The sequence below is a fragment of the Oncorhynchus masou genome, chromosome 11 (genome assembly GCF_036934945.1).
Source record: "Oncorhynchus masou masou isolate Uvic2021 chromosome 11, UVic_Omas_1.1, whole genome shotgun sequence".
NCBI lineage: Eukaryota > Metazoa > Chordata > Actinopteri > Salmoniformes > Salmonidae > Oncorhynchus > Oncorhynchus masou.
This window is the reverse complement of record NC_088222.1, coordinates 23,504,319-23,565,266: the sequence shown is the minus strand read 5'-3', so window position 1 is coordinate 23,565,266 and position 60,948 is coordinate 23,504,319. Positions and strand designations below refer to the sequence as shown.

Here is a 60,948-nt window from a genome sequence, read left to right as displayed (position 1 = left end):
ATTCAAAGTACATGATTTAATTGATTGTACTTGAGTATTTGTATTTATTTGTATTTATTAAGGATCCCCATTAGTAGAAGTGAGTGTCTAAAAGATAACAGCTAGCTAAATGTGTCGCCCCTCTCGATCTGAATCAGTCTGCCAATAAATCACGTTAACCACATGACTACCATGACAGGGTCATATTCTCAGCAATCAACTCCCTTCAGTCACTCAATCAATATAGTCAAAACAAAAGTACATTCACATGTATATGTTTATTCAACATCCCTTTCTTTGTAATTCTTTAGTTATCTCACAAAAATAGAAGGTGCACACAGAAATGACTGCGCTGACGCAGGATTAGGTGTCATATAGACGGACAGAGATCCAGAACATTCAGAGGGATTAGGTGTCATTTAGACGGACAGAGATCCAGAACATTCAGGAGAACAATGGTCATCAGAAACAGCCTTTTCCACTTTTGGCAAAAACAACTGGGCAACATGAAGGATCTCTTTTTCACAACAACACAAGTTGAACTACCTGGAGGGCAAGACCTTTACCAAGAACAACAGCACAGTGGTGTCTACAGGAAGAAGCAAAGATTGCATAGGTCAATAGCCTCATGAGTATTTGCAGATGACTAGACTGTACAGTAGTGGAGGGGATAAGATGTGAACTTCAGCTTGAGATAGATGTGACAACATTGAATTTTAGAATACTGTCAATAGGTGCTGTTGCTTGGCATGCATTGTTTGGAAAACTGCAGTAGAGCAATTATCTGTAATTCCTTGAAATGTATAGTGAGCATTCCTATTTTCATAGGATCTGACGTGTATGTGGTCATAGTGTTGAGTCCTGTGTAGTGCTTCCCCCTCTCTGTCTAATAACCAATATATTCCTTTCCTCTAATTCAGTCAGATCACTGTCTAGTGATCTGTCACGGTCATGCTTCGATATGCATCTTTTTGATAATATAAAATCTGCGTGGAGAAAGCATGGCTTTGTAGAGCACTATTTCAGCAACGACTGTAGTTCTCTGCCTTTGTACAGCGTGATTAAGTATGGTACAGTATAAGACATGGTAAAGCTCCCTGGGTTGCGGTCCCAATGTACAACAAACTACTTTGTTTGCAATAAAACCCTCCTTAGGTCAAGGCAAGTTAATAGACACTACACTTGAAGGAGAAATCCTACCCAACCCTCAACAACAGATCAAAGCTAAGATTGTCACAACTGTATGTTATGATAATGTCACAATAGGAATCTGGGGAGAAATATGGTGGAAAAAACACAGCTGCACAGGAAAAACAAAGTATTCGTCTATAATAGTCATCTTAAGAATTATATTTAAATATATGAATCTTTATTTATAATGATATTAATTTCATACATTCATTCTCTAACACTCTATTCATATTCACATTTATTATTAGCTATATATGAAATAAACTTTTCTATTTATTTTTTTCACAATGTAAGCTATGATGACCGATGAGTAACAGAGGACATACATGTTTTGTAACGTTAACTTTATACACGAGAGGAACCACACATATGATCACTGGATCAGAGTCTGTGGGTATTGCAGATATACATACATTTACACTATGTAGGGCCGATAAATTACTGGAATATAGGATCTATGTAGAAGTAGGAATGGACTTTCTGTGGGAATGCATGTTTGAATAGAATGAAAGGATTGAGTGGGCACAAACAGGCTGAAATGAAAGGGATGATATTGACCGACGGTCTGTACAGTCAGGCTAAGGAGAGGTCAACGAGAGGAAAACAAGCAAATGCTTTAGAAAAGCATCAATGTTGTCAATGTGCAGCTGAGTCCCGAGCCAAGCTGGTGTTTTTAAATCTTAGCTTCTTCCTTTGGGAATGTTAGCTCCATATTTATGTTAATGTAGGCTTTAAAAAGTCTTAAAATATGTTGGTGCTAACTTGTAACTTTTTTGAATAACTTCCTAGCTCATTTTGACCATAGACAGGTAACATGCCTGGTGACTCTTACAGTGCTCTGCTAATGGCAGCTGGGAGGATGCGTCCACAGGGAGGCTCAATCTCTGGACCAGCTGGTGGAGTAATCAGTCCTTTTTGATCAAAATCTGTCATTTTAGATATTGACATCTATCCCATCATGCCGGTTATGATACCTCAGGCTAAGGGTTAAAACACAATCCCTGAAAACTCAGCCACTGGAATGTGGGAAACTAAATTGGCAGACAGACAACCATTTTTTCAACGTTCTACAGTACAACTCAAGATGTTTAGAAGAAATCAATGTTGTGACATTGTTGTTACCGAATGTGCGCAAATAATAATCCAAGTGAAATATAAATATAACCCTGGAGAAAGGCAGGAGACAAAACATCTACTTGTCCACCATAACAACATCTACTAACAACAAGAGTGGAATTATCTGGTTGCTTACAGGACAAGGCTGACCAGAGAGATAGCAGTGAAACATGTTGAAACATTTGACCCTGGTCTACAGAAAGAAGAACTCTTGGATCAAGTTAGAGTGACAAATACAAAAGCTAGAAAAAGTTAGTGTGTCGCGAAAGCAAAAGTTATTATTGTTAGGGTGCCATGAACGCAAAAGCGAGAAGCAGTGTGCCATGAACTTGTTTGCCATGATGATCGCAGAAGGCAACAGAACATAGGCCTAAATGCTGTGAGAGCATGAAATGAGGGGGCAGAGGGGGGAAAGAAGAAAAGTGGTGGACATGACGGGAATCAATATCAGAGGCATGATGGGACAAACACAGACAGGACAATGATTATGGTTCTAGAACTCTATCGCCCAGTGCGTTCGGAATGATAGCAGGAGTTCCCATGGAACAAGCGTTGGTGATAAATGGTGTAGGGGTGTAACGACTAATGGTGGGGTCTATTTTCCTCTCCAGCATCAATACTTCTACCTCGTCTCTCCATCCCCCCACTCCCCCTCTCTTTAGTGTCCCGGCTCCCCACCGGCCTCTACAGGTCGATGAGCTGGTCCACCATGAGCAGGGAGCGGGCCAGGCTGGGAAGGCTGGACTCAGAGCTGCCACTGTTACTTCGAGAGTGGCCTCCTGAAACTGTCCGGACAGAGAGTAGGGCGGTAGGGAGGTGGGCCAAGGCGAAGCAGGGGGGACAGGGGGGAAAAGCAAGGGAGGTAAGTAAGAAAGAACAGATGCCAGGGAAAAGAGGGAGAGAAGATAAGGTTACAGAAGACAGAGAAAGACAGGAAGAGGAATTTCTCTCCAGATACAATCTAAGAGTGTTAAGGAATAACTACACAGAGGATGCAAGGATGGCTACTCAGATGAATCTACAAGGGGAAGAGGGAGCAGGGTTTAATACACTACTGAGGACATTGACCGGAATCAAATCCCAGAGTTCCTCTGACCCTGGTTGAGGTATGAATGGCAATCTTAGTGGGACAGGACAGAGACTCCCTGCCTGTCCCTGCCTCTGGTCTGAAGGCTGGAAGCCCACTGGGCTTACCTTGGAAGGAGGCCATGACAGGGATGGGGTCAAACTCATCCTCGTTGCCCGTCTCTGCAATGGGTGGAGGCTCAAAGCCTGGGATCAGGAGATCAGCAGAGTCTGCAGAAGATGGAGCCGAGAAAGGAGGAAGGGGAGGTTAAGGTGATTGGGAGAAGCATTGAGTAAAGCAAGCAGCACAACCAAGAGTATAAAGGAAGAATAAGAAATGTCAGAAAGGGAGAGAGATAAAGGAGGAAGCAGATAAGGTGAGTTACAGAGCAGTGTGCCACACAACTACAGAGTGTTAGAGTTAAACTGCAAGTCAGTAGCCTGCTAGTGTAGTTGTCTCTCTTCACAGGGAGAAGAGCTAGCTTCCTAACAGGGAGAAGAGCTAGCTTCCTAACAGGGAGTAGAGCTAGCTTCCTAACAGGGAGAAGAGCTAGCTTCCTAACAGGGAGAAGAGCTAGCTTCCTAACAGAGAGAAGAGCTAACTTCCTAACAGGGAGAAGAGCTAACTTCCTAACAGGGAGAAAAGCTAGCTTCCTAACAGGGAGAAGAGCTAGCTTCCTAACAGGGAGAAGAGCTAGCTTCCTAACAGGGAGAAGAGCTAACTTCCTAACAGGGAGAAGAGCTAACTTCCTAACAGGGAGAACAGCTAGCTTCCTAACAGGGAGAACAGCTAGCTTCCTAACAGGGAGAAGAGCTAGCTTCCTAACAGGGAGAACAGCTAGCTTCCTAACAGGGAGAACAGCTAGCTTCCTAACAGGGAGAACAGCTAGCTTCCTAACAGGGAGAACAGCTAGCTTCCTAACAGGGAGAACAGCTAGCTTCCTAACAGGGAGAACCAAACCATTTGTTCCTACGGTACACATCAAGTATAAGTGGCAGCACTTCTGCCTCTCCAATTGTGGGACTAAGTGGTCCCGTTTGGGCTTGTTGTGGACGTGTGATTTTGGAAACAGAGCCTTACCTGACAGAAACTGGGTGGACCCCCCAGATGCCAGGTCAAACTCTTCCAGAACAGACCTAAAGCCAGCAGAAGCGGGAGCAGAGGAGAGAGAGGAGGCTCCAGAAGGGGGAGAGATGAGAGAGCAACCCAGCAGAGAGTCCTCCCCAAGCAGGGGATCTGTGGGAGGGCAGAGGAGCGGGAGGGGGGGTGAGGGTTAGACTGGAATGTTTAGTTCAGGATATCTCCATTATATGGCCAAAATATATTACTGTATCATGTATAATATAATGGGGCGGCAGGGTAGCCTAGTGGTTAGAGCGTTTGACTAATAACCGAAAGCTTGCGAGTTCATATCCCCGAGCTGACAAGGTCCAAACCTGTCGTTCTGCCCCTGAACAGGCAGTTAACCCACTGTTCCTAGGCCGTCATTGAAAAGAGGCACTAAACATCAAAGTATCCAACCGTAAGTCAGGGTATGGGGAGGTTTCCTTTGAAACCATAAAGAAATGAGGTAACTATCTGCATCAGCTTTTTCAGTACTTTCAGTATTCTTTTGGTGTTTCACAAACACTAATATATGAAGTCCAGCATTAAAAAAATGACTTAGTTTCAACTTCCTTTTATCAATTCCAAAACTGTTATTATTCGGTAGATCTACTTGAACGTTTGATTAGTTACTTTCAGTGATCATGTCTTATTGTTTTACATTGCTTTGTGTTTTTGATTATTAGCCATTTTAAACCACTTTCGCAGGCATTGTTGAGCACAGTGCTCAATCTACTAGCAGTAGCCTAAGTGGAGGTTGATCTGCACGCAATGGGCCTCAATGGGCTTGGCAACAGTAACAAGACGTGATGTGTAACAAAAACATTTTGGGGGGGAGAATGTTTCTTTGGGACCATCAAGCAACATCCTGACAACTGATACACAGGAATGTTCTTGCAAAGTTCTCATGAAACGTGTTAGAACATGAATATTGTATATTCTGAAAACATGGCAACCACGTTCTGCGTATTTGATGTGATGTTGATGGAATATTCTCCTAACCCTGAGAAAACTGGACACAAATGTTCTTGCAACGTTCCATAAAATGAATCTAGAACGTTGTAAAATATTCTGAGAACATTGTAACCACATTCTAGACATTAAGGGAATGTTCTCCTAACTTTCACACCAAAATATGTTAAAGAGGTTGTCAGAAGGTTTATGCTAACATAGATAGACTGTTCCCCTAACGGAAAACTGGACACATATTAGGGGAACATTACGGGTAACATTACATTCAATCTCCCTAGAACTGTTAGCTGGGGAGACAGACACTCAAAATATCAATCAGACAGTCTCATTGTACTCAATGGGCTGGCTCCACTCCGTCCTCTGAAAACCTTATAGAATGATCAAAGACCAGTGTCGAGGCAGGTGGTATTATCAGTAATAACAGAAACCAAAACATTTTGGTTTCGTCAGATCTAAATAATCTTCTTCCACTATTGCATTCAATTCTGGAAGCATCTAGATTGTGTGTCGCATTGCCTGTGAGACAGAAACTAACCATGAAGCAGTGTAGAATCTGTCTCAGACTGGGACACAGGAGCCTCCAGACCAGGGATCAGAGAGTCCAGACTCAAAAGAGAGTTCTCTGCTGGACCCACTACTGTACATGTAGAGAGAGGGAGGAAGAGAAAGACGAGGAGAGGGGGAAGCAGAGAGAGGGAAATGGGGAGGAAGAGAACGAGAAATGGAAGCAGAGAGAGGGAGAGAGGAAGAAAGGGTGCACTGAGGGCAGACAGAGGATATTGCAATGGAGCATTCCACTGTAAAACATTTACATTGGGAAAAACAAATGTAACAAAGTGTGTACAGCAATGAAATCTCCAGGAGTGAAAGTATTTTACCATACCATTAACAGCCTCCACCACCGTTCTGCCAAAGGGATCAGCCATGGACAGGAGGTCAGGGAGCAGGTGGTGTGTATCTGGGGACTTCAGTCCCTCAATAAGCTTCTCTAAAGGCCCAGAGAGAAATGAAGAGCGAGGAAGAGTAAATGGAAAGGGAGAGAACAGTAAGAAAAAGTGAGTGGCAGCAACACTCTAGCTAGCAGATACTGCATTTGACATGGTCAAGCAATTAAGGAGTTTGTGAGGATGGAGAAAAGGGGTGAAGAAAGGAAGAGAGAGAAGAGGAGAAGGTGAAGGACAAATAATAAATAGGACTGAAGGCAAGGGAACTAGGCAACAGGGAATGTGAGAGGATGGGTGTTCAATGCGGGAAAAAGATGGTACAGCTGAGCCTCCAGCACATAACGTGATGCAAGGACAGAGACCACAATATCATATACATTTTCATAAATATAGGCCTATATAGATAAGCGAATGCACATTATTTGGAACTAATATGCACTGGATGGACTCAGCAGCACGTCCTCCAAGCCCTGTGTCTATTACTTTCAGAGAATGTACAGAACGTCCTTATTAATCGCTTACATATAGGCCTATACAGATAAGCTGTTGTACTACAACTATAACCACTCAACCCACTCATGTCGTTAAGGCCCGTTTCCTAGTTCATGGGGAGCAAACATTAAACATAGCTGATTCATTTATATTTACTGGCCAACAGTGTATCCTAGTTCCAAGTAACCTGAAATGGCTGAAAGGTAATGTTTGTTTATCAAGTGCAGCTTTCCAGTCACAAGTGATTGACAGCCCCCATGGAGATAACCTGCCATGGTATTTACATTATCACCATTGATATTATTTTCATCAATAGGAGCCTTAAGGAACTGGAACGGTATTCAATTGTTTCATGAAGCTATTGACCTTTACATTAGCTTTCAAGGGTTTTGTAATCAATGATATAAGAAATGCAACTAAAACCATAGATTTTTTTTTACATACCAGTAGCTTAAACAAAACAGAGATGGAGGGAATGAGAAAATTGGGAAATGAAAGAGGTTGGGGATAAATTCATGAATTACAGAGACAAAGATAATAACAGAATGGCTGAAGAATGACATTAAGACAAAGAATCTGAGAGACACATTAGAATATAGCTAAATAAAGAAAAGAATAGCACCCTACAGATGAATGAACGGTTCACCTCAAGCAGAGAAACTGTTTGCAGTGGAACCGTTCTCTTTGAAGAAAAGTTATAAAAAAAACAACAAGGTCAACTTTCCATCACATTCCAACAAGCCAGTTAACAAGCGATGAGAATATCTTGCATACATCGAGATGTTTGTTCACACAGCCACCAAACCCTCAACGTTATTTTCACACCAGATGCATAACACAGTTACACAGAGAGAGCTGTCTAGTAGCTACATCCACTATCTGGGGTTCCCCCTAAAGACCACTCTACACACCAGGTCATCTCCCAACACAACACATGCACACATCTGCTCTTTTCCTGCCTCTCCACTCTGTACTTACAGTTAAGTCATGGACCAAGGCACAGCACAAGTCCACTCTAGCCCCTTTAACTTGGGAAAGAGAGCACTGTACATCACTGCTAGCAACATGATTACCAGTACTTTCATTCTTAGAGCAATATCCCACATGTTACAACATGAAGTACTGCATTATTTTGAGCTCCATTTTTGACTTAATTAAAAGAAGATTAGGCTTGGAATGGTTTTTGACAACCACTTACTAAAACAGCAAAACGTTGCCATGACCACTAAGGAACAGTAATTGTGTGTGGATTCCAAGGGTGCATTTGTTTTTCAGCCTGATGTTTACTGGCACCTGTCAAAAACAACAGGCATGACATGTTTTCGTAAATGCATCAGTTATTCTGCACTCTGGCACTCTCAAACGTGAGTGCTCTGAACTCGGAGTAGATTTCCAGAGTGGATTTACGAATGCAGCATCTCAGTATGTCGTGTTGATGCTCTATGTGGGGTAAGTGATTTGAAGTGTACTTTTAGAAATAAAAAAGAGACACAACCTTACCTGGAGTGTCTGAGAGTGCTAGGGTGCTGAAAGGGACCGGAACAGTCAACAAAGACTCTCCTGTATCCAGTCCAAGGATGTCTTCAGATTGCTCTACTGGTGCAGCAGAGAAAAGACAACAAAACAGACATACACTAATGAACACTGCAGAGATACACAAAGCATGGCATGTTGTCCATCTGCGTCTGATAAGTAGAGATGATTGGGCATGGATAGTTCAAGGCAAAGACACAGTGTTTTCTTGGCCAGTTATTCAGTGAAGACATCCCATTAAATGGCTAGCTAGCTAAGGATTTTGAGCACACAGAGTTAATAAAAGCTTTCAGAAAGGGATTTCTGCTGAGCTTAGAGTTCAGATTGCTACTGATGAGGTCACAGAGGACCATTCACTCAGCAGGAAAAAATTGGCACTTTTATGAACTTCTCCTGTCCTCCAAGAGTTGCTGAACTTTCTCTTAATCTCAGTAGCTCCTCAGTTCCTGCACCTTGGTTGGAGAGTGGAGGAGTAACAGAGTTCCCTTCCTTTAAGTCCATAGTATCAAATGTAGAATAGTGATTTATAGGATTTCTATGGGTGTGTCACTGGAGATGATTGTAATGGAGAATGGAGGATCTGAATGCTAAAGGAAGAACAAAGGAAGGGGAGCTATGGGAATATCTGAGAGATACAGCGTATTCGGAAAATATTCAGACACTTTGACTTTTTGTTACATGACAGTCTTACTCTAAAATTGATTCATTTTTTCCCCCTCATTAAACTACACACAATAGCCCACCTAACATTTTTTTTTGTATATACAGTAAAAAAAACAGAAATAGATTATTTACATCAATAAGTATTCAGAGCCTTTGCTATGAGACTCTAAAATTAATCTCAGGGGCATCCTGTTTCTATTGATCATCCTTGAGATGTTTCTACAACTTCATTGAAGTTGACCTGGGGACAATTCAATTGATTGGACATGATTTGGAAAGGCACACACCTGGAGTGCCAGTAGTCGATGAGGAAATAAAAAAGTGTGTGAAGCTACAGTCAGAAGTTTACATACAACTTAGCCAAATACATTTAAACTCAGTTTTTCACAACTCCTGACATTTAATCCTAGTAAAAATTCCCTGTCTTAGGTCAGTTAGGATGACCACTTTATTTTAAGGATGTGAAATGTCAGAATAATAGTAGCAAGAATGATTTATTTGGGCTTATATTTCTTTCATCACATTCCCAGTGGGTCAGAAGTTTACATACACTCAATTAGTATTTGGTAGCATTGCGTTTAAATTGTTTAACTTGGGTCAAACTTTCGGGTAGCCTTCCACAAGCTTCCCACAATAAGTTGGGTGAATTTTGGCCCATTCCTCCTGACAGAGCTGGTGTAACTCGCACACGCTTTTTCAGTTCTGCCCACACATTTTCTATAGGATTGAGGTCAGGGCTTTGTGATGGCCACTCCAATACCTTGACTTTGATGTCCTTAAGCCATTTTGCCACAACTTTGGAAGTATGCTTGGGGTCATTGTCCATTTGGAAGACCCATTTGCGACCAAGCTTTAACTTCCTGACTGATATCTTGAGATGTTGCTTCAATATATCCACCTAATTTTCCTGCCTCATGAAGCCATCTATTTTGTGAAGTGCACCAGTCCCTCCTGCAGCAAATCACCCCCACACCATGATGTTGCCACCCCAGTGCTTCACGATTGGGATTTTGTTCTTCAGCTTGCAAGCCCCCCCCCCTCCTTCCTCCAAACATAACGATGGTCATAATGGCGAAACAGTTCTATTTTTGTTTCATCAGACCAGAGGACATTTCTCAAAAAGTACGATCTTTGTCCCCGTGTGCAGACGCAAACCGTAGTCTGGCTTTTTTATGGCGGTTTTGGAGCAGTGGCTTCTTCCTTGCTGAGTGGGCTTTCAAGTTATGTTGATATAGGACTCGTTTTACTGTGGATATAGATACTTTCGTACCCGTTTCCTCCAGCATCTTCACAAGGTCCTTTGGTGTTGTTCTGGGATTGATTTGCACTTTTCGCACCAAAGTACGTTCATCTCTAGGAGACAGAACGCGTCTCCTTCCTGAGTGGTATGACGGCTGTGTGGTCTGCAAAAACTATCAAGCCATCGACTTTAATACATTTATTGGCTGTAACATAACAAAATGTGGAAAAGGTTGAGGGGTCTGAATACTTTCCGAATGCACTGTATACTGTAGGAAGATTAATATAATAGTAATATATGCCATTTTGCAGACGCTTCAATCCAAAGTGACTTAGTCGCGCATGCATACATTTTAGGTATGGGTGACCCCAGTGGGAATTGAACCCACAACCCTTGGCGTTGCAAGCACCAGTCTCTACTGACTGAGCCAGAGAGGACTGAACCACTATGAGTGATGGAGATGAGAAGGGTCTCACCAGCAGGTTGAGGGGTTGTTTCCCCAGGGGAAGAGACCTCCAGCAGGCCAGGTATCAGTTCCTCTGTGGGGGCCGTCTCCACCTCTGCTTCTGCAGCCACGTCTAATAGCGATAAGGTCAAAGTGAATGACACAGCTTTATCTGATTGGAAATACGATTACAGCAGAGGACATGTTAGAAATTAGGTCTACAGGTGTATTTTTAGCACCTCTCTCTTTACCTATCTGAAAACACACGGTATTCCGTTGTGTGTGCAACACACACACACACACACACAAACAGCCTCACCATCAGCCTGTTCATCAACCAGGTCTTTGTTAATCAGTTGCTCTGCACTGAGATTGGAGAAGTCATCATCACCAAAAGGGTTCCAGGCGGGCTGCGTGGGGGAACCGGTGGCAGGGCCAGGGGTAGGGGAATGGGCAAAGGCAGCAAAGTTGCCGTCTTGTGCTGGTTCACACACACTCTGCTGAAGGGACCGGGTGGAATTGGATGGAGATGTACCGACAGATCTGGAAAAACACACAAATGCCGGAAGAGGTCAACTTGTTGTTACACACTGAAGCAGTGATGCCAAAACGTTGGTGGTTTACCCAATGAAATACTAGGAGTTATATAGAGTGTGTGACTCTATTTATTTTTATAGTTTACAGTTTATTCGTTGTTAGTCAGCACCTCTACACAAAATCATTTTCAGTGGGTGTGCGCCAGCTCATGCTTTTTATTACACATTGAAAACTAGACATATTTAACTTAGGATGATATTTCTGGTGATGATGTCATGCATATCTTACATTAACTGGTTGAGGTCATCCTCTGCTGTGGCCTCTTGCAGTAGTAGGCTGAAGTCACTTCCAGGTAGCCCACCGACTGCATTCTGTGTAACGTTACTCGGGGTGCACTCTGCTGTCTTTGGAGAGTGGTGCGGAGTCTTGGACAGAGGGATGGAGAAAGAGAGAGGAAATATAAGAAAAAATATAATATAAACAATACAGATCACACAGTCTAACTGAAGGGAGAAGAATTAAACAGAGGACGACTCATGAAAAATAACAAATCCCAATAACACTCACTAATGATTAACTTTCAATGCCCAATACATACAACACTAAAGAAAATGAGGCAAACAAAGTAAAATGAAGTGAAAAACAGACAGGGAAAAGGCTATCACACAGAAATAAGGGTCATTCAAACATTCACAATGTTGCAGAGTTTTTCAAGTTACTGAGAGAACAACACAAACGAGCAAAACTGAAAGACAGCAAAATGATGAGGGATGATGGCATTGGCATGACGATAGATGGCTGGGTGGAACAATGGATGGCCTGATGTCATTTTGAAGCAGGCTTTGAGTGTGTCTGACAGCTCAGGGAGCAGACGCGGTGCAGGCTGCAGGTATGTTACCGTCTCAGTCTCAGCTGTGTTGTGACTGGTCTCGGCTGGAGTGGACTGGGTCTTGACAGGTGGATGCTGGGCCGCTTCTCTCTGAGCTACTGGTTGCTGGGCAACTGGTTGTTGAGGAACTGGTTGCTGCCGAGCTGTAGGCTGCTGTGCAGATGAAGGGTGGGCTGAAGTAGGCTGAGCAGATGGTTGCTGCTGGGCCTGGCTCTGGCTGGCCTGCTTACGACGTGCTGGGGCTTTGGGTGGGGCTGGGCTGGACGGAGCCTGGGCCTTCTGAGGGGAAGGACTGGCCGTCGGGGGAGGCAAGGCCTGTTGAGGGGTGCTCGGGGCCTCCACCATGGTCTGAACAGGTGGGACTCCTCCCACTGCTGCGATAGGCTGCTGCTGCAACTGTCCTGGCTACCACACAAAGACGTAGGAAGGCACACAGTGTCAAAAAACCGAGACAACGAAAACAAAGCTGCTTCACACACAGACAACACAGTGTGCCACTAAGAACGCATGTGGCTGTTATCATGGGTTCACCTGCATAACACTTTTTCACACAGAATTATATACCGGTATACCGTAAAACTGTCTTACCTACCTAAAAACCAAGGACCAATTGTTGCAATAGGAGGAAACTGTAAAAAATGTAATCCCAGGAAAATATAATGGGGTGCAATTGTGTGGTAATGTTTTTTTCCATCCAATTTCCTCCCTAATGCACATTTCTTCTCTGTTTGGTCAAGAGTTTCCTGCACTTCAATGACCTACTTATCTAAGCTTGTTCCATGATGACAGTCTATACAAAGGTTGGCTGAACAATAACCCAACCCTGAGGCAGCAGCTTGTCACACAGATGGCACTTTACAAATTGCATAAGTGGCTTTGTCACTAAGCAACAAAATCCTATGAAATAAATTAGCTATATTTCTTTGAAATTAATTTTACCAGACCCGTTAGAGGGTAAAGAGGAACATTTTCTTTAGAATTATTTTTTTGTTGTTGCTAATAACCATACTTATATTAACCCACTTAAATCTTTTTTTTAAACTTGCAGGATTTTGTACTGTAATTGATTAGATACATTAAACGCTTCCAGATGCTCAGAAGATACGTCATCCACCCCCACCTAGTGATGGCAGTTATTTTTGCAGCAGAAACCTAGATCAGCACTCCTATTCTGATACGCATGATACAAACAGCCCCTGGTCTCCCATCCAAGGATCGACCAGACCCAACCCTGCTTAGCTTCAGAGAGAAGCCAGCAGTGGGATGCAGGATAGTATGGCTGTGGGTTTGGGTGTTAGCTGGCTGCCTGAGTTTACCTGCTTCTGCTGAGCACCAGCCTGGGGCTTTCCACCCAGCTGGGGTGTTGCCTCACTGGGAGGGTTATGTGATTGGCCGGTCGCTGGCTGAAGTGCCTTCTTTGCCTTCTGTGATTGTAGGGCTGCTGCTTGCTGGGCAAGGTTTAAGTTCACTCCTGCAAGGAATACAGAATATAGTTATTATACAAGCCATGAAACTAAGAAAATATATTGCATGCCATATACATCACTGGCAAGACCTCATTAGATGAAACTGTTGAGAGACTTTCTAAACATACCAGCCATTTGTTTCTAAAGATAGTAATATTTAGTCTAACATTATATGGCTAAGATCTAATTTGTGAAATAATTCAACCAAATTTGGCTGGTATGTTCTGAACAGTTTGCACCCAAAGAGGCATGTCTTTGAGTTACTGAAAAAGAGGGCAAAACAACTGTTTTAGGTCAGTGCAGGTCCAGCTCGATGTTAACTAGCTAGCTTATTTGGGTACATGCCCACTTAGGCATACATTTATTTATCATGGCTAGTGCCCACTGTTCGCCATCTTAATTTACTTCCATTTTCTTTAACTTAGCGACTGACATTAGGGTAGAAAATCTACCTCAGTCACTTCTGTTTATCTCTTGAGTAGCTACAGTGCCTTCTGAAAGTATTCACACACTGATTTTTCCCAAATTTTATTGTGTTACAGCCTGAGTTTAAAATTGATTAATTTACAAATATTTTTTCACTGACCTACACAATACGCCATAATGTCAGTGGAAATACATTATTTATTTTTATTAATAAAAATGAAAAGCTGATATGTCTTGAGTCAATAAGTATTCAACCTCTTTGTTAAGGCAAGCCTAAATAAGTTCAGGAGTACAAAGTGTTATGTTTGGGACAAATCTAATACAACACATTACTGAGTACCACTCTCCATATTTTCAAGCATAGTAGTTGCAGTAAATAGGCAGAGTGAGGGTGGGTACATACCAACAGGAAGGGCCCCCCCGGCAGGTAGGATGGCCCGTTTGCGAGGGGTGAGGGCAGCCGGCTGGATGGGTAGGATTCCAGCGCTGGGCTGGGCATGGCCCGCTTTGGGCCTCTGCCGGGGCGTGATGGAGGTCTCAGTGGTGGGGATGGGGTCTGTCAGTCTGGGGGAAAAAAGGTGAGAGTTGGTGAGACTTGTAGATAACCTGTAGCCAGTGGGTTTGGCAACGAGTATGAAGAGAGGGCCAACCAACGAGAGCGTACAGGTCGCAATGGTGGGTAGTGTATGGGGCTTTGGTGATAAAAACGGATGGCACTGTGATAGACTGCATCTAGTTTGTTGAGTAGAGTGTTGGAGGCTATTTTATAGATGACATCACCAAAGTCGAGGATCGGTAGGATGGTCAGTTTTACGAGGGTATGTTTGGCAGCATGAGTCAAGGATGCTTTTTTGCGATATAGGAAGCCAATTCTAGATTTAATTGTGGATTGGAGATGCTTAATGTGAGTCTGGAAGGAGAGTTTACAGTCTAACCAGACACCTAGGTATTTGTAGTTGTCCACGTATTCTAAGTCAGAGCCGTCCAGAGTAGTGATGCTGGACGGGCGAGCAGGTGCGGGCAGTGATTGGTTGAATAGCATGCATTTAGTTTTACTTGCATTTAAGAGCAGTTGGAGGCCACGGAAGGAGAGTTGTATGGCATTGAAGCTCGTCTGGAGGTTAGTTAACACAGAGTCCAAAGAGAGGCCAGAAGTATACAGAATGGTGTTGTCTGCGTTTGAGGTGTACCGGAGAATCACCAGCAGCAAGAGCAACATCATCGATGTATACAGAGAAGAGAGTCGGCCCGAGGATTGAACCCTGTGGCACCCCCATAGAGACTGCCAGAGGTCCGGACAACAGGCCCTCCGATTTGACACAGTGAACTCAGAGAAGTAGTTGGTAAACCAGGCGAGGCAATCATTTGAGAAACCAAGGCTGTCGAGTCTGCCAATAATAATGTGGTGACTGACAGTCGAAAGCCTTGGCCAGGTCGATGAATACGGCTGCACAGTAATGTCTCTTATCGATGGCAGTTATGATGTTGTTTAGGACCTTGAGCGTGGCTGAGATGCACCCATGACCAGCTCTGAAACCAGATTGCATAGCGGAGAAGGTACGGTGGGATTCGAAATGGTCGGTGATCTGTTTCTGAACTTGGCTTTCGAAGACCTTAGAAAGACAGGGTAGGATAGATATAGGTCTGTAGCAGTTTGGGTCTAGAGTGTCACCCCTTTGAAGAGGGGGATGACCGCGGCAGCTATCCAATCTTTGGGAATCTCAGACGATACAGAAGAGAGGTTGAACAGGCTAGTAATAGGGGTGGCAACAATTTCGGCAGATAATTTTAGAAAGAGAGGGTCCAGATTGTCTAGCCCGGCTGATTTGTAGTCGTTCAGATTTTGCAGCTCTTTCAGAACATCAGCTATCTGGATTTGGGTAAAGGAGACATGGTGGGGCCTTTGGCGGGTTGCTGTGGAGGGTGCCGAGCAGTTCACCGGGGTAGGGGTAGCCAGGTGGAAAGCATGGCCAGCCGTAGAGAAATGCTTATTGAAATTCTCCATTATAGTGGATTTATCAGTGGTGACAGTGTTTCCTAGCCTCAGAGCAGTGGGCAGCTGGGAGGAGGTGCTCTTATTCTTCATGGACTTTACAGTGTCCCAAAACTTTTTTGAGTTAGTACTACAGGATGCAAATTTCTGTTTGAAAAAGCTAGCCTTAGCTTTCCGAACTGCTTGTGTATATTTGTTCCTAACTTCCCTGAAAAGTTGCATATTACGAGGGCTATTCGATGCTAATGCAGAACGCCACAGGATGTTTTTGTGCTGGTCAAGGGCAGACAGGTCTGGAGTGAACCAAGGACAAAATCTATTCCTAGTTCTAAATGTTTTGAATGGGGCATGCTTATTTAAGATGGTGAGGAAGGCACTTTTAAAGAATATCCAGGCATCATCTACTGACGGGATGAGGTCAATGTCATTCCAGGATACCCCAGCCAGGTCAATTAGAAAGGCCTGCACGCAAAAGTGTTTTAGGGAGCATTTGACAGTGATGAGGGGTGGTCGTTTGGTCGCAGTCCCATTACGGATGCAGGCAATGAGGCAGTGATCGCTGAGATCTTGATTGAAAACAGCAGAGGTGTATTTGGAGGGCGAGTTAGTTAGGATAACATCTATGAGGGTGCCCGTGTTTACGTATTTGTAGTTGCACCTGGTAGGTTCATTGATAATTTATGTGAGATTAAGGGCATCAAACTTGGATTGTAGGATGGCCGGGGTGTTAAGCATGTCCCAGTTTAGGTGACCTAGTAGCACGAGCTCAGAAGATAGATGGGGGGTGATCAATTCACATATGGTATCGAGGGCACAGCTGGGGGCAGAGGGAGGTCTATAGCAAGCGGCAACAGTGAGAGACTTGTTTCTGGAAAGGTGAATTTTTAGAAGTAGAAGCTTGACTTGTTTGGGTACAGACTTGGATAGTAATACAGAACTCTGCAGGTTATCTTTGCAGTAGATTGCAACACCACCCCTTTTGGAGGTTCTATCTTGGCGGAAAATGTTGTAGTTAGCGATGGAGATTTCAAGGTTTTTGGTGGTTTTCCTAAGCCAGGATTCAGACACAACTAAGATATCCGGGTTGGCAGAGTGTGCTAAAGCAGTGAGTAAAACAAACTTAGGGAGTAGGCTTCTAATGTTAACATGCATGAAACCAAGGCTTTTACGGTTACAGAAGTCAACAAATGAGAGCACCTGGGGAGTGGAGCTAGGCACTGCAGGACCTGGATTAACCTCTACATCACCAGAGGAATAGAGGAGAAGTAGGATAAGGGTACGGCTAAATGCTATACGAACTGGCCGTCTAGTACGTTCGTCACAGAGAGTAAAAGGCTCAGGTTTCTGGGCACGATATCATAGATTCAAGGCATAGTGTACAGATAAAGGTATGGTAGGATGTGAGTACATTGGAGGTAAAACTAGGCATTGAGAAATGATGAGAGAGATATGGTCTCTAGAGACGTTTAAACCAGGTGATGTCATTGCATATATAAGAGGTGTGACAACATGGTTGGCTAAGGCATATTGAGCAGGGCTAGAGGCTCTACAGTGAAATAAGACAGTAATCACTAACCAGGACAGTAATGGACGAGGAATATTGATATTAGAGAGAGGCATGCGTAGCCAAGTGAACATATGGGTCCAGTGAATGGTTGGGCTGACTGGGAACACGGCGATTCAGACAGTTGGTAGGCCGAGGCTAAACAAGCTAGCAGTTAGCAGACCAGGGCTGGCAAGCTAGCAGTTAGCAGACCGGGCTGGCAAGCTAGCAGTTAGCAGGGGCTAGCAGTTAGCAGACCGGGGCAGGCAAGCTAGCAGTTAGTAGACCGGGGACATCGCGATGGGGGTAAGTCTGTTTTTGCCTCGTCGTGCGGTGACGTCGATAGACCAGTCGTGGAGTTAGTAGGGTTCCAGGTAGCTCTAGGTAGCTAGCAGGCCCAGCAGGTTAGCAGAATGGGCCTTCAGCAGGCGTCGCGCCCGAGGGGCCTGTTGGAATCCTCGGGCAGATTACGTCGGTATTCCAGTCGTAGAGGATCGGCGGGGTTCCGTGCCCCGTACCGGCAGTAGAAGAGGTCCGGATATTGTAGCCCAGGAGTGAGCTGGGGGATGGGTCTAGGGCTAGCCCCAGGCTAGTTGGTGCTAGCTCCGGGACAGAAACGTTATCCAGGAGTAGTCAACCCGGGTTGCGGTTAGCTAGCTGTGATGATCCAGATGAAAAGGTTCAGAGTTTGTGGTAGGACTCCGGTGAAAAATAGGTCCAGTATGCTCTGGTTTGAAGCGCGTTGTACAAACTGGCAAGAGCTTTCCGAGCTAAAGTTTAGCTGATGAGCGCTAGCAGTGGTTAGCTGATTGATAGCTGGTAGCTAGCTAGCTTCAGTTGAGTTATTCCAGTTCGGAGTTAAATAGAAATACGTTTGGAAAAAAAAAGGGATCCACACGACATTGGGTGAGGCGGGTTGCAAATATTAAAAATAATGCGAAGAAAAAGATATATACACATGGGACGATACAAGATAAAGACTTCTGACTGCTACGCCATCTTGGAACAAGATGTCAATGGTATGAAATTACCTTATGAATGATGTTAAAGCAGAACAGAGAACACACAATGAAAAAAACATGGATACTGGCCTCAAAACTGCTGCGTATAATAACAACAACTACAAGATTATTCAGGCAGCCCCCTGTATAACAAACACCACAAACTTACCTGGCCTTACTCTGTGTCTGGCTCTGGTTCTTCTTCGCTGCAGCAGCCTCGCTGGCTTTGATTGGCTCAGGGAGTTGAGCAGGAATTGGAGAGTTCTATATGATTAGAGGTAAAAGTATTGAAAATTCATATTTGGGAGGGAATGGATCCATATGACAAGCACATTCAGTAGATTCAGGCATGGATTGAATAGAACATTGGTAGATCTGGCCCTGAAGCCAATCTCAGAGCAGAGAGAGACAAACATACAGGAAACACTAGAGAGAGACACCCTAGCACAGAGATTGACTGACCCACATACACAGAGTGTACAAAACATTAAGGATACCTGTTCTTTCCATGACATAGACTGACCAGGTTAATTCAGGTGAAAGCTATAATCCCTTATTGATGTCACTTGTTAAATCCACTTCAAAATCAGTATAGAGGAAGGGGAGGAGACAGGTTAAAGAATGATTTCTAAGCCTTGAGATAATTGAGATGTGCCATTCAGAAGGTGAATGGGCAAAACAAAAGATTTAAGCGCCTATTGTAGTAGGTGCCATGCGCACCGGTTTGAATGCGTCAAGAACTGCAACACTGCTGGGTTTTTCACACTCAACAGTTTCCTGTGTGTCTCAAGAATGGTCCACCAATCAAAGGACACCCAGCCAACTTTACACAACTGTGGGAAGCATTGGAGTCAACATGGGCCTGCATCCCTGTGGAATGCGTTTGACACCTTGAAGAGTCCATGCCCCAAAGAACTGAGGCTGTTCTGAGGCCAAAAGGCAGTGCAACTCAATAATAGGAAGGTGTTCCTAATGTTTTGTACACTCAGTGGAGACTTTCCGCAGAGCAGAGAAAGACTAACCTTAACATTCTGAACAGGGCAGTCCCGACGAGCGTGTTTAAAAGCAAAGTAGGACACCTGGTAGATGTCAGGTCTTTTGTCAGGGTCGGGCTCCAGCATGTACCCTGACAAACACCAACAGAATGAGAAGGAGAGGTGGAAATGAGAGATAAAAAGTGAGACACCAATCAAACCACAACATAAGAGACAAAAGCAACACACTGACTATCCCACAACGGGTAGATTAAGCATGGTTAGATGAAGAGGTAACATGTTGTATGGAACTGATACTATATTCACTAAGTGAACAAAAGTGTGTGGACACCTGCTCATCGAACATCTCATTCCAAAATCATGGACATTAATATGGAGATGGTCCACCTTTGCTGCTATAACAGCCTCCACTCTTCTGGTTAAGGCTGTCCACTAGATGTTGGAATATTTCTGGGGGGACTTGCTTCCATTCAGCCACAATATCATTAGTGAGGTCGTGCACTAATGTTGAGCAATTAGGCCTGGCTCACAGTCGGCGTTCCTAATCATCCCAAAGGTGTTCAATGGGATTGAGGTCAGGGCTCTGTGTAGGCCAGTCAAGTTCTTCCACACCAATCTCAACAAAACATTTCTGTATAGACCTGGCTTTGTGCACGGGGGCATTGTCATGCTGAAACAGGAAAGGGCCTTCCCCAAACTGTTGCACCAAGTTAGAATAACACTGAATAATTCAGAAATGTCTAGAAGGTCAAGACAGTCGTGAAGAGGGTAAGACGAAAACCATTCCCCCTCATGAGACTGAAAAGATTTGTCATGGGTCCTCAGATCCTCAAAAGGCTCTACAGCTGCACCATCAAGAGCATCCTGACTGGTTGCATCACTTTCTGGTATGGCAACTGCTTGGCCTCCGATCTCAAGGCACTACAGAGGGTTGTGCGAACGGCCCAGAACATCACCTGGGCCAAGCTTCCTGCCACCCAGGACCTCTACACCAGGCGGTGTCAGAGGAAGGCCCTAAAAATTGTCAAAGAATCCAGGCACTCTAGTCAGAGACTGTTCTCTCTGCTACTGCATAGCAAGCGGTACCGGAGCGCCAAGTCTAGGTCCAAGAGGCATCTAAACAGCTTCTACCCCCAAGTAATGAGTATTCTTAACAAGACCGGTAAATAGTTAAATGGCTACCCAGACTATTTGCATTTCCCCCCTCTTTTACACCGCTGCTACTCTGTTGTTATCATCTATGCATAGCCACTTTAAAACCACTTCCTACATTTACATATTACCTCAACTAACCGGTGCCCCCGCACATTGAATCTGTACCGATACGCCCCTGTATATAGTCTCGCCATTGTTATTTTACTGCTGGTTTTTAATTACTTCTTACTAGTATTTATTATTCTTATCCGTATTTTTTTTAACTGCATTGTTGGATAGGGCCTCGTAAGTAAGCATTTCACTGTAAGGTCTACACCAGTTGTATTCGGCGCATGTGACTAATACAATTTTATTTGATTTTATGCTGTAGCATTAAGATTTCCCTTCACCAGAACTAAGGGGCCAAGCCCGAACCATGAAAAACAGCCCCAGACCATTATTCCTCCTCCACCAAAATTTACAGTTGGCACTACGCATTGGCGCAGGTAGCGTTCTCCTGGCATCGCCAAACCCAGATTAGTCCGTTGGACTGCCAGATGGTGGAGCATAACTCATCACTCCAGAGAATGCGTATCCACTGCCTTAATGGCGGCGAGCTTTACAACACTCCAGCCGACGCTCGGCATTGGGCATGGTGATCTTAGGCTTGTGTGCGGCTGCTCAGCCATGGAAACCCATTTCATGAGGCCCCTGACGAACAGCTTTGTGCTGATGTTACATTCAGAGACCATTTGGAACTCGGTAGTGAGTGTTGCAATGGAGGACAGACGATTTTTAAACATGATTCGCTTCAGCAGTCCCGTTCTGTGAGCTTGTGTTAACTAGCGCTTCAAGGCTGAGCCATTGTTGCTCTTAAACGTTTCTAATTCACAATAACACAGCTTACAGTTGACTTGGGCAGCTCTTGCAGGGCAAACATTTAACAAACTGACTTGTTAGAAAGGTGGCATCCTATGACAGTGCCACGTTGAAAGTCACAAAGCTCTTCAGTAAGGCCATTCTACTGCCAGTGTTTGTCTATGGAGATTGCATGGCTGTGTGCTCAATTTTATACCCGTCTGCAATGGGTGTGGCTAAAACAGCGGAATCCACTAATTTGAAGGGGTGCCCACATACTTTTGTAAATATGGTGTACTTCTAAAATATGTAATGGCACTGTAGAATCTACACTAATTTTCATAGCAGATAAAGTGAGTGGTGGAACACTGACGGATGAGGCAGTGCAGGTCGTAGGAGTAGCGGGAATTGTCAGGAATGGTGAAACTGCCATCACAGATGGCCACCTGGCTCTCCCCAAAGGGTAGAGTGAAGTAGCACAGCTTATACAGCAAACAGCCCATTGCCTGGAGGGAGGGAACACACACACCACACAAACACAATGCTCTTAACCTCTAGGCTACCTGCCTCAACACACACACACACACTAATTGAGTTATATAACATTGAGAACAAACATCCAAATGCCTTGAGAAACAAGAAGGGAAAGGCTACTTCACACAAATATGTCTTTTCAAATGTCCTACTGTACCAACTACCTGAGATTCCTATTGCCACTGGCCAAAGAATTGCTATAAGTTTTCATTTAGTTTATTTATATTTTATAACATTTTCATGGGTATTCTGTGACAAATTGCTGAAAAGTGTATTGTAAAAAAGCCCCATACAAATCAGAAGCTGGCACTGATACCATGACTAAAGCATAGATCTAAAATACAACATCCACTCACCCATATGTCAGCTTTAGTAGTGATAATCTTGCTGTTGTAGAGGTTTACCATCTCAGGAGCACGATATGACAGAGTGGTGTACCTGAGAGAGAACAGAACAAGGTCACAAACAGAAAGATGAACATCAAAAGCTTTATCTAACGAACACTAACTTCGAAAAGGCTCGGCTCAGGTGGACTTTGAAAGGACTTTTCTATGGCTGTAAAAAATATCTATATTTTTTAAATTAAATGGCAGGAAATGGTACGCATATACAGTTGAAGTCGTAAGTTTACATACTCTTAGGTTGGAGTCATTAAAACTAGTTTTCAACCACTTCACAAATTTCTTGTTAACAAACTATAGTTTTGGCAAGTCGGTAAGGACATAATTTTTCCCACAGTTGTTTACAGACAGATTATTTCACTTATAATTCACTGTATCACAGTTGACTGTGCCTTTAAACAGCTTGGAAAATTCCAGAAAATTATGCCATGGCTTTAGAAGCTTCTGATAGGTTAATTGACATAATTTGAGTCAATTGGAGGTGTACCTGTGGATGTATTTCAAGGCCTACCTTAAAACACAGTGCCTGGTTGCTTGACATCATGGGAAAATCAAAACAAATCTGCCAAGACCTAAGAAAAACAAATGTAGACCTCCACAACTCTGGTTCATCCTTGGGAGAGATTTCCAAATGCCTGAAGGTACCACGTTCATCTGTACAAACAATAGTAAGCAAGTATAAACACCATGGGACCACTCAGCCGTCATACCGCTCAGGAGGGAGACGCGTTCTGTTCTCTCTCTAGATGAACGTACTTTGGTGCGAAAAGTGCAATTCAATCCAAGAAGACCTGAAGGTACCAGCAAAGGGCCTTGTGAAGATGCTGGAGGAAACAGGTACAAAAGTATCTATATCCACAGTAAAACAAGTCCTATATCGACATAACCGGAAAGTTCGCTCAGCAAGGAAGAAGCCACTGCTCCAAAACCGCCATAAAAAAGCCAGACTTCAGTTTGCACATGGGGACAAACATCGTACTTTTTGGAGAAATGTCCTTTGGTCTGGATAAACAAAAATAGAACTGTTTGGCCATAATGACCATCGTTATGTTTGGAGAAAAAAGGGGGAGGCTTGTAAGCCGAAGAACACCATCCCAACTGTGAAGCACAGGGTTGGCAAGATCATGTTGTGGGGGTGCTTTGCTGCAGGAGGGACTGGTGCACTTCACAAAATAGATGGCATCATGAGGTAGGAAAATTATGTGGATATCTTGAAGCAACATCTCAAGACATCAATCAGGAAGTTGAAGCTTGGTCGCAAATGGGTCTTCCAAATGGGCAATGACCCCAAGCCTACTTCCAAAGTTGTGGCAAAATGACTTAGGGACAACAAAGGCAAGATATTGGAGTGGCCATCACAAAGCCCTGACCTCAATCCTGTATATAATTTGTGGGCAGAACTGAAAAAGCATGTGCGAGCAAGGAGGACTTACAACCCTGACTCAGTTACACCAGCTCTGTCAGGAGGAATTCACCCAACTTATTGTGGGAAGCTTGTGGAAAGCTACCCGAAACATTTGGCCCAAATTAAACAATTTAAAGGCAATGCTACCAAATACTAATTGAGTATATGTAAACATCTGACCCACTGGGAATGCGATGAAAGAAATAAAAGCTGAAATAAATCATTCGCTCTACTATTATTCTGACATTTTACATTATTAAAATAAAGTGGTGATCCTAACTGACCTAAGACAGCGAATCTTTACTAGGATTAAATGTCAGGAATTGTGAAAAACTGAGTTTAAATGTATTTGGCTAAATTGTATGTAAACTTCTGACTGTCGGTTCACAAACTTTTTTATTTCCTCATCGACTACTGGCACTCCTTCGGTCTGTGGGTTCTGGAACTTATTGGTGGCGCTTCCGAAGTCACACAGCACGTAGTGACCCTTATCATGTAACAGGATGTTTTCCACCTGCAGAAACACAAAGGAGAAGAAGAGTCAAATAGAGCCAGAGAACTACAGAATGAGTCACGTAATTGTCACGCTATTTAAAAAATATATAATGTGAATTGGATAAAAAAATGTGTCTGCTGAATGGCATATATAAATACCGGTAACAGCTTGCCTATATAACAGCAAGACTAAGCCAATAAGAAGCTGAGGAGAGAGGGACGACAAGCAGAGAAGGGAGGTGGGAGAAAACACAGGAGAGGGTTCCTACAGATGTAGGATCTTAATTTGAGCCAGTTTGCTACAGCAGGAAAATAATCCTGCAGCAACAGTGAATTTTCATGTGAATTATAATTAATGGAATTTTTGGGGGGGGTTGATACATTTTTCATAAGGGAAAATCATGTCTGAAATATCAAACCTCAAATACACTATAAGTTTTACATTTCCCACATTGCAGGAACGTTCTCCTGCAACCGGGTGATCAAATTAAAATCATACATCTGTCCTCCGCATACCTTAAGGTCCCTGTGGATAATGGGTGTCTTGCCCTGGTGCAGTCGAGACACGGCGTCACACGTATCACAGAAGATCTGCAGTACCTCTGCCTCGGTGAAGCCAGTCTGCAGACGCTGGTTCATCAGGTTCACCACCTGGCCTCCTGCAAAGATACACCACACAATTTCATTACTGAACACACACTGGGAATGGAGCATACAGCCACACCTATTTTGCACTCAGACTCAGTCTCTTGATAATCTAAAATGACCACTTCACAATAGGGGCCTTTACTCAGTGGTTGCACATGGTGTTATATAGCTGTGATGTGGAAGCTCACTAGGCTTGAACAATATACCGTATACCAGGGTGTTTCAAAATACCAACAATATGATTTTCAACATCGCAGTGGGCTGCTGGGGTGCGTGCTGCGCCACTGCTTATAACTAACTATAAGTTAAGTAGAACTATAAAAAATCTAAGATGTCTCAAATAAATTACATCCAGCTCAGGGGCTCCAGCTATGCATTTGGTTTGCTAACTTGTTAGCTAAGTGGCTAAAAGTGTAACGCTCATTCCTTCAAAGATAAATGTGAATCTGAACCATCACCCCTGATGTGACAAAACCGCAATTCGTCAAAGAGCACTTTTTGCCATTCCTGTCTGGTTCAGCAACAGTGAGTTTGTGCCCATAGACGACGTTGTTGTCGGTGATGTCTGGTGAGGACCTGCCTTACAACAGGCCTACAAGCCGTCAGTCCAGCCTCTCTCAGCGGACAGTCTGAGCACTGATGGAGGGATTGTTCGTTCTTGGTGTAACTCGGGCAGTTGTTGTTGCCATCCTGTACGTGTCCCGCAGGTGTGATGTTCGGATGTATCGATCCTGTGCATGTGTTGTTACATGTGGTCTGCCACTGCGAAAACGATTAGCTGTCTGTTCTGTCTCCCTGTAGCGCTGTCTTAGCAGTCTCACAGTACAGACATTGAAATGTATTGCCCTGGCCACATCTGTAGTCCTCATGCCTCCTTGCAGCACGCCTAAGGCACGTTCACGCAGATGAGCAGGGACCCTGGGCATCTTTCTTTTGTTTTTTTCCAGAGTCAGTAGAAAGGCCTCTTTCGTGTCCTAAGTTTTCATAAATGTGACCTTAATTACCTACCGTCTGTAAGCTGTTAGTGTCTTAATGACCGTTCCACAGGTGCATGTTCATGAATTGTTTATGGTTCATTGAACAAGCATGGGAAACAGTTTTAAAACCCTTTACAATGAAGATCTGTGAAGTTATTTGAATTTTTATGAATCATCTTTGAAAAACAGGGTCCTGAAAAGGGGATGTTTCTTTTTTTGCTGAGTTAAAATGTTTATATTTATTAGTTTTTGTTGAAATAGGGCCCCTTTACAATTGGTAAAATCGTACACACCGGTATGGTACAGAAACAGTATGATGGTATGAAAATCGGGATAAAGCTCACAGAAGGAAATGCAGTCTGAGTAGTAGGATCTACTGTACGGTATATCAAACATTGTATTATCAACATGTTGATAGATTTATAAAACCGTCTCTACAGTATGTATGGTCTTCAAGGTTGAGCCACAGAGATAAAATTAAATAAAAAATTGTCCAATACACAAAACTTAGAGCCAATTCATAACCTCACAACTTTTTAATAATTTCAGACATGTGTTGTCTTTCAATGAACACTTAAGTGTCCTCTTCATTGTGACAGTTCTCCCATAGAGCGGAAAAGGTTAGGCTGCTCTATCATTCCATTATTAAGAGCAAATTATTCTGTGAACAAAAGAAAGAATTAAATCTATGACCCCAGATTGGCCGTGCTTGACTAGCTATTAGCGTGATACGTAAAGTTAGCCTTGGAATGAAAGAGTGCTAGAAAGCCCAATGTCACAATGGAGAAATGTTTGATCTGAACAGTCCTGAAAAAAAACAAGGCTTTGATTTAAAACAAGTATTTCCTTGAGATATGCTTAAACAATCACATTATCTACACCTTCACATTTTTTTGTGGAAAAACTGAATGGTTAAACACAACATTTAAAGAAATTAACCACCCCAGCCGTAGGCCTATATGGAGGACAGAATATAGTTAGACAGAAAGCGCCCTCATGTGGACTACAAGTGGAGTGACAGTGGCCCACCTTTATTTCTACCTTTCATAGTCTCTTTTGAGGAATGAACTACACTTGATTGAACACAGATCCTTCAGTAAGCACTCACCTTTACAGTAGTCCATGAGGATGAGCACTTCCCACACATCTCCTCCTCCACAAGTGGTGATACTAGAGTCCAGATAGCCAACAATGTTCTTATGGCCGACCAGGTCCTTCTGCGAGAGCACAAGGACAACCACATTACAATAAAAGACAGAGTGAACATTATCATGCCACTCAAATTCAAACTTTGTCTCCTGAGGAAAATTTGGTTGCAAATCATCGTTGCTGATACATAACATGCTGCAGTTTGTAGAGCTGCCTGTATGCATGTCATGTATGTGTTTTCATGTGGGCAAAAGAGAGAACTAGACATCATAGCTCCTTTTTCAAGCATGCCGTGGGGTAATCCCACAGCAACTCACCATAATCTGGATCTCTCGCTTGCACACCTGCAGGTCGTGTTCATTGTTGACATACATCCTCTTGAGGGCACAGCGGAGCCCCTGGCTGGTTCGTACCAGGAACACAATTGCAAACCCCCCTGTGATATAGAGTGAATGAGACCAAATTTAATGTTCAGTGTTTGGAGGCAAGCAACCATTGGAAGTCTGAAGTAATAGAGAAAACTGAATGAGATATTCCACGTCAGGAACAAATCACTTTCAAGTGTATTCAGGTATCAAGAACTGCTTGCATTTTGTATTTATATGGATGTGTGTGTATTTACTGTAATTTATGTAATTCAGGGCTCATCTGTAAAAAAGACCTAGTATAGTAATTATTTACCTTTATTTAACTAGGGAAGTCAGTTAATTAAGAACAAATTCTTATTTACAATGACAGCCTTGGAACAGTGCCTTATGCAGGGGAAGAACGACAGTTCGTTGATTCGATCTAGCAACCTTTTGGTTACTGGCCCAACGCTCTAACCACTAGGCTACCTGCCGTCCAAATTACAGTAGTGGGATAAAAGGCTTTACTGGTGATTCCTCATGAAACTAGAACAAAAAGACACCATGATAATGTTTTTGGGCTTGGAAACCCGATGATCTTTAAAAGGAGGCAAATAATTTGTAGGATTTTTATTTGGCATTAAGCCTGTTTAAATCCAACCTTTTTATGTGAGTAAAGTACATCAGATAAAAAATGTCATGACAGGCCTAACTTTCGAAATGTAGAGAGAACAAAATATGCTAGACAAGTTGGGATCTTTTTCTGTCAGTAAAATTAATTATGCGATAATTGTCAGTGAAGACACTAATGTGCAAATATTGATATAATAACCATCATATCAAAGTAAACATGGAGTCATGCGATGACAGGAAAGCATGCAATTTATTAAGCTATAGATGACAAATTATGAAGTTCACAGGGTGGTGAAAGTGCAAGGTGATGAGCTTGATACTCCTTTCCAATAAATATTGAGGTGTCTTATTCTGGTGACATGAAAACCGATGCTTGGCATATGACGAACAAAAATAAACTCACTCCTTCATCTATAAAATACTAATCTCATCATGTAAGCCAGGATGGGCAAAATGTGACCCCCATTTTATAGGCCTGCGGACCAATATGACCAAAATAAGACCGTATTCAGACCGCTTGAATTTTTCAAAATTGTGTTACATTACAGCCTTATTATAAAATAGATTAAATAATTTTCCCCCCTAGTCAATCTACACACAGTACCCAAAATTGACAAAGCAAAACAGGTTAACAAATTTAAATAAAAAATATATAATTAAATCACATTTACATAAATATTAAGACCCTTTACTCAGTACTTTGTTGAAGCACCTTTGGCAGCGATTACAGCCTCGGGTATGGCGCTACAAGATTGGCACACCTGTGTTTGGGGAGTTTCTCCCATTCTTCTCTGCAGATCCTCTCAAGCTCTGTCACATTGGATGGGGAGCGTCGCTGCACAGCCAATTTCAGGTCTCTCCAGAGATGTTCGATTGGGTTCTGAAAAACATCCCCACAGCATGATGCTGCCACCACCATGCTTCAGCGAAGGGATGGTGCCAGGTTTCCTCCAGTCGTGGCGCTTGGCAACCAGGCCAAAGAGTTCAGTCTTGGTTTCATCAGACCAGAGAATCGTATTTCTCATGGTCAGAGTCCTTTAGGTGCCTTTTGGAAAACTTCAAGCGGACTGCCATATGTTTTGTACTAAGGAGTGGCTTCCGTCTGGCCACTACCATAAAGGCCTGATTGGTGGAGTGCTGCAGAAATGGTTGTCCTTCTGGAAGGTTCTCCCATCTCCACCAAGGAACTCAAGAGCTCTGTCGGAGTGACCATCGGGATCTTGGTCACCTCCCTGACTAAAGACCTTCTCCTCTGATTGCTCAGTTTGGCCAGGAAGCCAGCTCTAGGAAGAGTCTTTGTGGTTCTAAACTTCTTCGATTTAAGAATGATGGATTCCACTGTGTTCTTGGGGACCTTCAATGATGCATAATTTTTTTGGTACCGTTTCCCAGACCTTTGCCTTGACACAATCCTGTCTCTGAGCTCTACGGACAATTCCTTTGACCTCATGGCTTGGTTTTTGCTTTGACATGCACTGTCAACTGTGGGGCATTATATAGACAGGTGTGTGCCTTTCCAAATCATGCACAATCAATGTAATTTACCACAGGTGGACTCCAAAATCAAGTTGCTCAGCAGCTGATGTGTCAGCAAGTCTCCAAAAATCCCCAAAACGACTCTGTGATGGTCAGATCTGTGGCGACATTATTTGCATCCCTCATTAATCTCACATAGCGATAAACTTGTCTTAACTGGTCTACTCTGGATACAGGTGGTGTCCATTATAATAGACAAAAATGGTGCTTCCTGCATCTCTCCCTGAATGTCACACTTCACTCGCTCGGCTAAGACATAAATCACCACATTTTGGATTTAAAGACTGAGATATTTAACGGATCCTGCGGGGCGTTCTAAACGTTATTTCAGAACTGGGTCGTAAAATGACAGCAGTTCAATTATACTGAGACAATTCCCACTGTTGGCCTGCCCCAGCTTTCGACGGTGCCCTCTGAACACCAATTACATGATGCAAGTGTGAGAGTTACATTAACTATGCGCTCCAACATCTGTCGCCAGATATTTGCTGCGTTAGCCCACGCCTCTCTCCATTTCTGCGTCAATAGTGCCATTGAGCTTCATTACTCATATACCAAACAGGCACCCATGTGAATCTGGGATGTCTCATGACATGCTATTATGGATGTTAGATGGCGCTAATCTCTCACCCCATTCACCCACGCATCAGAGAAGAAAAGGGCACTCCGATCTCCAAACAGGCAGAAAGGCTAACAATACGCGCAATCTAGCTTGACCGAATAACATAGCCATGTACGTGGTAATTTGATTCCAGCCTTGGTTGTAGTGGTGTAATATGACTTGGAAAAACACTGCCTTTCGTCAACTCTTGGGAATGGGCCAGCAGGCTTACACGAGCCTAATGCAATAACATGCCGTTTAACTATTCCACATTTGTTGCATAATGTCCCATCAGTTGGATAGGTAAAAAGGCTGTCTGTACCACTTCCACCTGTTTCCTCAGCCGCCACGATTCTAGCCTCGCCCTGCTCCTCTTCCTCCCCGCCCGGGGATAGCTTGTCCGACCTGGCTTGTACTCAGGGTCGTATCCACCGATATCTGACAACCTGTATCCTCCTCTGTCAAAGTTGCTTCTTCTTGCACGAAGGAACAGCTTGGCCTTGGCTCAATTGACCCGCTAAAAGCTGCTGCTGGCGACGATAAACCTACATCCTCTTCTGGTCCCGCTACATTGCTTGTGCTAGCAATGGCTGCACTTGAACTGCATTTGAAAAAGGAATCTAATTTAACAAATTTTGATACCTCCTTTGCTTTCTCATTTTTGGCCTTCAACCTTTGTGTTCATAGATTACTGATTTTGAAATCACCCTGGTGCGACCGCACCGGCTGCCCTGGCTAAGCTACACCACTGGTCTGAATACTTATGCAAATAAGGTATGTCATGATGTGACTATCATTAATGTGATGACTGTTATTCATCAAATAATTACCCACTATGTTTAGTTGTTATTAGATTAAATTAATCATGTAACAATGAACTCATTAGGAAATTGGGGCACCACGGAAAAAGTTTGTTTAACAGGTTACCGTCTCCCGAATTAACTTATTTTTTTATTTTAACTAGACAAGTCAGTTAAGAACAAATTCTTATTTACAATGACGGACTACCAAGAGGCAAAAGCTCTCCTGCTGGGATGGGGGCCTGGAATTAAAAATAAATATAAAATACAATACAAATCAAAAGTCACTAATTAATAATTTCCTCATATCAGTCTCCTTTTGAACATCGCAGACTTCGTGAATCTGCAGAAATCTGAGTCTCACTGATCATTCTATACCACACAAATTGATTTGATTATTTATTTACTAAGAAACTAAATGATAACATAGGATACACACACTGTATAGCTTATCGATTAGAAACTCAATGCGATGACAACAGGTCCCTAGTGGACTAACACAATATGACACTTGTTACACAAGATGGAGAGTTAGAGAGAGAAAGCGAGAAATAGAAGCAACACTTGGATACATTTGCAAACTACGCTTATAGTAACCCTAATACCTTGCCCTGAAAGGCCGCTCTTTTGGGGAAGAAGTAATGCATGTATTTACGTGCATTATTTACGTGCATTGTGAAGGGTTTGATTGGGCCTTCTTATTTCGGATGGCCTTCTTCTTCTCTGATTGTCCACAAGAGGTCACAATGTCCTTCTTCTTAGTTGTCTGTTTATTTGCACTCGTTCTGGAAGAGTGGTCTCCTGAGGACGGCTAATCAGCCGTGTCGATGATCCCAGAGTGGTGATGAAAGCAGTGCAGGCAACGATGATTTGAAGAGAATAACCGGTCCTACTAAAATTCATCTTCTTAGATACAGTACTTAGAACAGCTACTCAACCGTAGCATTGGATTGTTAGAGGTTCTTTTGTCTTCTTCAACCTCGTGTTGCGTTCAGTGGTAGTGACTATCCTAGACCTCGCTACAGCTGTGGTCTGTTTTAGTCTGATATGTTAATTTTTAACAGAACCCTTTATACCCTTGGGTAAAAAGGGGAGTTTCTGCTGACACGCTCTCTGGTTACGAGGTAATGTATGATAATTTACTATGATCTTGTTAGAGAACTAAAATCACAATCTTATCGTCACAAACACATTCTCTTTATCCTTGATATTTTCTACACAACGTAAAGGATGTAAACCAGATTAGAGAACGACTGATTATGATTCTTCAACGGCGATAACGATTATTGCAGGACCAAAAAAAGCCGAAACCGATTATGGGAGGACCAAAAAAAGCCGATACCGATAAATCGGCCGATTTTTAAAATGTATTTGTAATAATGACAATTACAAGAATACTGAATGAAAACTTATTTTAACTTAATATAATACATCAATAACATCCACTTAGCCTCAAATAAATAATGAAACATGTTAAATTTGGTTTAAATACTGCAAAAACAAAATGTTGGAGAAGAAAGTAAAAGTGCAATATGTGCCATGTAAGAAAGCTAACATTTAATTTCCTTGCTCAGAACATGAGAACATATGAAAGCTGGTGGTTCCTTTTAACATGAGTCTTCAATATTCCCAGGTAAGAAGTTATAGGTTGTAGTTATTATAGGAATTATAGGACTATTTCTCTCTATACCATTTGTATTTCATTAACCTCTCCTCGCTCCTCCCTGGGCTCGAACCAGGAACACAACGACAACAGCCACCCTTGAAGCAGCGTTACCCATGCAGAGCAAGGGGAACAACCTCTCCAAGTCTCAGAGCGAGTAACGTTTGAAACGCTACTAGCGCACACCCCGCTAACTAGCTAGCCATTTCACATCAGTTACACCAGCCTAATCTCGGGTGTTGATAGTCTTGAAGTCATAAACAGCGCAATGCTTGACACACAACGAAGAGCTGCTGGCAAAACGCACGAAAGTGCTGTTTGAATGAATGCTTACGAGCCTGCTGCTGCCTACCACCGCTCAGTCAGACTACTCTATCAAATCATAGACTTTATAACATAATAACACACAGAAATACGAGCCTTAGGTCATTAATATGGTCAAATCCGGAAACTATCATCTCGAAAACAAGAAGTTTATTCTTTCAGTGAAATAGGTAATCGTTCTGTATTTTATCTAAGGGGTGGCATCCATTAGTCTAAATATTCCTGTTACATTGCACAACCTTCAATGTTATGTCATAATTACGTAACATTCTGACAAATTAGGCGGCCCAAACTGTTGCATATGCACTGACTCTGCGTGCAATGAACGCAAGAGAAGTGACAATTCCACCGGGTTAATTTTGCATGCTATCCTGGATATATTTTAGCTAAATATGTAGGTTTAAAAATATATACTTCTGTGTATTGATGTTAAGAAGGGCATTGATGTTCATGGTTAGGTACACATTGGAGCAACGATACGCACCGCATCAATTACATGCAATGCAGGACACGCTAGATAAACTAGTAATATCATCAACCATGTGTAGTTAACTAGTGATTATGATTAATTGATTGTTTTTTATAAGATAATTTAAATGCTAGCTAGCAACTTACCTTGGCTTACTGCATTTGCGTAACAGGCAGTCTCCTCGTGAAGTGCAATGAGAGGCAGGTGGTTAGAGTGTTGGACTAGTTAACTGTAAGGTTGCAAGATTGAATCCCCCGAGCTGACAAGGTGAATATAAGAATGTGTTCTTAACTGACTTGCCTAGTTAAATAAAGATTAAATAAAGGTGTAAAAATAATAATGATAAATCGGCCAAATCAGTGTCCAAAAATACCGATTTCCGATTGTTATGAAAACTTGAAATCGGCCCTAATTAAATTGGCCATTCCGATTAATCGGTCGACCTCTAAACCAGATGTATACAGTGTAAAAACTCTTCAAGTAATGTAATTGCAATGTTTTGTTATAATGCCTTTATGACAATTTTAATGACATCACAAAATAGACAAATTTCCATATTCCACCTATTATCATTCCCAACATTCGGATGTTGAAATATAATGTCCCAGTGTTCATTGTTTGATGTTGAAGTTTTGGGAGGCAAACTCTTCGGTAACAAAGAAACATTCCATTCACCCAAACGAGAAACCACATGGAATCGCCTGCTGCCTACAATTTACAATCGATGTGAGCTGTCATTACCCCCCCCCCTCCCCTCACCCGCAGAGGGGGCTCAATTGAAAGCTCTTCCCCTGTAACCTGATCCTTGGATCCTCAAAGGAGAGTAATGACAGGTATATCTGTTCTTTATTATTAATACATTTTCAAATTTCTATAAATCTGTTTTCAGTTTGTCATTATAGGGTATGTGTGTAGATTGATGAGGAAAATTATAATTTAATAATTCAAGAATAAGGCTGTAACGTGACAAAATGTGGGAAAAAGCAAGGGGTCTGAATACTTGTATATACAGTGGCTTGCGAAAGTATTCACCCCATGGCATTTTTCCTATTTTGTTACAACCTGGAATTAAAATTTATATTTTGGGGGGGATTTGTATCATTTGATTTACACTAAGTGCTTACCACTTTGAAGATGCAATATAGTTTAAATTGTTTAACAAACAACAAATTGGACAAAAAAAATGAAAACTTGAGCATGCATAACTATTTGTGTGTGCATAACGCCCCAAAAGGTAATACTTTTTGCAGCAATTACAGCTGCAAGTCTCTTGGGGTATGTCGCTATAAGCTTGGCACATGTAGCCACTGTGATTTTTGCCCCTTCCTCAAGGCTAAACTGCTCCAGCTCCTTCAAGATGGAAGGGTTCCGCTGGTGTACATCAATCTTTAAGTCATACCACAGATTCTCAATTGGATTGAGGTCTGGGCTTTGACTAGGCCATTCCAAGACATTTAAATGTGTTGTTTTAGCAGTATGCTTAGGGTCATTGTCCTGCTGGAAGGTGAACCTCCGTCCCAGTCTCAAATGTCTGGAAGACTGAAACAGGTTTCCCTCAACAATTTCCCTGTATTTAGTCATCTGACCAGAGTATCTTCTTCCATATGTTTGGGGAGTCTCCCACATGCATTTTGCAATGGCTTTTTTCTGGCCTCTCTTCCGTAAAGCCCAGCTCTGTGGAGTGTTTGGCTTAAAGTGGTCCTATGGACAGATACTCCGATCTCCGCTGTGGAGCTTTGCAGCTCCTTCGGGGTTATCTTTGGTCCCTTTGTTGCCTCTCTGATTAATTTCCCCCCTTGCCTAGTCCGTGAGTTTTGGTGGGCGGCCCTCTCTTGGCAGGTTTGTTGTGGTGCCATATTCTTTCCATGATTTATTATAATGGATTTAATGGTGCTCCGTGGGATGTTCAAAGTTTTGGATCTTTTTTTATAACCCAACCCTGATCTGTACTTCACAACTTGGTGGTGCCCCTTGTTTAGTGGTGTTCCAGAGTCTGGGGCATTTTAGAACAGGTGTATATATACTAAGATCTTGTGGAAAATCATGTGACACTTAAATGAAGTCCACCTGTTTGCAATCTAACTAATTATGTGACTTCTGAAGGTAATTGTTTGCACCAGATCTTATTTAGGGACTTCATAGCAAAGAGATTGAATACATATGCCCGCACCACTAAACAAGAGCCTATTTGATCATTGGTTATCATATTGAAAACTTCAAACATTTGCCTCCACCCTATGGCAAAATGTGTAGAATTGCAGGAAATTAGTTAGAAAATAGCTACATTCTCTCTACGCCCAATGGCAAAATGTGCAGAAAAAGTACAAATGTTTTGCTCGCAAGCTGAGGTGTATGGATGTGGGTATGTACAACCAGGAGCCACTGCAGCCCCGCATGATGAGTTCCGTTACACATCCCTGATTTAGGCTATATGTGCACACTAGCCAACATTGCACAAATAGCTGAGTGGGCACCAGAGTGGGTACACTCGCTTATTAACACAACTTGGCGCCAGAGGAGATGGCCGCCGTTTTACTGTCTCATAACCAATTGTGCTATTATGTGGGTTTTTTCGCGATATTTGTAAATTATTTTGTACATAATGTTTCTGCAACCGTATCTTATGGAAGAAAAGAGCTTCTGGATATCAGGACAGCGATCACTCACCTCGGATTAGACAAAGATTTCTTCAACAACAAAAACAACAACAAGCAGGACTCACAATATATTCTCCAAACACCCCACAGGGCAGATATAGCAATTATTCACAAAAGGGAGCGACGCAGAGGACGAAGAGCCGGATGCCTCGTCCGGACCCGCAGAAGCCAACTAGTAAAGTTGCCGTTACCGTCAATATTACTCGCCAACGTGAAATCATTGGACAATAATCTAGAAGAGGTACGATCACGAATATCCTACCAACGGGACATCAAAAACTGTAATATCCTATGCTTCACGGAATGGTGGCTGAATGACGACATGGATATTCAGCTAGCGGGATACACGCTGCACTGGCAGGATAGAACAGCACACTCCGGTAAAATGAGGGGGGGGCGGTCTGTGCATACTTGTAAACAACAGCTGGTGGACGAAATCTAAGGAAGTCTCTAGATTTTGCTCGCCTGAAGTAGAGTATATTGTGATAAACTGCAGGCCACACCACTTGCCTAGAGAGTTCTCAGCTATACTTTTCATGGCTGTTTATTTACCACCACAGACAGATGCTGGCACTAAGACAGCACTCAAGTCAGCTGTATAAGGAAATAAGCAAACAGGAAACCACTCACCCAGAGGCGGCGCTCCTAGTGGCCGGAGACTTTAATTCAGGGAAACTTAAATCAGTTCTACCAAATCTCTATCAACATGTTAAATGTGCAACCAGAGGGGGAAAAAAATTCTAGATCACCTGTACTCCACACACAGAGACGTGTACAAAGCTCTCCCTCGCTCTCCATTTGGTCAATCCGACCACAACTCTATCCTCCTGATTCCCGCTTACAAGCAAAAATAAAAGCAGGAAGCACCAGTGGCTCGGTCTATAAAAAAAATGGTCAGATGAAGCAGATGCTAAACTACAGGACTGCTTTGCTATCACAGACTGGAACATGTTCCGGGATTCTTCCAATGACATTGAGGAATACACCACATCAGTCACTGGCATTATCAATAAATACATTGAGGACGTCGTCCCCACAGTAACTGTACGTACATACCCCAACCAGAAGCCATGGATTACAGGCAACATTCGCACTGAGCTAAAGGGTAGAGCTGCCGCTTTCAAGGTGCGGGACTCTAACCAGGAAGCTTACAAGAAATCCCGCTATGCCCTGCGACGAACCACCAAACAGGCAAACGTCAATACAGGGCTAAGATTAAGTCGGCTCTGACGATCGACGGGGCTTGCAAACTATTACAGACTAAAAAGGGAAGCACAGCCGCGAGCTGCCCAGTGACAGGAGCCTACCAGACGAGCTAAATCACTTCTATGCTCGCTTTGAGGCAAACAACACGGAGGCAATGCATGAGAGCATCAGCTGTTCCAGACGACTGTGTGATCACGCTCTCCGTAGCCGACGTGAGGAAGACCTTTCAACAGGTCAAAATTTACAAGGCTGAGGGGCCAGACGGATTACCAGGATGTGTGCTTGGGGCATGTGCTGACCAACTGGCAGGTGTCTTCACTGACATTTTCAACATGTCCCTGATTTAGTCTGTAATACCAACATGTTTCAAGCAGACCACCATAGTCCCTGTGCCCAAGAACACAAAGGCAACCTTCACGTCCGTAGCCATGACGTGCTTTGAAAGGTTGGTAATGGCGCACATCAACACCATTATCCCAGAAACCCTAGACCCACTCCAATTTGCATACCATCCAAACAGATCCACAGATGATGCAATCTCTATTGCACTCCACACTGCCCTTTCCCACCTGGACAAAAGGAACACTTATGTGAGAATGCTGTTCATTGACTACAGCTCAGTATTCAACACCATAGTACCCTCAAAGCTCATCACCAAGCTAAGGAACCTGGGACTAAACACCTCCCTCTGCAACTGGATCCTGGACTTCCTGACAGGCCACCCCCAGGTGGTGAGGGTAGGTAGCAACACATCTGCCACGCTGATCCTCAACACAGGAGCTCCCCAGGGGTGCGTGCTCAGTCCCCTCATGTACTCCCCATTCACCCACGACTGCATGGCCAGGCACGACTCCAACACCATCATTAAGTTTGCTGACGACACAACAGTGGTAGGCCTGATCACCGACAATGACAAGAAAGCCTATAGGGAGGTCAGAGACCTGGCCGGGTGGTGCCAGAATAACAACCTATCCCTCAACGTAACCATGACTAAGGAGATGATTGTGGACTACAGGAAAAGGTGCACCGAGCATGTCCCCATTCTCATCGACGGGGCTGTAGTGGAGCAGGTTGAGCGCTTCAAATTCCTTGGTGTCCACATCATCAACAAACTAGATTGGTCCAAACACACCAAGACAGTTGTGAAGAGGGCACGACAAAGCCTATTCCCCCTCAGGAAACTAAAAAGATTTGGCATGGGTCCTGAGATCCTCAAAAGGTTCGACAGCTGCATCATCGAGAGCATCCTGACCGGATGCATCACTGCCTGGTACGGCAATCGTTCAGCCCCCGACCGCAAGGCCCTTCAGAGGGTAGTGCGTACGGCCCAGTACATCACTGAGGCAAAGCTGCCTGCCATCCAGGACCTCTACACCAGGCGGTGTCAGGGGAAGGCCCTAAAAATTGTCAAAGACCCCTGAACAGGTAACCAAATGGTTTCCCAGACTATTTGCATTGTGTGCCCCCACACAACCCCTCTTTTACGTTGCTGCTACTCTCTGTTCATCATATATGCATAGTCATTTTAACTATACATTCATGTACATACTAGAGGTCGACTGATTATGATTTTTCAAAGCCGATACTGATTATTGGAGGACCAAAAAAGCAGATACTGATTTATCGGCCAATTGTTTTTACATTTATTTGTAATAATGACAATTACAACAATACTGAATGAACACTTATTTTAACTTAATATAATACATTAACAAAAATCAATTTAGCCTCATATAAATAATGAAACATGTTCAATTTGGTTTCAATAATGCAGAAGAGAAGTAAAAGTGCTATATGTGCCATGTAAAAGTGCAATAGGAGACATGTAAAAAAGCTAACGTTTGAGTTCCTTCCTCAGAACATGAGAACATATGAAAGTCGGTTGTTCCTTTTGACATGAGACTTCAATATTCCAAGGTAAGAGGTTTTAGGTTGTAGTTAATATAGTATTTATAGGACTAATTCTCTCTTTACCATTAGTATTTCATATACCTTTGACTATTGGATGTTCTTATATGTACTATAGTATTGCCAGTGTAACAGTATACCTTCCGTCCCTCTCCTTGCCCCTACCTGGGCTCGAACCAGGAACACATCGACAACAGCCACACTCGAAGCAGCGTTAGCCATCGCTCCACAAAAGCCGCAGCCCTTGCAGAGCAAGGGAAATAACTAATTCTATAACTAAGTCTCAGACCGAGTGACATTTGAAACGCTATTAGCGCACACCCAGCTAACTAGCTAGCCATTTCACATCGGTTACACCAGCCATTAGGCTGATAGGCTTGAAGTCATAAACAGCGCTGTGCTTGCGAAGAGCTGCTGGCAAAACGCACAAAAGTGCTGTTTGAATGAATGCTTACGAGCTTGCTGGTGCCTACCATCGCTCAGTCAGACTGCTCTATCAAATCATAGACTTAATTATAACATAATAACACACAGAAATACGAGCCTTAAGGTCATTAATATGGTCGAATCCGGAAACTATAATGTCGAAAACAAAACGTTTATTATTTCAGAGAAATACGGAACTGTTCGGTATTTCATCTAACGGGTGGCATCCCTAAGTCTAAATATTCTTGTTACATTGCACAACCTTCAATGTTATGTCATAATTTCGTAACATTCTGGCAAATGAGTTCGCAATGAGCCAGGCTGCCCAAACTGTTGCATATACCCTGACTCTGTGTGCAATGAACGCAAGAGAAATGACACAATTTCACCTGGTTAATATTGCCTGCTAACCTGGATTTCTTTTAGCTAAATATGCAGGTTTTAAAATACATACTTCTGTGTATTGATTTTAAGAAATGCATTGGTGTTTATGGTCAGGTACAGTCGTCCAACGATTGTGCTTTGTTCGCAAATGCACTGTTGTTAAATCAATCCCCAGCGTTGCATCGATTATATCCAACACAGGACACGCTAGATAAAAGAGTAATATCATCAACCATGTGTAGTTAACTAGTGATTATGATTAATTGATAGTTTTTTACAAGATAAGTTTAATGCTAGCTAGCAACTTACCTTGGCTTCTACTGCATTCGCGTAAAGGCGTAACAGGCAGGCTCCTCGTGGAGTGCAATGAGAGGCAGGTGGTTAGAACGTTGGACTAGTTAACTTTAAGGTTGCAAGATTGAATCCCCTGAGCTGACAAGGTGAAAATCTGTCGTTCTGCCCCTGAACAAGGCAGTTAACCCACCGTTCCTAGGCTGTCATTGAAAATGAGAATGTGTTCTTAATTGACTTGCCTAGTTACATCAAGGTATAAAAATACATACACACATATATATATATGTAAAATAAAGATTTCCGATTCTATGAAAACTTGTAATCGGCCCTAATTAATCGGCCATTCTGATTAATCGGTCGACTAGTACATACTACCTAAATTGGCCCGACTTACCAGTGCTCCCGCACATTAGCTAACCGGGCTATCTGCATTGTGTCCCACCACCCGCCAACCTCTCTTTTTACGCTTCTGCTATTCTCTGTTTATCATATATGCAGTCACTTTAACGATACCTATATGTACATACTACCTCAATAAGCCTGACTAACAGGTGTCTGTATATAGCCTTGCTACTCTTTTTTCAAATGCCTTTTTACTGTTGTTTTATTTCTTTACTCACCCACACACACATACCTTTTCTTGCACCATTGCAAGTAAGCATTTCACTGTAAGGTTGTAATCGGCGGATGTGTTGTATTAGGAGCACGTGACAAATAAACTTTGATTTGATGTATTTATGAGAAAACCCATCAGTCAATTTGAAAATGTGATGGAAACACATTTAACTTGTATTTTTTATTCAGTACATGGGGATTTAACAGCAAAAGGTAATTTTGTGCACTACACAGAATGTACAAAACATTAAGGACACCTGCTCTTTCCAGGTGAATGAGAGTCCAGCTTTGATCCCTTATTTGTCACGCCCTGACCTTAGAGATGTGTTTTTATGTCTCTATTTTGGTTTGGTCAGGGTGTGAGTTGGGGTGGGCATTCTATGTTTTCTATTTCTGTGTGTTTGGCCAGGTGTGGTTCTCAATCAGATGCAGCTGTCTATCGTTGTCTCTGACAACCATACTTACTTAGGTAGCCTTTTCCCACCTATGTTTTGTGGGTAGTTATTTTGTTTTTGTGTCTGCACCAGACAGAACTGTTTCGTTCAATTATCTTTGTTATTCAGGGTTCAGTTCTATTAATAAATCATGAACACTTACCACGCTGCGCTTTGGTGACTTCTTCATGCAACAATGACAAACATTATTGATGTAATTTGTTAAATCCACTTCAAAATCAGTGTAGATGAAGGGGAGGAGACAGGTTAAAAAATGATTTTTAAGTCTTGAGAAAATTCAGACATGGATTGTGTAGGTGTGCCATTCGGAGGGTGAATGAGCAAGACAAAAGATTTAAGTGCCTTTGAACAGGATATTGTAGCATGTGCCTGGTGCACCGGTTTGTATCGAGAAGTGCAACGCTGCTGGGTTTTCACGCTCAACAGTTTCCCGTGTGTATCAATAATGGTCCACCACCCAAAGGACATCCAGTAAGCTTCACAAAGCTATGGGAAGCATTGGAGTCAACATGGGCCAGCATCCCTGTGGAACGCTTCGACATCTTGTGGAGTCCATGCCCCAAAGAAATTAGTGCAAAAGGGAGGGCGGGGTGCAACTCAATATTAGGAAGGTGTCCTTAATGTTTTGTACACTTAGTGTACGTCACCACGCACATGTCTGGTGGGAAAATGTGCATTGTTTTATGTGGATTTTTGAATATTTGCATGAAAATCTGGAAACATAGCTATTGTGATGTCGCCAGATTGACTTTACATGTCGTAAACATTGCCATCACTCCAAAGTAAATTTGATGACATCATAATGATGGCAAGGTTGTTTCCTACTAATTATTTGCCAACTCCTATATCATTGTATTTACAGACCAATGTAGTTTAATTTTGACAAAACAGTTATTAGCCCCCATTCAGAATGACTGAGCAGCAATATGGCAGAGGCTTTTTGAGAACTTTCACAACAATGGCATGACGCAACCGAGTGACGGAAGTGCAATCAATGAAAAGTAGGCTAGAGTTAGTACTGTAACATCTTATAAAATGTGCATCCACTGTCCCACAGCCCAGACAGTCAATTTATAAACTTAATCTCCCCTGGAAAAAAGCATCTAGACAATATTTCCTCATGCTACTAGGCTAGCATTTGGTTTGCAGCAGTTTGGGTTTGTCTAAACCTTGTAATTTGCTTCAATAATCCATAGAATTTGTTTTTAAGCACTCAAAATGTTTTAGTATGAACATTCTGATTTTTCCTTTTGTGGCCATGATTTCAGTTTAGAATGTTGTATCCTGCATTCCGCCATTGGAATTAATGGGGATAGAAGAGTGGAAGATTGAATAAATACTCTTATAATGGTGATTTTTACTGCTGCTCTAAATGTATTTATTACTTTTATTTCTTAATTAACATGTATTTTTCTTGATACTGCAATGTTGGTTAACGGCTTATAAGTAAGCATTTCACTGTAAAGTCCATACCTATTGTATTCGACGCATGTAACAAATAAAATATTATTTGAATCCAGTCTCATTATGAAACTACAGTTGAAGTCAGAAATGTACATTCACTTAGGTTGGAGTCATTAAAACAAGTTTTTCAACCACTCCACAAATTTCTTGTTAACAAACTAGAGTTTTGACAAGTCGGTTAGGACATCTACATTGTGCATGACACAAGTCAATTTTCCAACAATTGCATACAGACAGATTATTTCACTTATAATTCACTGTATCATAATTCCTGTGGGTCAGAAGGTTACATACACTAAGTTGACTGTGCCTTTAAACAGTTTGGAAAATTCCAGAAAATTATGTCATGGCTTTAGAAGCTTCTGATAGGCTAATTGACATCATTAGAGTCAATTGGAGGTGTACCTGTGGATGGTGTACCAATTGGAGGTGTACCTGCGTTCTGTCTCCTAGAGATGAACGTACTTTGATGATAGAAGTTAAAATCAATCCCAGAACAACAGCAAAGGACCTTGTGAAGATGCTGGAGGAAATAGGTACAAATAAATCTATATCCACAGTAAAATGAGTCCTATATTGACATAACCTGAAAGGCCGCTCAGCAAGGAAGAAGCCACTGATCCAAAACTGCCATAAAAAAGCCAGACAACGGTTTGCAACTGCACATGGGAACAAAAAATTGAACCTCTGGTCTGATGAAACAAAAATAGGACTGTTTGGCCATAATGACCATTCTTATGTTTGGAGGAAAAAGGGGAAGGATTGCAAGCCAAAGAACAAAATCCCAACAGTGAAGTACGGGGGTGGCAGCATCATGTCGTGGGGGTGCTTTGATGCAGGAGGGACTGGTGCACTTCACAAAATAGATGGCATCATTAGGGGGGGAAATTATGTGAAGATATTGAAGCAACATCTCAAGACATCAGTCAGGAAGTCAAAGCTTGGGGTCGCAAATGCGTCTTCCAAATGGACAATGACCCCAAGCATACTTCCAAAGTTGTGGCAAAATGGCTTAAGGACAACAAAGTCAAGGTATTGGAGTGGCCCTCACAAAGCCCTGACCTCAATCCCATAAACAATTTGTGGGCAGAACTGAAAAAGCGTGTGCGAGCAAGGAGACCTACAAACCTGACTCAGTTACACCAGCTCTGTCTGGAGGAATGGGCCAAAATTCAACCAAATTATTGTGGGAAGCTTGTGGAAGGATCCCTGAAACGCTTGACCCAAGTTAAACAATTTAAAGGCAATGCTACCAAATACTAAATGAGTGTATGTAAACTTCTGACCCACTGGGAATGTGATGAAAGAAATCAAATCGGAAATAAATTATTCTCTCTACTATTATTCTGACATTTCACATTCTTAAAATAAAGTGGTGATCCTAACTGGGGAATCTTTTCCTGTATTAAATGTCAGGAATTGTGAAATACTGAGTTTCAATGTATTTGGCCTAAGGTGTATGTAAACTTCTGACTTCAACTGTATATGACTAGAAGACAAGACATTGAAGTACAGAAATCAAATTGGCCTAACCATTCCATACACCCCAATACATAATCCATAAGAGCATTATTTGTCATCTTCTGCCAACTGTCTTTGTGGCATCATGTTAAATTAGTAATCTTCATTGCAACTGTAGGCTGTGAAATTTACAGTATATCTAGTTTAACTATCTTACATTTACATTACATTTAAGTCATTTAGCAGACGCTCTTATCCAGAGCGACTTACAAATTGGTGAATTCATCTTAGCATGGAATTTACAGTAAGTCAATGTTGATAGCCTACATGTTATACCATAATGGTGTTGAATTTCAATGTGTTTAAACTGCAGTGTACTGTGTAGATCTATACAATATTGCAGTGGGAGTTGCTGAGCTAAAACTGAGGCAGGGATAGGCTAGACTGTCTCCATTCACCATGTTTCAGACTCAGTGTACACTGCAAAGCAGCACTCTAAAAGGATGGACAGAATAGGCAGAAATCATGAGATGCAATTTGCCTTACTCGTCAACAAAAGCATTGGATGTGAGAAAGTGATAGAAACATTGTCATCATGAACTGAGGTTGTTAGAGCAAAGTTGCAGTCTTTAAGAAGGTTGTGCAAAGTAAATTCATTTTAAAAGATGTCAGGGCTACATCATTACCATATCAGTGAATACAATCCACACAAATTACTCCACTGTGCAGGATAATGCAGACACTGCACCTTTCACTCAGGTGTACGATACAAAATGGTAGTGTTATGTGATAACTGGGGTCAGGAATTTATTTGTATGTAGATGATTGTGTTTATTTAGGCTAGGTTATGCATTTGCCATTTTCAAAGACTAAGCCCATTTATTTTACTATTTTTTAATTAATTTAAAGGATTGACTGAGTTTACATGGAATTGAATCCAAGCCAGATGCTTAATGAGAAAAATATACTGTTTTGAGAGATGATTTTACACCACTGCACAGGGAGTCAGGGATTAATGTCACATCACTTCCTCACATCAAGGCATTATGGTCCAGTGTGGCTCAGTTGGTATAGCATGGCGCTTGCGGAGGACAAGTAAGAAAATGTAGGCACTCACTACTGTAAGTCGCTCTAGATAAGAGTGTCTGCTAAATTACTCAAATGTAAATGTACAATTATCTTCAGATTCTTTGGATTTCACTACCAAGTACATGAGTGATATCAAACAATCAGCAACTTGATCTGCATGGTATTGGGTTGTCAAAATTACAAAAATTCCAGGATTAATGTGCCCAATTGGCTTTTGTTTAAAAGTAAAAATTATTTGACACCCCAAACATCGCTCTCTGTGCTCTTCAGTACCTGAAAATTAGCTATCATTCCTAGTGAGCCTCTTCTCGTGTCCATGGTCACTAATTTTAATAATTCATGGAACACCGAAAACAGACAGTTCTGAGTCCATTTAAGTGCCTAATACGTAAGGGTATTTCCTGACAATTAATTTACCAAATGCAGATGCTGCTCCAACAATGACAGAGCTGTCAGTCATTTGACTGATATGACATAAGTCACAACTTGCAGCAGCCACACACTTGATCCTCAAAACTGATGCCATAAAAGCCACACTACAAACAACATGGCACGATGGCTTATCCATCTACAGTGAAATAGTCATTGGCTGGGTGTGTCAGATGTAGGAGTGTCAGGAATAGGAGTACATCATGTGGAAAGTTGACACAACAGTATGTCTTTACCAATGGCATACAGTAGCCATATCACACTGAAACCTCGGCTTGCCTCTGGCTTGAGCAAAAATGAATTCCATCAGTCCATATTTCATGCAGCAGCTACCTGATTGGTAATGATTGATTGATGTTGACCATTGTTGCAGTTTGCTGTCTAACTGAAATGTCACATGACATGTTCTAAGTCAACATGAACATCAAAACATTGTTTCCAAAAGACAAGCATCAATTCCTACATCTCACCTTCGGCCACTGTTTCTTCAATAGTGACTTGGTGCCGCCCAATTGTACATGAACGTCCAATTAAATTGCCACCTGCATGGCTGGATCCACTGCTACCCCCTCCAGAAGCAGGTCCAGAACTGACCAACTCCCGACGAGATGAATCAAAAAACTTCCTCATTATAGTTTTGCCAAGTCTCGATGATCAGGAAAAATTATCCTCACTTCGATACAGACTGTTCAAATGTCCTTGTTTTCAGTTGTGCCAGTTTCACAAATGTATGTATTGTGCCAGTTTCACAAATCTTGTATTTCTGAACAAGGCCGAAGGTTTGTCTGACACAGCCAGTCTTGTTGTTTGCAGATGCCAAAACAGCTGTGATTTCTTCACCAGCACTGGCAGCAGTTAGCTATCTCATCATTGACTAAGTAGCTAGCAATCTCGGAATGACCCGTCTACTATTTGCTTGACAGACTAGATACAGAGACAAGATATCAGACTATAACAATTCCGCTAAACCTTGTGCAGTGTTATATTTGCTATCGTCTCGGAGGACATTTCTCCATCAATACAGCTGTTCAGGGGGTTGTGGGTCCCTCCAACTCCGCGGCTAGTTTATGACATTTCATGTAGCTAAGGTTATCCAGGTTATCCTCTAAAAAAGATGTCCGTTGCAATATATCCCCGGTGCAACGTGCAAATGTTACACGATCCTTCCATATTCAATGTCTTTCGGCAAATATGATTATTTCCAAGCCTACTACAACACATCATCTAGCTAGCTACAATTAGCTAACGGCTTGCAGGCTGCACACGAACCGCTATCTAGCTATTTCGCAACAGGAAATGAATATCAAACTGACAGGAAATTGTCATTCCGATACTGAGTGTACCGATTGGAGCTAGATACTTTCGATCTCAGTTTGGTTTGATAGCTCCGTTAGAAAATATAGATAAATAATAGCCAGCTAGTTAGTAGTTCATGTTATGTACGCAAGCTCGGCTAATACAAGCTTCGGCCTCTACGACAACATCAACATAGCAGCAGCAGCCTGCTAAGGCTTACAGCAGTGGAGTCATGATGTCTGTATTTCTACGATTGGGGCGGCACTGGTGGGGAGCATCTATAGCTAGGTTTCTATCCAATTTGCGACAGATTTGAATGCGAATACTCTCAAATGCATAAAAAATATGCACATTTTCCCACCAGAGATATGTTTATATCAAACTGGCTTTTTACAGATGAAAGGCAGTGCGGGATGACGTGGTGCACATAAAACTTTTACCGTTACAGTCCCATGTAGGCTACCGAATGAAAAATACAGGTTAAATGGGTTTCCATCGTATGTTCAACTCTACTGATGGTTTTGTCATAAAATTGTTATAATGAAAATGTGCCCAATCTTTCTTGGCACATGCGCTCTAGCCAACAACTCGCAGATAAAGTGCGTAGGCTACCCCATTATGATATAATGATTGTGAGCGATATTATTTATATTTTTCAAACAGCAGCCAAGCTTCGATCATAATGTCACCAGAATAAGACCCTCGATATTTATTGGAAAAAATTGCATCAAGCTCATCACCTTGCACATTAACCACCCTGTTTTTGATTGGATTCATTAGGATCCCCATTAGACGACGCCAATGGCGAAATCTAGGCTTACTGGGGTCCGACATATAACGAAAAAGATAATGCAGACAAAATACTTTACTATTTACATTTAAAAACATTAACATGTAGTGTGTGTGCGTCTATCAGTTTCACATACAGTGCATTCGGAAAGTATTCAGACCCCTGGACTTTTTCCACATGTTGTTACGTTACAGTCTTATTCTAAAATTGATTAAATAAATACAAATCCTTAGAAATCTAAACTCTACCCCATGATGACACAAGGAAAACAGGTTTTTAGAAATGTTTGCAAATTTATTAAAAATTAAAAACAGAAATACCTTATTTACATAAGTATTCAGACCCTTTGCTATGAAACACGAAGTTGAGCTCAGGTGCATCCTGCTTCCATTTATCATCCTTGAAATGTTTCTACAACTTAATTGGAGTCCACCTGTGGTAAATTCAATTGATTGGACATGATTTGGAAAGGCACACACCTGTCTATATATAGTAAGGTCCCACAATTGACAGTGTATCTCAGAGGAATGTGGATGTGGTTCAGAAGATGTTGGTTCATCAGCAGGATTCATTTTCACAGAGAAGGCAGGCTGAATCACATGTGGTGAGCGAACGACACGGGGATGGTGGTTGGAAGAGCGCGCTTGTTTGAAATTGAAAAGCGTCACGGTAGCTTTTGATGAAGAAATGACATCAAGACAAAGCAGCTGCATTATAAGTGGGATGGCACTGTTGAACGCTACATCCCGAAGGGTTCGTGCTGATTTTACGGAGATTGACAGCCGGAATTTCGTCCCTTGAGAAAGTAATAAGTTGTGTCAGGAGAAGTTCAGTATTATCATACGCTCTAAAAAAGAAAAGTTTCCTCGAGTATCCTTTAGGGGTTCTTCAAATTGAAACTGTGTGGGAACCCCTATAAGTTCTTCTAGGAACCCCTTTTAATGGTTCCTCAAATAACCTTTTAAATCACTTTTGGGGGTTCGTTTTTTACCCCCCCCCTCCCCAATAATAATAATAATAACATTTTAGTTGTCAATGTTGTATTATGATTTTGGAGGGGGAAAAGAGAGGCAGAAGAGGTCTAAGAAGTGGTCTTGTCATAATTGTTTGTGTTTCTGCTGGTCAGAGGGTGAAGCCGATCGGCGTTAAACGAATGGGGGGGCAAGTAAGTAAAGTTACCAGGTGTGTTAAGTGGTGTTGTCCCGTCCTTTCAGATTGTTGGCATTGAGGTAGGACTAAATAGATTTAAATAGTGGAGTAGGGTGATTTTATTTTTTTGTGAGTGTAGTGTTAGATGGTAAGGTATTTATGTATTTACTTTTTTAAGCAAAGTATAAGGGAGTCTACTACTTGATGGTAGTAATGCAACATATTGGATGTCAACCACAAATAAACCTGATTGAAGAAGAAATAGTGCATGTCAGAGCGAAAACCAAGCCATGAGGTCAAAGGAATTGTCTTGTAGAGCTCAGAGACAGGATTGTGTTGAGGTACAAATCTGGGGAATTATACCAAAATATTTCTGCAGCATTAAAGGTCCCCAAGAAAACAGTGACCTCCATCATTCTTAAATGGATGAAGTTTGTAACCACCGAGACTCTTCCTAGAGCTGGCCACCCGGCCAAACTGCACAATTGGGGGAGAAGGGTAAGGGAGGTGACCAAGAAACTGATGGTCACTCTGACAGAGCTCTAGAGTTCCTCTGTGGAGATGGGAGAACCTTTCAGAAGGACAACCATCTCTGCAACACTCCACCAATCAGGCCTTTATGGTAGAGTGGGCCAGACGGAAGTCACTCCTCAGTAAAATGCACGTGACAGCCCACTTGGAGTTTGCCAAAAGGCACCTAAAGACTCTCAGACCATGAGAAACAGGATTCTCTGGTCTGATGACACCAAGATTGAACACTTTGGCCTGAATGCCAACTGTCACATCTGGGGGAAAGCTGGCACCATCCCTACCGTGAAGCATGGTGGTGGCAGCATGTTGTGGGGATGTTTTTCAGCGGCAGGGACTGAGAGACTAGTCAGGATCGAGGCAAAGATGAATGGAGCAAAGTACAGAGAGATCCTTGGTGAAAACCTGCTCCAGAGCACTCAGGACCTCAGTCTGGGGAAAAGGTTCACCTTCCAACAGTACAACAACCCAAAGCACACAGCCAAGACAACGCAGGAGTGGCTTCGGGACAAGTCTCTGAATGTCCTTGAGTGGCCCAGCCAGAGCCCAGACTAGAACCCAATCTAACATCTCTGGAGAGCCCTGGAAATAGCTGTGCAGCAACGCTCCCAATCCAACCTGCCTGAGCTTGAGAGGAGATGCAGAGAAGAATGGGAAGAAGTACCCAAATACATGTGTGTCAAACTTATATCTTCATTCTCAAGAAGACTCGATGCTGTAATCAATCCCAAAGGTGCTTCAACAAAATACTGAGTAAAGGGTCTGAATACTTATGTAAATGTAATATTTATTTTTATTTGTAATACATTTGCAAAAATGTCTAAACCTGGTTTTTCTTTGTCATTATGGGGTATTGTGTGTAGATTGAGGGAAATATTTACATTTAGAATAAAGCTGTAATGTATCAACATGTGGAAAAAGTAAAAGGGTCCGAATACCTTCCGCAAACCTGGTCTGAAAAACAAATAAAGCAACACATCTCTCCCAATTAACAACACATCATTTCATCGCGTGACTCCACTATTACTTCTGGTTATTATATCAATATTTGCGCATAAAGGCGTTTCCACCGCCCCCATTCTCACATTATGCATTTCACCGACACAAAGATCCAGCAATTTTCTGTCAGCATTTATAAATTGTACCGGCATTTAATGTTTACATCACTTTTTCATGCGTCAGGTAATTCATTCGCATGAAATGGTTGGATGGGAACCTGGTTAATGAAATTAACGTTGTTTCCCTATTTGTATATTCCAATCTAGTATATGGGATGACTGGCTATTTGTCTTCTTGTCGCATAATACAAATACAATAAGTCTGTTGCAGAGAGATCTAGGTGGTAAGCAAAAGGCCAAGGTACCATTAAGAGAGATATGAAGCTCTTGACTGAAATACAATGTGACCTGTGTAATTATAAAGGGGTGGGACCGAAAATATTTCTGTGTCAGCCCCTGGGCTGCGTTTTAAAGCCGACGTTCCGTTCTCAGAAGCGTTCCGTTTTGTCACCACTCCATTCTTCCTCATTTGTAAGTAAATATTTTACTGTCATTTTAGGGTGAGGTTAAAATAGGCACAAATAAGCTATAGATTCGTGTTTTCGGCTGTTGTTTTTACTCGAAGCTTTAGAATATTATTTTTGACACAGTCAAGGGTGTGTCTCGAACATAAACTAAACCTCAGATGTTATTCTTCCATTGCTGGCCGCCAGCTGACAGACATCGCTTCCTGAGACCTATTGTTGGGTTGATTTAATTTATCCTTAACATTACACCCACAAACAGGGAAACAACTAACAAACAATTATAAGAACTGTGTTGGGTAACAATGTCTCCATATTTATGATAGATTTGTAGTGCCTGCGTTGTGGTAATTTTGTGAACTGCATATCATTGGTTGCATTTACTCTAGTGGGCTAATGGTCATTTTGTCGTAAAAGTGCTCTAAATGCACCATCAGCATTATCTGCATAATGTGCAGGGGTGATCATATTGAAATAATGTACTGTATATCTAGTAGGCTATTTCTAATGTTTTGAAGTGGCAGTTAGACAGAGGCAGATGTCAAAAGGGTTCTTGTTGTACCAGGTATTTTCACGCCAAACTAACATAACACAGCAGGCTTAACGGACCAGATGTATACAGTGAAATAGTTGTTATCCTTGGCTAATGTTCCAGCGGCACAATATGGATAACACCCCTGGACTAAAATATATATTTTTGCATTTGAAGTGGGACTATAAAGATTGTTTGCTCCCTAGGTTATTAGAAACATTATCAACATAAACTAGTGACTGCCTGAGGCAATATGCCCTGCTCAGAGACTGATGTATTTTGTCTCAATTGGACTTTCGGGGAAATGTTGTGAGCTAATCTTTTCAGTGGGTAAAGTAATTACAGGTGTGTGTGTGTGTGTGTGTGTGTGTGTGTGTGTGTGTGTGTGTGTAAGTAGTTGACCTGTGAAGATTGTTCCACTGGGAAGACTGGATGATGAAATGTGTTTTGGGTAATCGCATACAGTCAGTAGTGGAAAAAGTACCCAATTGTCATTCTTGAGCAAAAGCAAACAAAAATGACTCAAGTGAAAGTCACCCAGCAAAATACTAATTGAGGAAATATCTAAAAGTATTTGGGTTTTAAATATACTTAAGTATCAAAAGTAAATGTAATTGGTAAAATATACTTCAGTATCTAAAGTCAAGTTATGAATAATTTTAAATTCCTTGAATTAGGAAAACCAGAAGGCACAATCTTCTTGTTTTTTTTATTTATGGATAGCCAGGGGCACACTCCAACACTCAGACATAATTTACAAATGAAGCATTTGTGTTTAGTGAGTCCGCCAGATGAGAGGTAGTAGGGATGACCAGTGTTGTTCTCTTGATAAGTGTGTGAATTTGACCATTGTCTGTCCTGCTAAGCATGCAAAATGTAACCAGTAATTTTGGGTGTCAGGGAAAATATATGGAGTAAAAGGTACATTACTTTCTTTAGGAATGTAATGAAGTAAAAGTTTTAATAATACCCCAAAAAATGTTATAAGTAGTACTTTAAAGTATTTGTACTGAAGAACGTTTCACAACTGCATATAGTATTAATTAGAGAGCAATACTGTTTCATCTGCTTTCAAAGCGCACCACATTGTTCAATGAAGAACGCATTACTAAGAATCCTAAGAAGTAATAACAATGTTTCTTTTCATAGCTTTCCCATCTCTTGATTAAGTTTTGAAACTCTACAATGGCAGCGGTAAGTCCCAGCACCCAACATGTGTACTGTAGTATGCTTTGTGACTGGACTAGGAATGATAGTGGTCAACATTTCCATACATTTGCATGCATGCTCACATTTGAATTAGGTTTTGTTTTCTTAGTCTTGGAGTTTATTTTCTTATCAAGTTTTATTTGTTACATGCGCTGAATACAACCGGTGTAGACCTTACCGTGAAATGCGTACTTACAAGCCTTTAACCAACAATGCAGTTAAAGAAATAGAATTAAGAAAATATTTACAGCTTAGTCTAGGTCATTTCTACACGTAGGTACTGCAGGGGTAAAGTGACTATGCATAGATAATAAACAGTGAGTAGCAGCAGTGTAAAAACAAAGGGGGGGGGTCAATGTAAATAGTCCGGATGGCCATTTGATTAATTGTTCTGCAGTCTTATAGCTTGGGGGTAGATGCTGTATCAACAGTGTATTCATTCAAGTTTGCAGAAAGATAGGTGATGGAAATAGGCCCTAAAAAGACAAAATCCTTACTGCTGTAGGCCAACTGACAAGCGTGCTTTTTGTAAATTACAGCCATAGAGCAGACAAGGTAGTCTGGCATACACTGTAAACAGTAGATACCAGTGGCGGCAGCTGAGGGGAGGGCGGCTCATAATGGCTGGAATGGAGCAAATGAAATGGCATCAAACATGTGACTGCGATACCAATGCAGAGTGACTGCGATACCAATGCATGGGCCATTTAAACATATGCCATATAACTTTCTCCCACTGTAGATTGGCAACCGTGGAACCGTGGTTGAAGCCGCTGCTTTCAATGTAGAGGAGGATGTGAACCGTCTGAGAGGAGCCATGAAGGGGGCTGGTGAGTGATCATAATGAGGTGTCACATAGGCCGGATGTGAGCGTTAGTGTCACTTTTTTTTTCTTCTCAGAAAGCGTTATATCCTAAAATAGTTTGTCCTTTCCATGAATGCCCCAACCTTCCTGTTATACAGTATGCTATGCAGTGCCTTCTGAAAGTATTCAGATCCCTCAAATTTTTCCGCATTTTGTTAGGTTACAGCCTTATTCTAACATTGTTTAAATAGTTTTCTTTCCTCATCAATCTACACACAGTACCTATAAAGAGAAAGAAAAAACTGGTATTTCGATATTTTTGCTATTTTAACGACAGATTTTCACCTTGTCAGCTAGGGGGATCCAATCTTGCACCTTACAGTTAACTAGTCCAACGCAATAACGACCTGCCTCTCTCTCGTTGCACTCCACAAGGAGACTGCCTGTTACGCGAATGCAGTAAAGAAAGGTAAGTTGCTAGCTAGCATTAAACTTATCCTATAAAAAACAATCAATCATAATCACTAGTTAACTACACATGGTTGATGATATTACTAGATATTATCTAGCGTGTCCTGCGTTGCATGTAATCTGACTGAGCATACAAGCATACTCCCGAGATGAGGCTGGTGTAACCGATGTGAAATGGCTAGCTAGTTAGCGCGCGCTAATAGCGTTTCAAACGTCACCTGCTCTGAGCCTGTGGTTGTTTCCCTTGCTCTGCATTGGTAACGCTGCTTCGAGTGTGGCTGTTGTCGATGTGTTCCTGGTTCGAGCCCAGGTAGGAGCGAGGAGAGGGACGGACGTTTTACTGTTACACTGGCATATACTAAAGTGCCTATAAGAACATCCAATAGTCAAAGGTTAATGAAATACAAATGGTATAGGGGGAAATAGTCCTATTATTTCTATAATATCGAGACCACCAGCTGTCATATGTTCTGAGCAAGGAACTGAAACGTTAGCTTTCTTACATAGCACATATTGCACTTTTACTTTCTTCTCCAACACTTTGTTTTTGCATTATTGAACATGTTTCATTATTTACTTGAGGCTAAATTGATTTTATTGATGTATTATATGAAGTTATAATAAGTATTCGTTCAGTATTGTTGTAATTGTCATTATTATAAATAAAACATTTTCTTTTAAATCGGCTGATTTTAATCGGCATCGGCTTCTTTGGTCCTCCAATAATCGGTATCGGCGTTGAAAAATCATAATCGGTCGACCTCTAGCGGAGACAGGTGTGCTGGGGTCAGAGCATATCCCCACCAGCTGCAACCTGTTCCATAATCAAGACCTCTAACAAATACTCATTCCTGCCAGATCGTAATCTCTGCTCATTCTTCCCGCTCTGACTCTGGTCCCTGTCTCCAGTCTCACATCTCCTTATCCTGCTACTCTGACCTGGATTCCCCACGCTACTTCTCCCTTGGATTCCGCTCTGGGTCTTCTTACCCTGTCCCAACCCCTCTCGCTCCAGCCTCAGCCTCGGCACCTGGTTTCCTGCCTGCCCGAGCTTCCCCATGGCCTGCACACTATCTTCCCCCTGTGATTCAATAAATTCCTTGGAAATGGTTGTTCTTCTGGAAGGTTCTCCCAACTCCACAGAGGAGCTCTGTCAGAGTGACCATCAGATTCTTGGTCAGGGAGGTGACCAGAGATGAACAGAGCAAAGTACAGACAGATCTCTGCATAACAGTTGTCCTGTTGGAGGGTGAACCTTCACCCCAGTCTGAGGTCCTGAGTGCTCTGGAGCAGGTTTTTATCAAGGATCTCTGTACTTTGCTCTGTTCATCTTTGCCTCATTCCAAACTAGTCTCCCAGTCCCTGCTGCTGAAAAACATCCCCACCCTTCTTCACCATAGGGATGGTGCCAGGTTTTCTCCAGACCTCCTTGCTCGCAAACGCTTTTTCAGTTCTGCCCACAAATGTTCTATAGGATTGAGGTCAGGCTTTGTGATGGCCACTCCAATACCATGACTTTGTTGTCCTTAAGCCATTTTGCCACAACTTTGGAAGTATGCTTGAGGTCATTGTCCATTTGGAAGACCCATTTGTGACCAAGCTTTAACTTCCTGACTGATATCTTAAGATGTTGCTTCAATATATCCACATAATTTTCCTACCTCATGAAGCCATCTACTTTGTGAAGTGCACCAGTCTCTCCTGCGTCAATGCACCCACACAACATGATGCTGCCACCCCCATGCTTCACGGTTGGGATGGTGTTCTTTGGCTTGCAAGCCTCCCCCTTTTCCCTCCAATCATAATGATGGTCATTATGGCATAACAGTTCTATTTTTGTTTCATCAGACCAGAGGACATTTCTCCAAAAAGTACGATCTTTATCCCCATGTGCAGTTGCAAACCGTAGTCTGGCTTTTTTATGGCAGTTTTGGAGCAGTGGCTTCTTCCTTGCTGAGCGGCCTTTCAGGTTATGTCGATATAGGACTCTTTTTACTGTACTTTCGTACCTGTGGATATAGATACTTTCGTACCTGTGGATATAGATACTTTTGTACCTGTTTCCTCCAGCAGCTTGACAAGGTCCTTTGCTGTTGTTCTGGGATTGATTTGCACGTTTCGCACCAAAGTACGTTCAACTCCAGGAGACAGAACACGTCTCCTTCCTGAGCGGTATGACAGCTGCGTGGTCCCATGATGTTTATACTTGCGTACTATTGTTTCTGCAGATGAACGTGGTACCTTAAGGCATTTGGATATTGAAATATATCCACAGGTGCACCTCCAATTGACTCAAATGATGTCAATTAGCCTATCAGAAGCTTCTAAAGCCATGACATAATTTTCTGGAATTTTCCAAGCTGTTTAATGTGTAAACTTATGGCCCTTTTGGAATTGTGACACAGTGAAATAATCTGTTAACAAGAAATTTGGCGTGGTTAAAAAAACTAGTTTTAATGACTCCAACCTAAGTGTATGTAAACTTCCGACTACAACTGTACCTGAGCTCAATTTCGAATCTCATAGCAAAGGGTCTGAATAGTTACATGAATAAGGTATTTCTGTTTTTTGTTTGTAATAGATTTGCTAAAATGTCTAAAACTGTTTTTGCTTTGTCTTTATAGAGTATGTGTAGATTGCTGAGGAAATTTGTTTGATTTAATCCAAAAGTAACAATGTGGAAAAAGTCAAGGGGTCTGAATTATTTCCGAAGGCACTATAAGTGCAGTCACAATTTGTATTTCTTCTAGACCTCAATACAGGCGCCCGACACGACTGTAGTTCCTGTACTTTCAATTTTGATGATCTCATTTATTCCTCTAATTGTGCCCTGAGAGTACTTTCTTTATACTTGACTCATCTGTAGCCTTTACAGTATTTTGCTTTTCTCTTGTTCTATTTGAAAGTTAGGATTGCATTATCGTTGCCTTGCTGATGTACAGTACCATTCAAAATGTTGGACTCACCTACTCATTCAAGGGTTTTTCTTTATTTTCTACATTGTAGAATAATAGTGAAGACATCAAAACTATGAAATACCACACATTGAATCATGTAGTAACCAAAAAAGTGTTAAACAAATCAAAATACATTTTATATTTAAAATTCTTCAAAGTAGCCACCCTTTGCCTCGATGACAGCTTTATACACTCTTGGCATTCTCTCAACCAGCATCATTCACCTGGAACAGGTGTGCCTTCTTAAAAGTTAATTTGTGGAATTTCTTTCCTACTTAATGCATTTGAGCCAATCAGTTGTGTTGTGACAGAGTAGGGTTGGTATACAGAATATATTTGGTAAAGGACCAAGTCCATATTATGGCAACGACAGCTCAAATAAACAAAGAGAAAACGGCAGTCCATCATTACTTTAAGACATGAAGATCAGTCAATTTGGAAAATGTCAAGAACTTTGAACGTTTTTTTGCAGTCGCAAAAAGCATCAAGCGCTATGATGAAACTGGCTCTCATAAGGACCACTACTGGAAAGAAAGACCCAGAGTTACTTCTGCTGTAGAGGATGAGTTCATTAGAGTTACTAGCCTCAGAAATTTCAGCACCAATAAATGATGAGACTGTGTGAATCAGGCATTCATGGTCGAATTGCTGCAAAGAAACCACTACAATGACCCAAAACATCTCCAGGCTGTGTAAGGGCTATTTGACCAAGAAGGAGAGTGATCGAGTGCTGCATCAGATGGCCGGGTCTCCACAAACACCCGACCTCAACCTATTTGAGATGGTTTGGGATGAGTCTGAACACAGAGGGAAGGAAACGCAGCTAACAAGTGTTCAGCATATGCTGGAACTCTTTCAAGATGGTTGGAGAAGCATTCCAGGTGAAGCAGGTTGAGAGAATGCCAAGAGTGTGCAAAGCTGTCAAGGCAGTGTGGCTACTTTGAAGAATCAAAATATATATAATATGTTTTGGATTACTACATGATTCCATATGTCTTATTTCATAATTGTAATGTTGACACAATTTGTCTCTAAATGGGTGAATCTTGGCACCATGTTTGGAATGCTTATGCTTCACCTGACTCTAATGTGAGATGTATTAGAAACTGATGGCACATACATCGAGAAACGGGTATGCCCATGGGTCCAAGGGAAGGAGCTTGGAAACAGGAAGTGTGTCAGTTCAGCATTCATGTCGAACTCTGGTTGAGCACTTTCTAGCTGTGATATCAGGGAGATATTTCTGTCCATTATTTCTATTGAAAATGCATTCACACTATGGACAAGTGCCATTTAATGTCAAAGTTCTGTCAGTGTCAAGTTTTAACATTGGTTGAGATGTCAATGTGTGAAATATTGTATTCTTAATTGCAATGGTGATCGACTCTGTTTTGTCAATAGCAAGTTATTTTATCTTATAATGCAGCATTATAATGTGAAGGTATACAGTAATGTTAGTCTGGGATGTTTTCTTATAGGCACTGATGAGGCAGCTGTCATTGAGGTCCTGGCACGTCGTACCATTGCTCAGAGGCAACGCATCAAGGAGGCTTACAAGCTGACCGTGGGGAAGGTAATAAGTGTTAATTTTTACTTATATCAGATGGAGTGACGCACCTTTCGAAGGCAATGGACAATACCTGTGTTTATGACATTTCTCATATCCCAGTTTGAATTATCAGACTATTCTTAAGTTTTCCAATGCCAAACAATGCCAGCTCCAGTAATTGAGGAAGACTATTTAGATATTCTTATATTAGATATAGTTCAAGTGCATGGCAGGAGTATGCAGGGATTGTGTAAATAGTTACATTTATCATCTTCGTTCCTGGTGTGTGGTTTTGTGTGTTACTATGGGTGTGGTGGTGTCTGTCTGGTGTTAATGTTTACTTTGTGTTGACAGTTGGTGCTTCGGGTTCATCATTAACTCTTACAAACAGATGGTGTTGTGGACAGAGGATAGAGAGAGGATTATCTAGGACTGGCCACCCCTCATAGCCTGGTTCCTCTCTAGGTTTCTTCCTAGGTTTTGGCCTTTCTAGGGAGTTTTTCCTAGCCACCGTGCTTCTACACCTACATTGCTTGATGTTTGGGGTTTTAGGCTGGGTTTCTGTACAGCACTTTGAGACATCATCTGATGTAAGAAGGGCTATATAAATACATTTGATTTGATCTACCTTCAAAGATTAGGTGAATAATACTCCTCATGAGGGTTGAAGACCAGTTTCAGTCAGGATACTGCATTGTGTGTTTAAGTGAAGTAGGACGATTACAAAGTGACAGACCCTATGTTAAGTTATTATTTAACTCAACATTTAAAACCGAAAGGGAAGTCTGATCAATGTTTACTCTACTGGTGGGTGCTTATCTGTCCTATTTCACATGTACAAGACCGTGTCGAATTTATATGTGTGAATTGTTAATGTCTTTTTTGCATATCTCACTCTCCCTAAAACAATGTCTCAGCCATTATGAACAGCACCCCTCGGGCACATCAACAGTTTTTTCACCTTATTAGCAACCTTTCGGGTTACACTCAAACAGCTAGGCTACCTTCTGACCTACTGAAACAGTGAGATAGGAGCTGTCATGTGGTCTGGCATAAAATGAATTGTTGATAAAGTTATCTAGACCCCCTTAGGGTGACGGACACAATTCGCCCAGCGTCGTCCAGGTTAGGGGAGAGTTTGGCCGGGGGGCTTTACTTGGCTCATTGCGCCCTAGCGACTCCTTGTGGGGGGCCGGGTGCCTGCAGGCTGATCTCGGTCCTCAGCTGAACAGTGTTTCCTCCGACACATTGGTGTGGCTGGCTTCCGGATTAAGCGAGCGGGTGTTAAGAAGCGCGGTTTGGCGGGTCATGTTTTGGAGGACACATGACTCGACCTTTGCCTCCTGAGCCCGTTGGGGAGTTGCAGCAACGAGAAAAGATCGAAATTGGGGGATAAATACAATAAAATTCATTAAAGTTATAAAGACCCATGGTTGAATGAGAATGCTTGCCAAAGGGTAGGGCAAATATTGCTAGTGGAATCCTCCTGGTCAGAAACAGGGAGACATATAGTGTGTGTGGACACCCAGACAGATGAGGCCACTCTTTACTAGCTGTGTCGTTTGTTCAACTCCTCTGCAACCACACCCTTCTGGCAGTTGAATTGTATCTAGAATGTGCTAGGTTAAACAATCGGAGATATGAGTGTATTGAAAAATCGTAAATGCTAGGTTGAGCACTCGGCAGGGGATTGTGTCCATTGGACCCATTTTAAATGTCTGTGTAATGCCACTGTAGGACCTGGCAGATGATCTGCAAGGAGAGCTGACGGGGAACACTGAGAAAGTTGTGCTGGGCCTCCTGATGATCGCTCCTAAGTATGATGCTTACGAGCTGAGGACCGCTATAAAGGTCAGAGGTTATTACTGCCAGGGAGACCGTCACAATGGGGATATACAGTGGGGCAAAAAAGTATTTAGTCAGCCACCAATTGTGCAAGTTCTCCCACTTAAGATGAGAAAGGCCTGTAATTTTCATCATGAGCACACTTCAACTATGACAGACAAAATGAGAAAAAAAATCCAGAAAATCACATTTACAAATTATGGTGGAAAATAAGTATTTGGTCACCTACAAACAAGCAAGATTTCTGGCTCTCACAGACCTGTAACTTCTTCTTTAAGAGGCTCCTCTGTCCTTCACTCGTTACCTGTATTAATGGCACCTGTTTGAACTTATCAGTA

The 60,948-nt window shown here is 42.1% G+C and overlaps 2 protein-coding genes across 5 annotated transcripts in view; one reads left to right on the top strand and one right to left on the bottom strand.

Moving 5' to 3' along the window:
* Window positions 1-238: 238 nt before the first annotated feature.
* On the bottom strand, window positions 239-47,241 carry LOC135548356 (AP2-associated protein kinase 1-like). 4 transcript variants are annotated; one of them, XM_064977875.1, is made up of 21 exons: window positions 46,428-47,241; window positions 27,514-27,632; window positions 27,156-27,264; window positions 24,939-25,081; window positions 24,320-24,441; window positions 22,478-22,559; window positions 21,961-22,093; window positions 19,623-19,726; window positions 18,770-18,864; window positions 14,467-14,627; window positions 13,488-13,642; window positions 12,181-12,576; window positions 11,571-11,707; window positions 11,065-11,288; window positions 10,777-10,878; window positions 8,365-8,460; window positions 6,312-6,416; window positions 5,964-6,065; window positions 4,433-4,588; window positions 3,481-3,582; window positions 239-3,071 (listed from the first exon to the last, which is right to left on the bottom strand). In XM_064977875.1, the coding sequence occupies exons 1-21, from the start codon at window positions 46,585-46,587 to the stop codon at window positions 2,971-2,973; spliced, it is 2,904 nt and encodes a 967-aa protein (XP_064833947.1). In that variant the 5' UTR covers window positions 46,588-47,241; the 3' UTR covers window positions 239-2,970. The 4 variants fall into 4 exon arrangements, with proteins under 4 accessions (XP_064833947.1, XP_064833945.1, XP_064833946.1 ...); XM_064977873.1 differs by having other exon boundaries at window positions 2,980-3,582; XM_064977874.1 differs by having other exon boundaries at window positions 2,980-3,582; window positions 8,365-8,457.
* Window positions 47,242-51,152: 3,911 nt separating this feature from the next.
* The window catches only part of LOC135548355 (annexin A4-like), a 16,833-nt gene continuing 7,037 nt past the window's right edge, over window positions 51,153-60,948 (top strand). The window contains exons 1-5 of the mRNA XM_064977872.1: window positions 51,153-51,249; window positions 52,924-52,968; window positions 53,726-53,813; window positions 58,695-58,789; window positions 60,503-60,616. Of these exons, the coding sequence (XP_064833944.1) occupies window positions 52,960-52,968; window positions 53,726-53,813; window positions 58,695-58,789; window positions 60,503-60,616 (306 nt within the window). The 5' untranslated portion in view covers window positions 51,153-51,249; window positions 52,924-52,959. The remainder of the gene's footprint in view (window positions 51,250-52,923; window positions 52,969-53,725; window positions 53,814-58,694; window positions 58,790-60,502; window positions 60,617-60,948) is intronic.

Bases quoted from the DNA above. Each gene is read 5' to 3' on its own strand.
- LOC135548356 (XM_064977873.1), bottom strand. From the start codon at position 46,587: ATGAGGAAGTTTTTTGATTCATCTCGTCGGGAGTTGGTCAGTTCTGGA. The intron at 22,094-22,477 runs GTGAGTGGATGT...CCCTCCCTCCAG, and splicing joins CTACTAAAGCTGACATATGG to GCAATGGGCTGTTTGCTGTA. The intron at 18,865-19,622 runs GTTAGTCTTTCT...CTAATCATATAG, and splicing joins GCCCTGTTCAGAATGTTAAG to AACTCTCCAATTCCTGCTCA.